The sequence below is a fragment of the Pleurodeles waltl genome, chromosome 11 (genome assembly GCF_031143425.1).
Source record: "Pleurodeles waltl isolate 20211129_DDA chromosome 11, aPleWal1.hap1.20221129, whole genome shotgun sequence".
NCBI lineage: Eukaryota > Metazoa > Chordata > Amphibia > Caudata > Salamandridae > Pleurodeles > Pleurodeles waltl.
Window position 1 is genome coordinate 254327295 of NC_090450.1, and position 72089 is coordinate 254399383.

Here is a 72089-nt window from a genome sequence, read left to right on the forward strand (position 1 = left end):
TTAGTCTGAATAATTAATTTATGAAGGCACTTCCCAAGTTTAATCCACGGAAAGAATAATGTGAGCTTTTATTTCAAATGCGGTAACACATGTGCAATCCTAAAAATAATCACCGCAGTAGAATAATAATGATCACAGAAACAAGGAAAGTGCAATACTTCAACAATGGAAAGGCCGTGCATGGTGAGAGTTGGAACACTGTATAGTAATGAAAATTATTTTTATGTTAAAAAAACACATAACTTCAGTGTAAAAAAATCAAGGGTTACAGAGACATTATAGTTAGTTTCTGAATTTACTAGTTCAAAACCATGGAAATTCAGCAGTTACAGTTAGAGTTCTTTCAAGTAACTATACCTCGTGCCCTAAGGTACTATAACTCGCACCTTCGCCATGCACAGCTAATTACTCCACATATTATGCCATTGATGAGATCTTATATGGCATCTTTGATATCACCTCAACGTTTGCGTTAACATTATTGATTAGAAAACTGTTCATGGCAAGGGTGCAAGTTATAGATACTTTAGGGCGCAAATTCAGAACCCAACAATAATGTCCAGACACCTTTGTTTTTTTCAGTGAATATATGTATATATATATATATATATATATATATACATATATATATATATAGAGAGAGATTTTGAAAATGTGAGCATTACCAAAAACTAACGCCACATAGCAGGAAGAGGAGGAAGGTCGGAGGTCAGCTAGCTGCCAGAGCGCTAACCTTCTAAGATGGTGTCTCTGCAGTGGCCCACACCAATTAATAAAAAATGGCTCCTGCTCCACTAAAACCAAGATAAAAATTGGCCCAAAAAATCCAATTGATTTGAAAAGTTTCCAAAAGATATTAAAAAGTGGAAAAACTGAATTCCCTTAGATATTCACTAAAAAAAACAAAGGACATAAGGTACCAACCCAGAACTAAGCAAATGAAGGCTGAAAACTACATGAAAACTACATGACTGCCTTTTACATTTTGTGAAAGGAGCCACTAGCTTTTCAAATACTGCATTCCTATCTGCCTAGTCCATGGTGTACAGCAAAGTTATCAAGGTATACTGCGGAACAATATATAACTAAGTATTTAAACATATGACTTTATCACTACTTACATTGTTTACACCTACTACGAACAATTAGCAGTTACAACTCATTCTGAGCACAGTACATCTACATACGTAACCCCACCTTCATACTACGTCTCTTTCAAGTAGCACACTTTATTCTATGCCACCCTAAGGTATTACACTCTATGCCACTTTACTGTACGTCACTCCACTATACGACACTTCATTGTATGCTAATCCACTATACGCACTTCACTTTATGATAAGCTACTGCATGTCACTCCTATTCAGCCCATACCACTTTACATCACTCACCTCTTCATCACTCCATTGTACACTATAACACTCTACACTACTCTGTTCTGTGACACTGCAGTCTACGCAACTACACTCTATCCTATTCACCTCTATGTACCTCCACTCTACATTAATATACTAGTGCTATTGCACTCCATGCCTCTATGGTGTACTCTAGTCAAATGCACACTATTCCACTGCATGACACTCCACTCTACACCACTCTTCTGTATGCCACCTCAGTATATGCCACTCCACTCTGACACTCCACTGTACGGTATTGCACTACTCACTACTCTGCTCCATGACACTTGTTTCTATGCCACTTCAATGTATGCCACTTCACTGTATGCTATTAACTCTACACCACTTAACTATAAAACACTCTACTCTACACCTGTCCACTCATAGCTATTTTACTATGTGGCACTCCACTCCACGTCACTCCACTGTTCACCACTACACTCACTGTTATTCTACTCTACACCACTCCACTGTATGCTACTCCACTGTATTCCCACTCAACTCTACAATCTACACTATTCTGCTCTATGCCACCCCACTTTATGCCACTTCATTCTATGCAACTCCACTGTACGCCTCTTCATTGTATGACCTTCTGCCATATGCTACACCTTTCTACGCTATTTCACTGTATGTAATTTCACTCTACAACACTTCACTTTACACTAATCCACTCTGTTCCACTCCACAATATCCAATTCGACTTGTCACCAGCATACTGTACCTCACTCCACTGCAAGCCACTCCACGCTACACCATTCGGTTCTAAGCCTCTCTCTTGTATGCTATTCTACACTCCACTCTACACCAATTCAATCTATCCCACTCCACTATTTGCCCCTCCACTATATACCACTCCACTGCCCGCTATTCCACTCTACACTACTTAATTGACCTCCACTCATGTCTAAGCCACTACAGTCCATGCCACTCTACTCTCCGCTATTCCACTCTATGCAGCTACACTATACGCCTCTCTGCTCTATGCCACTCTACTGTATGCCAGTCCAGTCTATGCCACTCCACTGTACCCCACACTACTTCACTCTATGCCAATCCACTATACGTTATTCTGCTGTATGCATCTACACTCTATGCCACTACACTTTTCACTATTCCACTGTGCACCACTCCACTATACCCAAATCCTCTCTACAACACTCCACTGTATGGCATTCCACTGTATGCTACTCCACTACATTGTACACTAATGCACTCTACACTATTCCATTGTACTACACTCCACTATACATCACTCTACTCTATGTTATTCCATTCTATGCAACTCTGTGCCACTCCGCACTATGCTGTTCCACTGTACACTACTCCACTGTATACCACTCCACTCTATGTCAGTTCACTGTACACTATTTTCACTGTATGGCACTCCACTATAGACTACTAAACTGTACTCCACTTCAGTTTATTTCACTCCAAATACTCTTACACTCTACTACACTCCCCTCTGTGTCACTACACTCTATGCTATTCCACATTATGCCACTCCACTCTATGCTATTCCATTGTATCCCACTCCACTCTACACCAATCCACTGTACCCTATTGAACTCTATGGCACTCCACTGTATGCCACAACACTGTTCTCCACTCCACCCCGACCCACTCTACGCTATTGTATTGTATGTCACTCCATTCCATGCCACTAGACTCTACATTATTCCACTGTATGTTACTACACTTTACACCATTCCATTGTATGCCACTCTACCATACACTATTACAGTGTACCCCACTACACTGCACAGCTCTCCAGTCTATGCCACTCCATTACACACTATTCCACTATAACTCCAGGCTACTACACTCAACTCAGCCTGTTCCACTGTATGCCACTTCAATAAATGCCACTGCCCAGCACACCAACACAGTCAATGCTATCCCAGCCTACACCAGTTCATGCTATGCTATTTCTCTATATGTCACTCCACTCTATGCCACTAAGGTCTATGCTATTTCACTCTACAACACTGCATTGTACACCACTCCACTGTACACTATTACACTGTATGCCACTCCACTCTACCGCACTGCAGTCTACCCCACTCCACTCTATGCTATTCTACTCTCCGCTACTGCACTCTACACCATTCCATTCTTTGTCACTCCAGTGTACATTCCTCCACTCCACACAGTCCGACACTCCACTCTACGCTACTGCACTGTACCCTATTCCACTGTACCCAACACCCCTTCAAGCCCCTCCACTCTACTCAATTCCATTGTGTTAGAAATGTGGTCTCTAGTTAGCAGAAGTTTGCATCCTGTCCAAGTAGGGACCACTTGTCTAGTCAGAGTAAGTCAGATAACCACCCTAAATTAACCTGTGCTCACCCTCTGGTAGCTTAGCACAGAGCAGTCACGATTAGCTTAAGGGGCAATGTGTAAAATATTTGTGCAACACATAAATTACAGTAACACAGTTAAAAAAAAACATTGGCAAAAGACTCCACGGCAGTTTAGAAAAATAAAGTATATTTATGAGAGTAAAACAAGACCAAAACGACACAAATCTAATAAATAGAACTCGAGATAAGAATTTTTAAAGAGTAAACTGTAATGTAGTGCTCAAAAATCAATAGCGCTAAAAGGTTACTTGAGGTTGAGCTAGATCGGGGTAAATACAAAGTTCAGTACTGACCGCGATGGAGGACAGGCTGGCTACAAGACCCATGCAGGGCCTGATGGAAGGTACCTTGGGAGGAGCAAGTGTCTGCATCGATTCACGTAGTCAGGTAGATGCATTGTTGTCGAGCATTGCATTCGGGTCCCACGTCAGTGTCAAACTCCTTTCAATGCAAGTGATCTGTCATCATGTAGTCGGAATGACACTGTGTCATTGTCGAATGCCACTATGGAGGTTCTATATGGTGGAACGGCCTAGATTTGTTGATTATTTAAGAAAAACAGCTGCTGAGTTCTCTCTTAAGAACCAGGACTAGATTGGTGTCTCTTGGCAGCCCAGGACTTAGAGTGACAGAGCCCAGCAGCTTAAGAAGGGTTGATGGAATTCATTGATGGCCCTGAGACTTCCAGAACAAGAGGCAAGCCAGCAAGCCCTTGGAGTCATCGGTTCTGTAGAGGTTGTAGCAAGTTAAGTACAGTCCTTCTCACTCCCATGCAAGAGGCAGCAGACCAACACAGCAATGCAGATGAGCAGAGAGGCAGTCTCTCCTGGCTGTACAGCAGTCCTTCTTCCTGGCAGACTGTCCTCAGATCCAGAAGTGCTCTGATTTGGTGGGGTTTGGGATTCAGTCTTCAGGGGGTTATGCAGCTCTTTGTGTGGGGATAGGCACAGACCTATTCAGGCGTAAGTGTAAGCTCCTCCCCCCATTCTAGCCCAGGAAGGCCCACCAGCCAGGTGATGTACCATCAGGATGCAAATGTCACATCCCAGACCTGTGAGCCTAATTATAACTGAACCTGGGCTGCCATATCTCCATGCTCCCTATTTATAGTCTGAACAACTTAAATTCAGGACACATTTAAGCATATTTTTTCTTCTGCTGGAAGGCTAAACGATCCCCAGGAAAAATCTCTTTTAGTCATGCTATTCCTCTCTCCACCTAGTCATTTGTGCCCCTAAACAGAACTACTACCTTCACCCACCTCATCAAAAAAGCTCTCTAAGCCAAATTGGAAGAAAGGTCCTAATGTACATTAATAATTCAGGGTATTTGAATACAATGTTCACACGTTCACACTCTGTTACTCAGTTCATTTTAAAAATGCTATAACCTCTAAGTTGAACTTTGTGTGATCACTTTTAAAGACTCCTCCTGTTCTACATGACAACAACCTTGTCCATGAAATACCTGCTTCTAACAACATCCTCTGAATCTGATTGTAGTCCTGACTATGGAGCACAAACATATCGACCTACAAAAACATTGAAGTCAAATTTTGACACCTTTTACTTATAATTAAAATAACAAAATGCAATGCAAATGTCTACATTACAATAATGTTGAGATTTAAATCAACATTACATTTGAGAGCAATTAAAAAAACAACTTAGGATCTAATGGGATAATATAATTCAAAATGATTAAATGTATTTTTTCAAAATTAAGTTTACATTTTAAAGGTTGATGGCAAAAGCTTTCTATACATATTTTTTATAAATAACAATAATTTATTTTGTAATTTCTCTTCACAAATATGCATTTTAAAGTATAAATAATCAAAATATATCTTTTTAACATTGAAACAATATTTACTTTGCAAATCAATATTTGGTAAACATCTCTTTACCTGAAAATAAATGTAAAAAATTTTTTTAAATATATTTTATTTAATAAATTAACCTATATAGGGGGTGTGAGTCAAGTGTACTATTCACACCCAACTAAAATTGGAGAAAATGCTTCTATTTAGGAGGGTCAGATTTACTGTTTTAACTCTAGCTGAACTAACTTTGATTGAACAAAAATGCATATAGATATTCTGGGTCACATTTATTATTCAAACTGATTGGGGAAAAATGCAATTCTTTTGAGGGTGTCAATTAAACTACTCCAGCTATGCAACATTGCGGAAAATGTTGGCCTCTGGGTCGAATACATTTCCTATTTCCATTCCAGCTATTCAACATTGGGCAAAGTACTGACCTCTGAGGAGTGATAGATTTACTATCCCCACTCCAATCTATGAAAAATTATTGACGTGTTGAACTCTGCAGGGGTCAGTTTTACTATTAATCTGTCTTGATGATCCACAACTTAGTGTCCTCAAGAAGGGCTTGGGCTTTGTACCAATGTCATTTCCAAATTTTACTTAGATGCACATTGATCTTTTTTAATTTATACGGAAATGTAAACTATTGAAATATTTCGACCATAAACACCTATCTAACGCAAACTATAGAGACGATACAGGTACAGGTGAATTCTCCGTTGGGGATATAAGGGATTTACACACCCTACTCTCATTGGAAGACGATGACAACAGCAGTAATGCATCCACTTGTTTTGACATTTTAGCAGATTTGGGCATCACTAGCGCTGCCACCTGCACCAGTGGTCATAAACCTCGATCCAGATTCACGCCCATCTTTTCATCGAACAACTCAATAGATGTCTTCTACAAATTAGTAACAAAAGATCTCCACAAATTGGAAAATCAATACATACTTAGACGAAAAACCTGGCCACACAATTTAAGCCCTCAGGAACACAAGGCTCTACGTTCCTTTGACAACATCAGGGATGTAGTAATCAAAGAGGCCTACAAGGGAGGAAATATTGTCATATTGAACCGAGAAGACTATGGGGGTTATTCCAACTTTGGAGGAAGTGGTAATCCGTCCCAAAAGTGACGGTAAAGTGACGGATATACCACCAGCCGTATTACGAGTCCATTATATCCTATGGAACTCGTAATACGGCTGGTGGTAAATCCGTCACATTTGGGACGGATTACCACCTCCTCCAAAGTTGGAATAACCCCCTTTATTGGTGAAATAGATAGACAACCCCAAGATCAGAAAGCCTACTGCAAGGTCCAAAGTAACCCCATAGACAGAATCATTAATGACATAGAGACTAAACTGAGTTTTTGGAGAAACAGGGGTCTCCTAACAGATTTAGAATACAAGTATCTCTACAATCCTACGCCCATGTTTCCATGCATCTACATTCTCCCCAAAGTCCACAAGCCAGCACCTTTCCCACCTGGCAGACCCATAATTTCCAGTATTAATTCACCCACGGAAAAACTTTCCGAATTCATTGATCTCTATCTACAACCATTTGTATGCAACCTACCCTCATACATTAAAGACACAATACACCTTCTTAGTCTTATTGCAGACTACGAATGGATGGCAGGCCACACTCTAGCCACTTTAGATGTCTCTTCACTGTACACTTGCATACCCAAGGAAGAGGGCATGGCCGCTATCCAACATTTTTTGGACAAAAGACAGGCAACACTCTACGAACACTCTAACATGTTGATGGATCTGATCAACCTAGTTATGGATAACAATGTCTTTCTGCACAAGGGGGTTTGGTACAGACAGAAACAGGGGGTGGCTATGGGGGCCAAATTTTCACCTTCCTTTGCCAACCTCTATATGGGACACTACGAATACAATCATCTGTGGAACAAAGGCCCGCCAGAACTCACGCAGCACATCCTTTATTGGGGTCGGTACATCAACGACGTCCTCCTCTTCTGGTCAGGTGATCACATTTCTCTAGAGTTGTTCATTAAGTACCTAAACGCTAACCAATACAACATACACTTCACCAGTTGTTTTAGCACAGTGAGCATTGACTTTTTAGACCTGACACTATACATCGAAGGCAATCACATTTCGTCTAAGCTATTCAGAAAGTCTACAGCCTCTAATTCAGTCTTACATGGCAGCAGCGCACATCCACATTCCCAAATCAAAGCTATCCCTTTTGGAGAAGCTGTGAGGATCAGACGCAACTGCCAAGATGACTCAGAATTTTGCAAACAGTTAGATTCACTAGAGCATCGCTTTCTAAACAGAGGCTACTCCAAGAAACTGCTGAGTAACACACGTGACAGAATTCTAAAGACCAACAGAGCATCTCTTTTTCATAAGAAACCGCCCAAACAGGTCGATAAAAATAAAGCCCCTGCTTTCATAACAACATACACCTGTGCCAGTGCAGAAGTATTTAAGATTCTCAAGAACAACTGGCACGTCTTACTATTTGACGAGACCCTCAAGAAAGATCTCAAAGACAGACCGGACATGATCCATCGCAGAGGCCGCACCTTGAGAGACAAATTATGTCACAGCTTTTTACCAAAGGCCATGAATGATAGCTGGTTACCCTCCCCGCCATCGGGGTTTTACAAATGCGGTCACTGCAATGTGTGTGAATACACCCTAGACAAAACGGAAAATTTCTGCTATAATACAAAAATGACACACACCATCAAGCAATTTATGAACTGTAACACCAAGTTCACTGTATACTGTATCATATGCCTATGCAAAAAAGTATATGTCGGCAGCACAATCAGACCATTCAAAGAAAGATTGCAAGAGCATATCCGGGCGATTAAAAACAACAACAGTGATTACCCGTTTGCAGTCCACTACAACTCAAAACACTCATCACAAGAGAGACTAGACATACAAACACATGGTATTGCCACTCTGGGCAAATGCATAAGGGGTGGCAATAAGACTCTCCTTTTGAGACAACTTGAGAGCAGATGGATAATCAGGCTACGTACAGTGGAAGAGGGATTAAACTCTGACAAAGACTTACATGTCTTTCTGTAATCCATCTACCTTGCAAGAGTGCATTGGGCTTCCATATGTTACCACCACATTGAATTCTGTCACATGCACATTCTGTGATTTGTTTTGTTAACAGTGTGCCACGTGCCATACTTGGTGGCTTCACTTTGATGTTATGTATATCGTAGCTCCACTCATCCCCAGGGTTATGACTATGGGGGTCATTCTGACCCCGGCGGTCTCAGACCGCCGGGGCCAGGGTCGGCGGGAGCACCGCCGACAGACCGGCGGTGCCCCGCAGGGCATTCTGACCGCGGCGCTTTGGCCGCGGTCAGTGCAGGAAAACCGGCGGTCTCCCGCCGGTTTTCCGCTGCCCGTCAGAATCCTCCAAGGCGGCGCAGCATGCTGCGCCGCCTTGGGGATTCTGACACCCCCTACCGCCATCCTGTTCCTGGCGGTTCGCCTGCCAGGAACAGGATGGCGGTAGGGGGTGTCGCGGGGCCCCTGGGGGCCCCTGCAGTGCCCATGCCAATGGCATGGGCACTGCAGGGGCCCCCGTAAGAGGGCCCCGCTTGTATTTCACTGTCTGCATAGCAGACAGTGAAATACGCGACGGGTGCAGTAGCACCCGTCGCACCTTCCCACTCCGCCGGCTCGATTACGAGCCGGCTTCATGGTGGGAAGGTCGTTTTCCCCTGGGCTGGCGGGCGGCCTTTTGAAGGCCGCCCGCCAGCCCAGGGGAAAACTCAAAATACCCGCAGCGGTCTTCCGACCGCGGTACGGTATTTTGGCGGCTCCCGCCGGGCGCGCGGTGACCGCGCCCGGCGGGAGTCAGAATGACCCCCTATGTATGTACGCCATCCTATTAATTGTCAAATGTGTTTGTCTATTATGCATTTCCTTGTGAACAACGTCCGAATGTTTGAACGTGTTTTCTTTTGTCCTTCCAAACAATTTTGACAACAAACCTACAATACGTGCATATCCACTTGTACCAGTGCGTGCACTTGTGCACACATAGGGCCTCATTCTGAGGCTGGCGGGCGGCGGTAGCCGCCCGCCTGGCTGGAACCGCCAAATGGCCGCTCCGCGGTCGAAAGACCGCGGAGGCCATTCTGGTTTTCCCGCTGGGCTGGCGGGCGACCGCCCGGAGGCCGCCCGCCAGCCCAGCGGGAAACCCCTTCCCACGAGGAAGCCGGCTCCGAATGGAGCCGGCGGAGTGGGAAGGTGCGACGGGTGCAGTTGCACCCGTCGCTTATTTCAGTGTCTGCAAAGCAGACACTGAAATACAAAGTGGGGCCCTCTTACGGGGGCCCCTGCAGTGCCCATGCTATTGGCATGGGCACTGCAGGGGCCCCCAGGGGCCCCACGACACCCCTCACCGCCATCCTGTTCCTGGTGGTCGGAGCCGCCAGGAACAGGATGGCGGTGAGGGGGTCGGAATCCCCCATGGCGGCGCAGCAAGCTGCGCCGCCATGGGGGATTCCCAGGGCAGCGGAAAACCGGCGGGAGACCGCCGGTTTTCCTCTTCTGACCGCGGCCAAACTGCCGCGGTCAGAATGCCCTGCGGGGCACCGCCAGCCTGTTGGCGGTGCTGGACCGCCGGGGTCGGAATGACCCCCATAGTCTCCCTTCTCTCCACAATTTACTCGAGTACACACTTGCATGATGGGTTTCCCGATTCACCTTTGGTTACAATACACCTCTTTCTTTTCTCTTATACCTTCTACTCGCTCCGTGTGTCTTCGCACCCTTCCAAGATGGCGGACTCCACATTTCTATTTCAAGTCCACTTTCTATTCCCATGCACATTCCATTGCAAATAGCTGCGTGCCGGTATTCCCCTTAGATGCAACGCCGCACCCAGGTGAAATGATCGCTAGTCCTGTTGTAGGTAAGGGGGCCCTTTTCTACATTTCATATTGACACGGCTACGGTGACACGCGCTTGCGTATCTAGCGACCGCCGTACATTTTTGCCGTATGACTCTTCAAACTATGCGGTCGGCCAGGTGGTAGGGCGCTTGTTTCCTCCCCCACGTGGTCCGACCCGTTTTAAACTGTATCGTATCTTAGACCTACATCTATATACAAGATTAACATAGTCTTTAACACACTTTTGTTATAATACAATGTGCTCGTAGTCTTTGGGCACACAGCATTTCGGCTAATGTTCTATGCCTCGCTGAGGCGGCCGATTATCCGGGCTTTTCCCACATTTGCCCCAGCTTACTTCCTAGTTCTCTCACCATTGGGAGAACAGTAATTTCATGCTTTTGGGACAAGGCTTACACTATGTTCTCCCGTCTGTAACACACAGAATAATTATTCTCATTTTATTGCCCTGGACCTCGATACATCGCTTTTAGAGTGATGTTCATTAATCATGATACAACTCTTTCTCACTAGGGCTCTCTCTCCCCTTATCGTTTTCCATGTTTGGCTCATTTTTTCTTCCCTTACATTTCAGACTTACCATGGTCTTTGGACTTTCCTATTATTTATGCCAAAATATCTGCATTTTTTAACATCTTTGAACATCGGAGCCTTCTAATATATCCATTACTTCCATATCTTAGGAGGTATGTCCATTATTTTTTTCTTCAGCTCTGCATGATGCCTGGACACACACAATTATATCTCCACACGAAATGTGGGGGAGAGGCACTATTCTTTGGGCCACTCAACACAACATCCCTCTCATTTGGGATGCATGCATTTTTCACGCTCTCTCTTTTTGGTGACGCCTCTGGTTTTAACTCTGCACTGCAATTCTTTCTTTCTTCTCACACGGAATTGTTTTTCCACTATGGGGATGCTCCACCTGGGACGGGTACCAATATGAGGTACCTGCCTCCTTTTCTTATGTGGGTTACATCTAATCCTATATGCATAACCTGCGACACGGGGTCTCTTTTTCCAACTCACCAATTTTCATGTTTATCCACAGTTCACACTAGAACTCAATCTGCCAACAATTTACCAACAAGTCATGTGATTGATACATTCCATTTGTTCACAGCCTTGAAAAAGTCAATGATGACGAAACACGTGTCAGCTGTTTCCTTACAACCATTAAAACTGTATTGGGTTACAAACAACTTACCTAGTGTGACTTATTGGATCAGGGTATTTGTTTCCTGAGACACCACAATAAATGGATTTCACTACGATCCTGTGATGTGCCGTGGTTTTTCTCTTTTCAAACATTGTAGAACATGTTTGCCTGTTTGTGGGGTTCAAGGTCAAATTTACTATCCACAATCTAAAATAATCAACATTAAATGAAAATAAATAATTGTTTAAAACATTGGGCCTCATTATGAGTTTGGCGGTCGTACCGCCAGACCACCGGTCTTACAGACTGCCGTATTACGAGTTATACAGGCAGGACGGCCGACTAATAAGCAAAAAAGGCAGACCAGAAACAGCGTGGATGGCAGGAAATAGGTGGTCCAACATCCAGCACTGACAGCACAGCGACCAAACACTGACCGAATTGCAAGTCCAAAGTCGCTGTGGCGGACACCCATGGCAGTCAGTCAATGGCAGTCTGAACCACGGGGTTCGCGGTCATCAAAAGTAATACACAATGGCACATTGGATTGATTTGAAAACAGAACAGCTGACAGACATTGCCATACTGGACAGACCTGCAAAGAACACTATAAAACACACCCCTTCACACACCACAATCTTCTGCATCTACAACGCCAAACACTGAAGCGAGAGTGAATTATTTACCATGCAGCACATACATTAGGCACCACTTTTTTCTTGCCATCTCTTTTCACACCCAGCTCACACTTTTGTCCAGTCATACCCTTTTGCACTGCCACCCTTTAGTAAGTCCCTGTTACACATTTTTTTTCCACCATGTCACGTTTAACAAAATCCCCATTTCACAGATGAAGAGTTAAGAGTGGTGGATGAAATCACAAGAGTAGAGCCACAATTGTTCAGAGTACAAGTCCAGCACACTCCTCTCAGTAGGAAAATGGAAATATGGGACAGGATCATCGATAGAGTGAATGCTGTAGGCACCACCCTGCACACAAATGAGGACATCAGGAAGAGGTGGAAAGACCTCATGGACAAGGTCCCTTCCCTGGTCTCTAAGCACCAGCTGCAGGCAAAGAAGACTGGTGGTGGCACTCCCATTCCTCCTTTACGACTCTATCCTTGTGACGAGAAGGTCTTGACCATCCTGCATCCTGAGGGCTTGACAGGAAACCTGGGGAAGGGGAGTCTGGTAAGTCACAACACTAATAATGTTACCAAAATCCCATGTCATGCATGCTCCCCACCTACCACCTTCACTGTCACTCTACTCACCAGCCCAGTGGCCACCTGTCCAAAGACCCCTATCTGGCATCTCACAATTAAAGTAGGCTCACCTGGGGGAAAAACATCTGTGTATAGTGTGTGCATTACAGGGACTGACATGACTACAACTCACAGCAGGCCCTGTTCTACAACTCCAAAGAGCAGACCAGTGTTTCCTTGACCAAATATCCACGTTTGTCAATGCCGAATTGAACTGTACCTACCTGGGAGGACACCATTTGTCAAGTGTGTGTAGTACAGGGACTAAAATGACTACAATTCCCAGCAGACACTGTTATTTTTAACCAAACCACCAGCACAGTTATTCCTTCTCCAACTACCCTTGTATGTTAACTCCAAAGTGTAGTGTATTCACCTGGAAGGATAACATATGAATAGTGTGTGTAGTACAGGGACTGACATGACTGCTAAGGCCAGGAGGCACTGTTACTGTTACTCCACTAAGCCAGCCCATTCTCCTCTTCTCCAAAGACCCTTGTATGTGAACTCCCAATCGAAGTGTACCCACCCGGGAGGATACCATTTTATAAGAGTGTGTAGTACAGGGACTGACATGACTGCTAAGATCAGGATACACTGTTACTCCACTCAGACAGCCCAGTGCCCTCTTCTCCAAAGACCCTTGTATGTGAACTCCCAATTGATGTGTACCCACCTGGGAGGATACCATTTGTATAGTGTGTGTAGTACAGGTTTCTCAATGACTACTAAGGCCAGTAGGTACTGTTACTCTTAATCTAACCACCCACACAGGGCTTCTTTCTCCAAACACCCTTGTTGTTAACTCTCAATTGAAGTGTACTCACCTAGGAGAATGCCATTTGTGTAGTGTGTGTTCACTAGAGTGAGTGACATGACTGCAACTCCGAGCAGGACCTGTTTCGGTTACTCCAAACACCAGACCAGTGTGCACTTGCCCAAATACATCTGTTAGTGAACTCTCAATTGAAGTGTACTCACTAGGGGGAGAAAACTGGTCAATTGTGTGTACTACACTGAGTGACATGACTGCAACTCCCAGCAGGCCCTGTATCTGTAACTCCAAACACCAGACCAGTGTTCCCTTCTCCAAAGACCACTGTTTGTCAATTCCAAAATGAAGTTCAGTCACTTGGGGGATAACATTTGTCAAGTATTGGGGAGTATTTGAGTGACCTGACTGGAACTCCCAGGAGGCACTGTTCCTCTAATTCCAAACACTAGAAAGGTGTTCTCTCCTCAATAGACCTCTATGTCTTAACTATCAATTGAAGTCAACTCACCTGCAGGAATCTAAATGACTGCAACTCCCAGAAGGCTCTCTTACTGTCACTCCAACTACCAGTCCAGTATCATCTTCTCCAAAGACTCATGTTTTTGAATTCACACATGACTTGTACTCACCTGGGGTGGATGACATTTATCAAGTGTATGAAGTAGAGAGAGTGAAATGACTGCTAAGGCCTGGATGCTCCGTCTCTCCAACTCCAAATACAAGCCCAGTGTTCACTTGTCCAAATACCCTTGTTCGTTAACTCACAATGGAAGTGTACTCACCTGGAAGGATAACGTTTGAATACTGTGTGTAGTACAAGGAGTAACATGACTGCCACTCCCAGGAGGGTCTGTCCCTGTTACTCCAATCAATAGCCCAATCTGCACTTGCCCCAGTGCATCTGTTAGTGACTTTCAAATGCAGTTTACTAACCTGGGAGTAAACCATTTGTGAACTGAAGTATAGCAAAGCCTAATGGGCACTGTTTTGCTGACTCTAAACACCAACCCAGTGTCCACTTGTCACAATCCATATGTTAGTGAACTCTCAAAAGACGTTTACTCAACCGGGAGTATACCATTTGTCAATTGTTGAGAAGTAGAGGGAGTGACCTGAATGCAACTTCCAGAAGGCACTGTTCAAGTGGCTCCAAATAGCAGAACAGTGGTCACTTGTCCACAAACCATTGCCTGCTAATTCTCAAATTATGTTCTCTCACCTGGGAGGAACAGAGATACAGATCGTGCTCAACTCTGAGATGTGTCTGGCCACCTAGCTCCATCCTCAACTGCTAAGCCAAGATGAAACTGTTGAGGATGGGAAGGGCAGCTGACCCAGTGCGCCACAAAAATGATCACCAAGGCCTCAAGATGCATCACCAGAATTGTATTGGCAGCAGACACATTCACAATGCACTGACCACATGATGACTCCAATCACATATACAACAAACCTATGGGTCTGCCTGCATAACAATCCACTAGGCCTTACAACGGGCAAATCCACATCTTGCCCACCCACTGTTCTGCCTGCACTGGTGGCAAGATGTAAGTCTCTGCCCATCCTCCCAAGTGCTAATGACCTGCACAATTCAGCAGCCTCTTGACTCAAATTGAATTGGCATGCTTCACAAATGCCAGGTCAATACAACCAATAGCATGGGTACCTGTCACAATAGGACACCCTGCAAATCAACTATGTGCAAGGGCTTTGCAAACTGTCACTGTAAGGGTTTGGAAGTAGATGTCACAATACAACCAGTAACATTGTACCTTTAACATTAACAGGTCAAGCTGCCACTTGCCACACAGAGCCCGCATGAGACTGTCACTACCCTCATGGCTGAAGCCCTCAGTGAAGAAGACACTCCTGGACATCTAGCCATGGAGGTTGGTTCTGGCCCTTCTGGACAACCTGATCAGACCCCAACTGTGAGTCTCACTGTGGCCACATCAACAACTCACAGCCCAGTTGCCTCAACATCACAGGCAGCCATTCACCCCCAACCTGTCCCCCCATGACAGTGGCAACCATCTTGTGCCCCCCCAGTCCAGAATTCTGAGTCACAGGACCACACCTTGGACAATGATGGCCCTGGAACCAGTGGTAGGGGGCACCCTGTGGCAAGGGCCCTGGCCCGTGGGGGTACGTTGTGTGGAAGGGATGTTGTGGGCCAGCAGGGTGAGGACACTGGGGATGCTCCTGGCCAGAGCACCATCAGCCACGTCTTGGGGGTCTATCAAGAGTCTGAAGGCATGATCAGCCTGGTTCTTGCAGAATTCCGGGAGTTTAAGCAGCTGCGGAGGGACCTCCATTGGGATATGTTTCAACAGTGGGAGGCCCACAATACCAACATGGCCTCCCTAACACGGGTGTTCAGGGACATTACCAGTGACCTGATCAGGGATTGTCAACAACAACCCACCCCTTCCTTTGGTGCAGCAACACCTGGCCCTTCATTGGTGCCTGCCATAGGAAGGGAGGCCCTGTCAGGGGAAGAATCTGCCACAGACACCCCTGCCTCTGGAGCAGCAGATCACCCCCCACAGAAGAGGGGACATCCAGCAAAGACTCCAGGGGGTATGGATTGGAAGACACTCACCGGTGCTAGCAGGGGACCTCTTCCTAAAGGAACTCCTTTGTGCGCCATATATGCACTCTGTTGACTGTTCTTCAACCACCTTCCATTTCCTATGGGAGGAGTAAACTGAACTTTGGACTGACAATTGTGTGACATCTGCACCAATTATTTCATCCACCATGACTGAACCCTTCACTATTCTTTTCAACCATGCACCAATTAAATTTGAAAGCTCAATTTTTCAATAAATCCGTCTATCACTAAGTCATTGTCTGCTTGCTTTTGTTCCACATTTTGCTACGTAGAGATGTAAGACTATGTAAAGTAAATGAGGCAGACACAAGATACTAATGCAAGGAGGGATATGTAACAGGTACAGTGTCCTGCTACAGATTACTACCAACACACACAAACACATTCCTACAATGTCTGGTCATACCAATCATTTGATTTCACTGTACAGCACATAGGCTGTCCAGATATCTGGACTGTCTGAGCCAGGAATGACTGACTCATATTGTGACAAGATATAGAAAGGTCCAGCCCCCCAGACCACAGAAGGTAGGGCCTTGTCAAACATTGCTCTGTAGAATAGGCAGTCAGGAAAATTAATGGTGTCACCAGCTTGACCCTTAACACATACCACACAAAATTAATTCAACATCACATACACCAAAGTACAGTACAACAGTCCCTGATCACAGTTCCATCATAATCCAATGACCATGCATCTGGTGGTATGACACAAACATATGTCAGTGTTGTGGCACAGGCACTGTGGCCCGCAATGAGGAAACACATCTACAGCTTCATAGAGGTCCTACAAGAAGAGTGTTTAGCTTATGTAAAGGGGGATTCCTGTCTTGTAATTGATGACAACATAGTTCATGGCCACATGATCACACACATGATACAATCTCCCAGCACAGCACAATAAACAAGTACAATGTGCACATCAGACCTTCCACCCAAACACTTATTAAGCACAGGTCTTAATCACCTCAAGTCTGTGACCTACATTAACTGGAACAATCCATGTCCACTTCCTATGTCAGAACAGAATCAGATACCTGCCAATGTTGCAACTCTGAAATACCCACATGAGGATGCCATGGTGAAGGTACCTGGACAAAGACAAAACAAGGAGTATAGACTGGAAAAAAATCCTATTACGCGATTCATATGGTGAGCATCTTGAAAGGAAATTACATTGCTATGAGACTGACACAAATGATGTAGCTACATTAAGGTGGGGATATGTCAAAGGCCAATCCTTCAAGTGCCCTTTGGCTAGAAATTGCAGCGCATTAGCTCCCCTGTTTTTGCCATAGCGGGAGTCCTTGTTATCAGAATTGTGGCACCAGAGATTGCACACACAAACAGGACAGATGTGACTCGCCAACTAGCCAGGCTCTCTCTGAGTAGTCGTGACATTATGAAGGAATCATGCACTGAACCCAGATAATAGACAGACCTGTGGAATTTATCGATCTGCCAAACATACAACTTGAACGTTGATAGATGGAAAATTCTTCCTGCTGCATTATAAGTGTTTATTAACATGCAGTGGGACCAAACCAACATGTGTGCCACCAAAAGCCCCCACCACGTGTGTGAGGTGTGCAAAACCATAAAAGTCAGCATTCACATGGGCTGAATCCTCATGTCAGGAAAACTGGATGTAGCTGTTAACGTGTTTCATAAACATAATATAATTTGAGCAGCAGGACCTACATGACAAGACAGGAGAAGCATGTTTGTGAGGTCAAAACAACATTTTCAGAGGTGTGACTCAGTTTGTGAAGCCCAATACCATATTTCAGGCCTCTAAAATGGCAGCTGACTTAGACACTCCACTGGACATTAGGAACCACCGGCAGAAGTTGTCATGGTGGTTGCACCCGCGGCCGACACAGCCATAGGCTAACGTTGTTACCAGTGGCGGTCACAAGCCAATGGCTGTGTCCACCGCCAGTAACTACCGCATACATGGCGGATGTGACAGCCATGTTCTGCTGATTCCCCCACTTGACTCCTGACACTGCTGCCCCCACTACCGAGCTGTTGTGTACCGCCTCTGGGAGCAATAATGCCACGTCCAGCAGGTGATATGGCCCCAGCCTTCTCTCCAGAGGAGTTTGAGAAGCTAGTTAATGAGGTCCTACCCATGTATGAACAGATCTATGGTGGACCAGAGGATCAGGTAAGTGCCTCATGTGCACATTTTTCTTTGTACTTCACCATCATTTCCCTCCTCAAAGGCTAGATTATGCCCATGTGTGTCATACTGAATACTCCTGTGCCTGTAGGTGCAGTCTGTGTGGCATCAATGGGAGGGTCAATGTACAGGTATTGTTGGCCAGTGCCAAATGTTGAGTTCATTCACATTGTGGTGTGTGTGTGTGTTTTGTGCTCCTAAATTCACCTTGTGTTGGATGCACAAAACTAGGTGAGGTAACATTACAGCCATCCACTGACATCTCTTTCCTCATGATTGTTCTATATTGAGGCAACATGTATGTTCATGACAGCATGTGCTATTTATGCATGTTGTATGTGTCAGTTGTGAGTAATATGAGCTATGTGTACATTACCACAGCTATTTCTTCATATGTCTGACCTTGCTAGACTGCTATGTGGAAGGCATGTCATCCCTCTCTCTGCCTTTCAGGTTGCCACACACACCATATGCCAATTTGCTGTTGGCTACATGATGTACCGTTATGCATGGAAGTGATGGGAATGTAGGGACATGTAGGTTCTGCCTGCTCAGCCTGCAAAGACAGGACCTGCCATATGTATATCCCAGTATGGGTCCAAGTCTAGGCTGTGGTGGAATCACAGTGACTAGTGGCTATGCAGCTGTGGCACTGTGCTCACTCCCTGCACCCCAGGAGATCCTATCATGAGGCCAATATAAGGCTCTGGTGTAATATGCTGCCCAGAATGTCTCATTTCTTTGATCAGATTATGAATGTATACAGAGGTGATCTGGGACATATGTGCACTTAACATCATTGTTGATGTGTGTTTCTGAATCATAACAGGGCCCTTGCTCCCACAGCCTTGTTGTCACCTTCACACAGGTCAAATTTGTCCAGTGCAGGTTTATTGCATAACTGACATTTCCACAGTGCAGACCATGGGGGTCATTCTGGCCGGGGCCAGGGTTGGCGGGAGCACCGCCAACAGGCTGGCGGTGCCCCGCAGGGCATTCTGACCGCGGTGGTTTTGCCGCGGTCAGATGCAGAAAACCGGCGGTCTCCCGCTGGTTTTCCGCTGCCCTTTAGAATCCTCCATGGCGGCGCAGCTCGCTGCGCCGCCATGGGGATTCTGACAGCCCATACCGCCATCCTGTTCCTGGCGGTTCTCCCGCCAGGAACAGGATGGCGGTATGGGTTGTCGTGGGGCCCCTGGGGGCCCCTGCAGTGCCCATGCCAATGGCATGGGCACTGCAGGGGCCCCCGTAAGAGGGCCCCACTTTGTATTTCAGTGTCTGCTTTGCAGACACTGAAATACGCGACGGGTGCCACTGCACCCGTCGCACCTTCCCACTCCGCCGGCTCAATTCTGAGCCGGCGTCCTCGTGGGAAGGCTCTTTTGCACTGGGCTGGCGGGCGGCCTTTTGGCGGCCGCCCGCCAGCCCAGTGCAAAAGCCAGAATACCCTCCGCGGTCTCACGACCGCGGAGCGGTATTTTGGAGGGGGGAACTCTGGCGGGCGGCCTCCGCGGGGAGAATCACCCCCATGTGTTGAATCCACGGGGAGAATCACCCCCCATGTGTTGAATCCTCGGAGACAATGATATGTGAGTCAGTAGCTGGGTCACATAGCAGAACCTGAACAGTGCATGACACTGCTTGTTGGATGCCATCTCTGTAGGATGGACACATGTGTCCGAAAGCATGTTCTGTGGTACAGATACAAAACACAGAACCACACGCACATGTCCACACATGGACAGGCTAGACACTTTCTGTACCCACCATGCCATTCCCTCCATTGTTACCTATGTGTGATGTTTGAGTTTTTACTCTGGCAGTAGCCTGTAGGGACTGTATGCAGAGAGTTGTTCATACAGAGTGTGAATGTGTAGGTCCATTCATGCCTAAGGAGTTAACCCTTCAGAAGCCAGAGGTGTGATGTGTCTCATAGTGGCTCTCATCTCAGACAGGTTGTTAGACCATGTCCTACATGATGTCAGTAAGCCTGCTTAGTCATTGTAGGACCTGAGCAGGTAGCTGGGTTGGCCGTTAGATTGAGAAATGCATGTCTGTAGTCAAGACCCTGTACTTATTGGCTTGTATGTGTCACACTTAGGGAGTATTGACAAATAGGAAAGTTCTAGCTTAATGTTACTGACATGCATGTGACTCAACCATTTGTGATGAAACTTGTGATCATAATCTCTTGATTTGTCTTTGCATCCATGTGGGTCAGAGCCCATCAAAAGAAGAGGATATGGAGAGCCATTGCCAAGATAGTGCGGACTCTGGGGATCCACAGCCAACGTAGCACCCACTGCAGAAAAAGGTGGGAGGACCTGAGGCGCTGGGCCCAGATGATCACGGAGGCCCAGCTGGGGCTGTCTCCTCCCAACGTGGGTGGGGTGTGCATCGGACCATGCCCCCCCCTAGTGGCCTGCATCCTGGCGGTAGCCTATCCGGAGTTTGATGGGAATTTGAAGGCAGCACAGCAGCTGCAAGGGGGTGAGTACACAGCATATTCCTTGCTGTCCCATTGCCAAGTGATAGAGTGAGGTTCTGACAGCTACCCCGGACAATTAGGGTTGAGCCATGTGTCACACAATAGATGAGAGATTGTTTATGTTGACATGCGTTGTGTACTGCTGTGCCTTGCCTATTGGTCCAGGGACCTAGGACACAACTGGGTAGAATCCACAAACGACTTGCCCTGCAGGGACCACATTTGGCTGTGTACATTGATCAGTTGTGTACTGTTTGTTGTTATACTAGGTGTAATTTTTATGCAACAGACCACTACTCCTCACTGCTACAGGCCAAAGGTAAGTAGGTGATGAATCACTGTCCTCTGCCATGTGTCTGGGTAAATGTGTATATTGGCATCTGCCACCCAGAAGCTAGTTTTCTTCAGCGAGTGATGACTACTGATGCCTCAGTGCAGTCTGCAATGTGAAAGTGTCCAACATACATGTGCAATGGCTTACATTGTTCTTTGGATGCAGCTATGGATCACTATTTTCCCTTGGTAAGTGGGGAATGTCCATTGAGGTGATTTAGGTGCCATCACTGTTCCCAACATTCCTTGTGCCTACATATCAGCATGTGCTCCTTTCTCTTTAAAAAACATCTGTAAGCTGCACTTGTATTCATGATCTACCTATGTTGATGGGAGAAAGTCTGTATTCCCTCGCAGATAAGTGCATGGCAAACTGTGGAATAGCACATTTAAAATGAGGATGCATTTCATGTAGTGTCACAGACAGTAGTGTGTCACCATTGTTTATTGGCTACGTACTCCCTCATGCGTCATAGCATGTCATTTGGCGTATACAACTGCAATAGCAATGAGGGACATGACAGGAACGCCTAGAGTTTAGAGCCACTATGTGAATATCTATGCCCTTGATGTGGCTTCAGGTGGAAAAGTGTACTGCACATATGTAATGGTTAAGGTTTGTGCCCTGACTGTTGGCATGCATGAAGGAGTGATTTGCAGTTATGTTAAACACACATGTGTTTGGGTACAGGCATTCATCAACTGACGGATATGTTAGCTTGGATGACAAAAATGGGGACAGTGATGTAGCTTCCCATTGGGTGACACATTGAGGGCCTTCTACAAGTCCTTGCAAATTTCTGTGTCTCTCCAACATGCAAATGACTAATGGCTTCTACTGAAGCACTTAGAGTATGTCATTGTAAGGGGTGCCAGACATTAGTGGTGATTAGACTGGAGCTTGCTGATTCATTGTGTTGTGTATTTTGGGGACATCTCTCCCTGCCATCTTGCACATGTTCTCTACAGTTTTCACTTCCACACTACATGTGTGGCCTATTTGAGCAACATTAATACTACCCTGTTGGAAAGTGGATTATTGGTAGGGGCAGGTAAGGCCACTAACCCCCACTTAGGTCCAGTTAGGGCTCAACAAATTAAACCCACCTCAACCCTTGGTAGCTTGGCAACGAGCAACAAGGCTTACCTTAGGAGACAAGTGTGTAAAACATTTAAACATCACAAAAAGTAAATAAGTAAAACACAGTACACAATACACAATAAAAATCAAACACCAATTTATACAAATAGATTATATTTTTAGGGGGGGCGTGGCTAACCGGGCCAACATGGCGGACGCTTAGTTAGAGAGCTCCGTCGAGGCCTAAATTAATCCTGCTATAATCGGCTACCTCCCGGGGTCCAGGACCGAGATTTAGGGGCGGAAGATCGGGGCTTCCCGGCGGGGATCGCCCGTCCGAGTCCGAAAAGAGGCGAGGAGGTGACCAGGTGCCCGAGATCCGGCGCGGGCTGGGACCTGTACTGGGCCGGAACTGAGTTGCGGTACGCAAGTAGCGTCATGCCGAGGTGAGGAGTGCCTGGCAGCGGGGTGTGATTCGAGCCTCAGGCGCTGCCGGGGCTGTGGACTACCGGAGAGGTGAGGGGCCCCCGGCTTATCCCCAGAGACGGCGGCCTGACTACGAGTGCCTCAGTGAATGGAAACCTGATGTGGAGGGCTCTGTGGACCGATCGGAGGAGGCTGCCTGATTGAAGGGGCTTGCCCCGCTGAATTTGGGACCGCCCGCCCGTGGCTGCGCTCGGGGCCTGGGTGAGGGCTCAGGGCCGCGGGGCCAGGCTCAGCGGTCGCCCGTCTGCCGGGAGAGCGCGGAACGAGCCAGGGCCTGGCCAGGGCCTGGCGGAGGAAGGCAGCAGCGGCCTGGAGGAGGGTCCCTCGACGACCGACGCGTGAACCTGAGATGTCTGGACGGATACGCCCTGATACACATGTGACCGCAGCCGACGAGATCCTGCTGAGAGCTGCGGCCCGTTACTCCGCAGTGGTCGCTAGGAGCTTCTAAACCGGCGTGGGAGCATAGTTACTCTCGGTGGTGCCGGCAATCAGGACTGAAGCGATGGCTGCTCGCCCCCAGCGCTGGACCCAGAAACAGTGCCCGGGAAGGACACAGCGCTAGTGAGGGCATCCTTGAGGGAATTAAACACTGCGGACCTACGGGCACTGGGAGAAGTCCAAGCCGGAAAGACACAGTGGTGAGATCTATGACCGGCGCTTAACGCAGAGTCTACTGGTAATCCAAAACCCTGCATGGGTTCTACTGACTGAGTGCTGTAACTGAAATCTAATCTTGTACAATCTCAAGCAGTGCAGTCTCTCCCTCGACTCCATGTGACCTCCTGGATCCTTCCCCCTGTTAAATATCTCACCCGGCTCCGACTGAAAGCGGACCAGTGGTTGCGGTATAGACAATCTGTGCTTGAGGGGAAAACGAGTACACCTGTGCCCCTTCATTGACTCGCCCACCACTTTGTTCGACACCTAGCTCATAGTGATACGGGTCCCGAATGTCGTCCAAGGGTAAGACCAGAAGCAAAGCATTGCATCGTAACCCTATTAGAGCACACCAAAAAGAGACAATGGAAGATCTTATGCAACCAACAGTACAGGCAACCCTCGAGAGGATCCGAGTGGCCATCGAAGACACAAAAACTACTTTAACCAAGTGGCAGTAGAGCTGGGGTTACTGAGGGCAGACCACCATAACTTGGCGGACAGAGTGAAAGAAACATAAACAACGATATCAGAATTCACTCCAAAGCACGAACATCTTGCAGCATCAGTCCTACATCTGACAGACCGTGTACACCACCTAGAATGCCGTGTCGAAGATGCAGAAGGTAGGAACCGCAGGAACAATATTTGGGTGGTGGGCCTCCCGGAGGGCGCGGAGGGGGTCCGATATGGTGGAGTTCCTTGAGGGATGGCTGCGCACGGTCGTGGCACCAGATCACCTTACGCGCCGGGGAGGCCACCGCGAGTGGTAGAAGTGAAGTTAATGCACTACAGGGACAGAGACTACCTGCTCCAGAGAGCCAGAGAAGCTGGGCCCTTCGAGGTGGAAAATGGAGCGGTGACGCTGTTCCCTGACTTCACTTTGGAGGTCCAGCTGAAACGTGCCTCATTCTTGACTGTGAAGAAGACCCTCTGCGAGGTGGGAATCCAGTACTCACTCCACTTCCTGGCTAAATTAAGAGTGAATCTGGAGGGCAAAACTACAATCCTACAATCCCCGGAGGAGGCATGGGAATGGTTGGAGTCGAGGGGCCTGGCGGAGGGCCACTGCAGCTGGGGAGGACGTACCGCTAGCACGGTCCACAGAGTAAGGAAAAGACAGTGTAACGGAAACCGGCCACCTACGGGATCAACCACGGCCCAAAAAGAGTTAGCAAAAAAGGAGGCTCTGGTCGCAGCGGCCTCCGTGTGTGGGAGCGCGCCCTCGCCGAATAATAGTGCAAAAGACTTGGATAGAGCATCTGTGTCATTGGAGGAGGGCTCCAGCTACACCGGTGATGCTCCTAGGGTGACTCCCCAAAGGGCTGATGACCTGGCCTAAACATATCCCCAACCGACCCCGGGGGAGTTAGGAACTTTGCTGTAGATGCCTCGACGATCTCGCAGCCACCTCCCCTTACTGGTTTCTCGACCACTCAAATCAGAATGGCGAGAACTCTAATAGACTTGTTGTTATTACTGCACTGTTGCAACGTTTGCTGGGCAACCTACAGTTTGAGAGGGGCCCTGGGGTTTGGGCGTTGGGGTTTACAATTAAGTCTTTTGATGGTGATATTGGGGTCACGATTTGTCCACATTAAGCTCAACGATAGGGGAGAGGAGCCCTGGCTCTGGAGGAAAGGGGGGAATCGGTCTGTCTACCACACCCCAAAATGGCTAGCTATTCCTTCCTGACTTGGAACATTAGAGGGTTGGGTTCGCCCTCTAAGAGGCATCGGGTGCTCTCGTACTTGAAACGGAGAGGGGTACATGTCGCCCTATTACAAGAAACCCATCTTACTGCTACTGAAATAGACAAACTGAGGCGCAGATGGAGGGGTCAGATCTTCGCTACTAAATATTCAGCCTATGCCAGGGGAGCGCTAATTTGGGTAAGGGCGGGGGTTCCTTTTGAAGTAAAATCCACCAATATTGACCAAGAGGGCAGATGCGCGATAGTGAGGGGCCGCCTTCATGGAGTCCCATTTACCTTATGCAGTATTTAAACCCCTAACCAAGACCAGATCCCCTTCTTGCAGCGAATGTCTGGGCATCTTGCGCGTCAGTGCGGGGAGGAGCTGTTCATCGGAGGAGACTTTAATAGTGTAGTGGACGTAGACATGGATCGCTCCACCCCACCACTTAAGGAGGCAATAACACATAAAATAGCCAACCACTCTCAGGAGTGGATGCTGGGTTGGGGACTGACTGATGCCTGGCGCGCGCAACACCCAACAGACAGGGACTATTCATATTACTCTAGCCTGCACTGATTACACACTAGGATAGACAGGATTCTATGGTCTGCAAAGGTTGCACAGACCGTAACGCATACTGAATACTTAGGGCGCACCCTGTCCGACCATAACCCCTTATTACTCATATGGAAGACGACTGAGAACAAACCCCCCATCCTGTTATGGAGACTACGACTAGCTGCCTTAGAGGATCAAGCATACCGAGAGACACTCCGTTCCTATCTCACAGACCATATCACTATTAATACTGGATCTGCATCATCCAGGGGCATAGAGTGGGAAACCCTTAAATTGGCAATGAGAGGCCACTGTTTGAGCCAAACGGTTGGAATCCAACGCACACTTGAAAGGGAACTGGTTGAGTTAGAAAAGATCATTCACGAAGAACAAAAGAACGGTAATGGTACAGGAACAAGGGGAGAAAGATTAAAGGAGGCAAGGTCTTCGTATTCCCGAATCGAAGAGCAGTTGAGGTTCCATAGCGCGCAGAGATACTGGGCCTCAGTGCATGCAGAAGAGGGTAGACCTGGGAAAATGCTGGCGTGGTTGGTGAGCCCTGGAGGCGAAGGGACACCCACAGTGAATGTGCGAGATATGAAGGGGAAGCTTAAACATACACCTAAAGAAGTTAATAGGGCCTTCCTAGAGTACTATACCTATCTCTACAGGCAACCGAACATGATTGGGGTAGAGCAGGCCCAGGCATATTTACACGCACTGCCACCATCCACAATGACGGATAGCGATAGGGACAGTCTGGGGGGGCCAGTAACCCTAGAAGAAGTGCAGGAAGCCATATCGCAGCTGGCGGCTGGGAAAACACCAGGTACCGACGGTCTACCGATGGACTTCTATAAAAAGTATGCAACACTACTAGCTCCCAGATTAGTAGAGATATTCACAGAGGCGTTTCAACAGGGCCTGCTTCCCAACTCAATGAGAGAGGCCCTAGTGGTTCCCCTGCCCAAACAGAGCACAGGTGAGCTCTCAGTGACCGACTTTCGCCCATTGTCAATGCTAAACTGTGACTTTAAAATACTCAGCAAACTCATGGCCAATCGGATCCTTCACCATGTCCCCAACTTAATACACCAAGACCAAAATGCTTTTATACCGGTGCGGAACACCTCCTTGAATTTGAGACGCCTATTTTCCATCTTACACATGCCACACACTGAGAAACCTCTCGGGGGAACCCTCCTGGCAATAGACTTCGAGAAGGCGTTCGACTCGCTGAGATGGGACTTTTTGAGGACTGTAATGCTCCGAATGGGACTGGGAACTAACTGGGTACGTTGGGTAGATCTGTTATATGCATCCCCTTTGGCAAGAGTGAAGACCGGTAGGTCGGTCTTGGAAGCATACCTAGTATATAGGGGCACTAGACAGGGATGTCCTCTGTCCCCACTATTATTTGCCTTAGCTATCGAGCCCCTGGCCGCTCGGCTCCGATCAACTGGGACGGGCAGAGGGGTAGAGTGGGGACAGGCTGAAAACATCATCTCACTCTACGCAGACGATGTCCTAATATATTTGAGGCATGGCGAGACGGGACTACCCTGGGCATTTGAGGAATTGGACAACTTTGGAACCCTCTCGGGGTTCCGATTGAACAGAGGTAAGACATTTGTCTTCCCACTGAGAGCGGGCAGAACGTGCCCATCAACATGTCCTGAGGATGTTGTGTGGGCCCTGCATACCGTTAAATATCTGGGAATCCAGGTGTTCCACGACCTGAGAGACCTACGCGAGGGTAACATAGGAAGGGCACTCCGCGCACTCCGATCCTCATTGGGATTTTGGAGATCCATAAGATTGACCATTTCAGCTAGGATTTCCCTGTCAAAGATGCTAATGCTCCCACGCCTCCTTTACTTTTTCGCCAACTTACCGGTAGCAGTGCCCTCGTCATGGTTCCATGAGTTAAACACGCTACTCAGAGATCTTGTGTGGGATGGAGGCCGCAGGCGTGTCTCGCTTCCTGTCCTCTGTATACCAGCACGCTCGGGAGGCCTCAATGATCCGGATTTCAAATCTTATTACTTAGCCTGTCAATTACAGTGGATTGCTAGATGGTTTGCAGAGGGAGGCCGTATGGATAGATACACAATTAGTGGAGTGAGGGAGGGAAACTGGATGCTCACACATATGATTACCCTAGTAGGAGCGCGCAAGGAAGAAAGCAACCAACTGAAAATTGCAATAGATTGCTGGAAGCGATGTTCACGCCAATTGGGAATGGGTGCAGCGTACTCCCCGGCACTTCCTTTGTGGTGGTTGGTACTCCACCCGTTGGAGGGGTCCACGACTTGCAGTGGCCTGGGGACCTGAGCGAGTAAAGGGGTGAAGACTCTAGGTGATTTTTTTCAGAATGGAGTATTACGATCATTCGCAGATTTAGTCGAAAGGAATAATGTACCGATTGGGCAGTTCTTATTTTATCAGCACCTCACTCACCGCATTAAGACACACTGGGGTACGATTAATGCAGAACCAGAGACACATAACATCTTACATCTCCTCCTGACCATGGGCGAGGAAACCCATCTGCTCACTAAGTTGTACAGATCCCAGAATGAGTGCACACTGACCACTCTCCAGTCACTCCGAGAGAGGTGGGAAAGGACACTAGAAAGTACCCTGACAGAAGCGGAGTGGAGGAGAGCCCTTGCAAAACCCTAGGACAATATCAAGGAACACACCATTGAGGTACAAACAATTTAACTACTTGCATAGGACGTATCTCACACCACATGGGCTAAACATTATCTACGGGGGCAACTCCAGAACATGTTCTAGATGCAGTGAACCGGATGCAGACATGGACCATATGTTGTGGCTCTGCCTGGGAATCCGACGGGCCTGGGGGGAGGTCTTGCAAGAACTGGAAAGACCGTTGGGTGTTAGATTGGCGCAGACCCCCTCGCTGTGCCTGTTGGGTCTTCGTTCAGGACTAGCGGTGGGTACTGTAGCCACCCGATTCCTGGATTTGGCATTGGCATTTTACAGGAGACAACTTGCGCTGGGATGGAAATCTCCCGGTTGCCCCCCATTAGAGGTGTGGCGTAGTGAAGTCACGAGGTGGGCTAGAGTTGAGCTGCAGGTCCTGGGACGTGAAGATATGAGGGGACTGCGCCAGAAACCCATAGCTCCCCTATGGGAGGAAATCTTAGAAAGGTGGGAACACCGAGATATCGGAGATTAAATGCACCAGGATTAGCCGGAATGCCCACTAGCTAGGAATGGTAGAACCGGCACATGCACTGAAACACAACACGACCAGCGGACAGATAGTATGAGGATCCCACACGCCAGGTAAAAAGTAGTAGATGGGGATGGTACCCGCCGGAGTATAGCCAACCACATCTCATATTGTTCAAGACGTCACTTTAGAGCACCCACCCGCAAGACAAGCGTAACTTCCCAACGAGTACGAATTAGAGAGAATTCGACGCGAGAGGCCTGTCCTCACATGTCTACCCTACATTTGATGTTTCACCCCATGTTCAATCACCATCGTGTGAATAGTTCCACAGGAAACCGGTTAAGAAGTTATATAAACTGGAAGCAAGTATGAATAAACATTATTTAATCATTTTGCAGATGTGCATAACAATTCGGAACAGTATTACATCTAAGGGAAATGTCTGATGCTTTCTACCTCATACGATATAAATGTATTATCAATGTACCGGAATAAAATGTTAATAAAATATCTTTAAAAAAATAAAAAGATTATATTTTATCTTTAAAAGGGCACCAACATGATTAAAATCGGATAAGGGGAACCAGAGATTTGAATGTTTAAAGAAGTAATGTTTTCTAGCGCATAGAAGCGTCCAGCACTCAAAGGGTTAAAAAAAGTCACACTGAAAAGGGACAAATTCCAGAGTTCAGGCCACTCACGAGGTAACACTGTCACAATTATGTTCAGAAATGTTTTTTGATTCAGGAAAGTGGTCCACAGCACTAGCCAAGGGTTCTGAGGCTCTGGTTTCCCTCTTGGAGTCTGGGACTACAACTCCCACAATGCACCTCTTCAACTTATGGAGTTGCTCCAAACGTCTCCAAACTACTAGATCTTCTTCCAGAGGTCCTTTTATGGTCCTTGAAGTGTCCACTATTTGATCCAAGGTTCCAGAAGCTCTGACTTGCTCCTTGGGTGTTAGGACTACAATTCCCAGAATGCACCTGGTCAGAATCCTCAAATGGCAACTGGATGCTGGTCAGCTGGGCTCTGCTTGCAGGACCTGATTCAGGGGAATATGGGCAGCTCCTTTGTACCTGTAGCAAACAGAGAGTCCCTTCTTGAAGCAGTAGAAGACAGGCAAAGTCATTTTAGTGGTGAAGCCCAAGTGTGCAGCTTGTGCAGTCCATCAGAGTGCAGCGTCCAGTTGCAGGTAAGGGGTTCAGCAGGCCAGCTCTTCTTCTTTGTCTTGTTCCTTGTAGGGATCTGAGGTGTGGGTTCAGCTCTGTCGTGTTTATCCTTGCTCCTGGGGTGGAAAGCAGGGGGTCCCGGTTGTCCAATCACAGGCAGGCTCCTTCCTCCTTTGATGACCACTTCCCGGGATGTGTGGCAAAAATCAATCCCAGGGAGCAACAGTCTTCAAAAACCCATCATGGCTGAAAGTGATTTTTGGAGGTTAGATCTGGCTGAGCCCAGCCACTGGTGTGGCTAAAAATCCTAAACACCCCCCCTCTCCTGCCCTCTCCTAATCTAATCAACAGGGCACCTAATTGTCTGGGGTTGCAGGAAGTGAGGGAGGTCCTGAGCTGATCCAAATGTGTGTCCCTGCCTTTCAAGACCAGTTTGGCTGCTCTCCCCCCATCCTGTTTCACCACCTTCTGAGGCAGATCTCCTCCCCAAGGCACATCCTTTGTGTTCAGCCCAGCTCACTTCACACCTCATCAAGGCAACCAGGCCAGGCTGCCAGAGGCTGGCCAACCAGTGAAGGGCACTACAGAGCTGAAGTTGGCAACTTTCAGGTAAAGTTTTGAAATTCTTTACCTGAACTAGTTATATAAACCCAACAATGGCAAGTTGTGGGATTTATTAAAACAATAAATTTCATACCAAACTCAAGGTATCTGTCACTTATTGGGACTTGGTAATTAAAATAAAGTCTCCCCATTTTAGCCTATGGAGGCCATTCACTACAGTGAGGGAAACCCAATTGTGGCTATTTTACCTCACCAGGGCATATCAAACATTTTTTATAAGGTCCCTGCTTATAGTTACATGGCCCCCAACCCTAGGGGCCGATAGGGCATACCTGAGGGGTGACGTATATGTAAAACTAAGGAAGTTTAAGGCTTTGGAAGTACTTTTAATCCCAAAGTCCAATTTGAAATAACTTTAGTTTAAAAGCAGCCAGCAAGGCAGGCCTGCCCTTAAAGTGACACTGGGAACCACAGCAGTCCACCGATGGGTACACTACCTGTGCTGGGGTCCCTAAACCTACATGCCCTACCATATACTAGGGATTTATAGATAAGTTGACATAGCCAATTATGATTTGCCTAATTTACACATTCATGTTATACAGAACGAAGGACCTGAGACTGGCAGTACCCAGGGTTCAATCGGAGTCAGGAAAACACCAGCAAAAAGTGCAAAATGGGGCAAAAAGTTTGGGGGCCTCTGCAATCAGCCCTGTTTTCTCACATGCCTCCTTGACTGGACTGAGATAAATATCACTTGGTGAAGTGTACATTGTTGATCTGTTTCCAGTGTGACATGGGTATTTTCATGTCACCTTCTCCGGGATATTGTACTGCTGTCATCCACATGGCATGATTTTGTGTCATCAGTCCTCATTATTGGGTAATCATGTATGTGACAATTAGATGTGTGCCTGACCTTGTGTGGGATATGTGGAAATGCATTTTGTATTGGCCTACTATTGTACGCCAACAGGTGACTGTGGTCTGCTCCATGGGCCAATGCTTTGAAGGTGATGGTGCCTCCTGATGGTAGAATGGTCATTGTGATTGCACACCTTCAGCCATGCAATTGCAGTTGTGTGAGATCCTGATTTTCCTGTGGGCAACTGTTGACAGTTCAAATGGCATGCATGCATATGGTAGGGCACATGTGTAGGTAATTTAGGTGGCGTTTGTTACCGGGACCTACTTTACATCATGGTAATGTTTGCCAATCAGAGCTGTTGTTCAAGTGTGATCATTGACATGTGATGACCCTATTACTTTATGTGTTTGCAGCATCAGCACGAGCAAGCAAAGGAGATGGGGGAGAATAAAGTGGGGAAGCGTCTAGCCACGGGACCTTGGGTCAAGACACCACTAACACAGAGGGACTCAGTGGTGTGGAGGGCGAGGGGAGTTTCACCAGGGAGACCACAACATCATGCTCATCATCATTGGAGTCCTTCTCCAGTGGACACTCCTTAGTGGTGGCAGACCCATTAGGGCATCCCCCAGTACCATCCTTGTCCGCCCATCCCCGTTCTATCACCGCCCTCCTTGCTGCTGCCCACCAAGTTGGCCGTGCCTGCTCACCCAAAAGGGTGGGTGTCTTCTTCGCTGTAGGCACCTCTGCCCCAGCCCCTGTTACCCCTGCTGCCCTCAGTGAGGAGGCTATTGACCTCTTGAGTTTCATCTGTGTGGGACAGTCCACCATTGAGAATGCCATCCAGGGACTGGCAACCCAAATCCAACAGAGCAATGCGTTCCTGGAGGGCATTCATTGTGCAATGGTTGGCCTACAGAGATCTTTTCAGGCTCTGGCCTCCATACTGATGGCAGCCAGTCACCCCTTGTCTTCCATCGCCCCTCCAACTTCCTCTTCCCAGTCCAAATCCCCCCTTCCCACCCAAAGCACACAGACAGACTCACATGCATCCACCTCAACAGACAAGGGTAGCGCACACAAGCACAGGCACACAGACAGGCCTGTACATGGGTTTCCTACAGAAAATAACAGGTGAAATAAAAAATATTAAAATTGAGGTGAAAAAAACTGACATTTTTCTCCACGTTTTACTCTGTAACTTTTTCCTGCGATGCCTTATTTTTGAAAGCAATGTACTGTTACGTCTGCTGGACTCTTCTGGTTGTGGGGATATATAGGGCTTATAGGTTCATCAAGAACCCTAGGTACCCAGAGTCAATAAATGAGCTGCACCTTGCAATGAGTTTTCATTCTATACCGGATATACAGCAATTCATTTGCTGAAATATAAAGAGTGAAAAATAGGTATCAAGAAAAACTTTGTATTTCCAAAATGGGCACAAGATAAGGTATTGAGAAGCAGTGGTTATTTGCACATCTCTGAATTCCGGGGTGCCCATACTAGCATGTGAATTACAGGGCATTTCTCAAATAGACGTCATTTTTACACACTGTCTTACATTTGGAAGGAACAAATGTAGAGAAAGACAAGGGGCAATAAAACTTGTTTTGCTATTCTGTGTTCCCCCAAGTCTCCCGATAAAAATGGTACCTCACTTGCGTGGGTAGGACTAATGCTCGCAACAGGATACGCAACATGCACACATCATATTTTTACATTGAAATCTGACGTGTTTTTTGTAAAGTGCCTAGCTGTAGATTTTGGTCTCTAGCTCAGCCGGCACCTAGGGAAACCTACCAAACCTGTGCATTTTTTAAATCTAGACACCTAGGGGAATCCAAGATGGGGTGACCTGTGGGGCTCTTACCGGGTTCTGTTACCCAACCTCCTTTGCAAACCTCAAAATCTGGCCCAAAAAACACTTTTTCCTCACATTTCGGTGACAGAAAGTTCTGGAATCTGGGAGTAGTCAGAATTTGTGGGTTCCCCTGAAGGAGACCAAGAAATTAGCCAAAATACAGCAAACATTTCGTTTGAAAAAAAAAATAAAGGGAAAAAAGGGCTGCAGAAGAAGGCTTGTGTTTTTCCCAGAAAATTGAATCAACAAAGGGTTTGCAGTGCGAAAATCATCATCTTCCCAGCTTTCAGGAAGAGGCAGACTTGAATCAGAAAACCCAATTTTTCAACACAATTTTGTCATTTTACTGAGACATACCCCATTTTTACTACTTTTTCTGCTTTGAGCCTCCTTCCAGTTAGTGACAGAGCTGGTGTGAACCCAATGCTAGGGGAATCCTAGACACCTAGGGGAATCCAAGATGGGGTGACCTGTGGGGCTCTTACCAGGTTCTGTTACCCAAACTCCTTTGCAAACCTCAAAATCTGGCCCAAAAAACACTTTTTCCTCACATTTCGGTGACAGAAAGTTCTGGAATCTGGGAGTAGCCACATATTTCCTTCCACCCAGCGTTTTCCCAAGTCTCCCGATAAAAATGGTACCTCACTTGTGTGGGTAGGCCTAGCACACGCGACAGGACATGCCCCAAAACACAACATGGACACATCACATTTTTCCAAAGAAAACAGAGCTGTTTTTTTCAAAGTACCTAGGTGTGGATTTTGTCCTCTAGCTCAGCTGGCACCTACAGAAACCTACCAAACCTGCACATTTTTGAAAACTAGACACCTAGGGGAATTTAAGATGGGGTAACTTGTGGGGCTCTCACCAGATTTTGTTACCCAGAATCCTTTGCAAACCTCAAAATTTGGCCCAAAAAACATTTTTGCCTCTCATTTCGGTGACAGAAAGTTCTGAAATCTGAGAGGAGCCGCAAATTTCCTTCCCCCCAGCGTTCCCCCAAGTCTCCGGATAAAAATGGCACTTCACCTGTGTGGGTAGGCCTAGCGCCCGTGACAGGAAACGCCCCAAAACACAACCTGGACACATTACATTTTTCCAAAGAAAACAGCTTTGTTTGCAAAGTGCCTAGCTGTGGATTTTGGCCTCTAGCTCAGCCGGCACCTAGGGAAACCTACCAAACCTGCGCATTTTTGAGAACTAGACACACAGGGGAATTCAAGATGGGGAGACTTGTGTGGCCCTCACGAGGTTCTGTTACCCATTGCAAACCTCAAAATTTGACCCAAAAAACACTTTCTCCTCACATTTCAGCGACAGAAAGTTCTGAAATCTGAGAGGAGCCACGAATTTCCTTCCCCCCAGCATGCCCCCAAGTCTCCCGATAAAAATGGTACCTCACTTGTCTGGGTAGGCCTAGTGCCCATGATAGGAAATGCCCCAAAATACAACTTGGACACATCACATTTTCCCAAAGGAAACAGAGCAGTTTTTTGCAAAATGCCTAGTTGTGGATTTTGGCCTCTAGCTCAGCCGGCACTTAGGGAAATCTACCAAACCTGTGCATTTTTTAAAACTAGACACCTAGGGAAATCCAAGATTGGATGACTTGTCTTGTGTGGCTCTCATCAGGTTCTGTTACCCAGAATCCTTTGCAAACCTCAAAATTTGGCCAAAAAAACACTTTTTCCTCACATTTAGGTGAAAGAAAGTTCTGGAATCTGAGAGGAGGCACAATTTTCCTTCCACCCAGCATTCCCTCAAGTCTCCCAATAAAAATGATATCTCACTTGTGTGTGTAGGCCTAGTGCCCATGACAGGAAATGCCCCAAAACACAACCTGGACACATCACATTTTCCCAAAGAAAACAGAAACGTTTTTTGCTAAGTGCCTAGCTGTGGATTTTGGCCTCTAGCTCAGCTGACACCTAGGAAATCCTACCAAACCTGCCCATTTCTGAAAACTAGACACCTAGGGGAATCCAAGACGGGGTGACTTGTGGGGCTCTCACCAGGTTCTGTTACCCAGAATCCTTTGCAAACCTCAAAATCTGGCTAAAAACACTTTTTCCTCATATTTCGGTGACAGAAAGTTCTGGAATCTAAGAGGAGCCACAAATTTCCTTCCACCCAGTGTTCCCCCAAGTCTCCCAATAAAAATGGTACCTCACTCCTGTGGGTAGGCCTAGTGCCTGCGAAAGGAAATGCCCCAAAACCCTATGTGGACACATCAAAATGATCAAATACAAAACTAACTTTTTTTGGGGGGTGGGCACCTGCGTTTTTGGTCCTGGGCTCAGCAGCCATATAGGGAAACCTACCAAACCCAAACATTTCTGAAAACTAGACACCTGAAGGAGTCCAGGGAGGTGTGACTTGCGTTGATCCCCCAGTGTTTTCTTACCCAGAATCCATTGCAAACCTCAAAATGTGGCTAAAAAAACACTTTTTCCTCACATTTCCGTGACAGAAAGTTCTGGAACCTGAGAGGAACCACAAAATTCCTTCCATCTAGCATTCCCCCAAGTTTCCAGATAAAAATGATACCTCACTTGTGTGGGGTCCCAGGTGCCTGCAACAGAAAAAGGCCAAAAACCTGTAGAGATTGAGGGGATAGCACAGCGAGTTGATAAGCACATATTTTTCTTTTATACCTCTTTAGGCTGACTCTGCTTTGTGGACCCTCACAAGTGAGGTATCATTTTACTTGGGAGACTGAGAGAAACACTGGGGAGTAGGAAAGTTGTGCCGGAGCGGTGATCCTACAAAGAAAAGTGAGGAAAATATGTTTTTTTAGGCAAATTGTGAGGTTTGCAGAGGAGTCTGGGTGAGAAAATGTTGGGGGATCCACGCAAGCCACACCTCCCTGGACTCCTTGGGGTGTCTAGTTTAAAAACATATCTGGGTTTGGTAGGATTCCCTAGATGAAGGCCGCACCGGGACCAAAAACATAGGTCTCCTCCCCCCAAACACAGGTAGTTTTGTAATATATCATTTTGATGTGTCCACGTACTTCTGTGATGTTCCAAACACTAAACTTGTGAAAAGAAACACACTTAGGTTATGTTAAAAAGAACCCTCACCTACCAACCAAGTTGGTGGTATGCTTCATCATCGGGGTCCCACCTGAGACACCTAGCGTGTCATGGGTGTGCTGCGACTACTGATTACAGCGGAGCAGGTTTTGTCATTTTTACCACACATTGGCCCTAATCGCAACATTGGCGGTATTAACCGCCTACCGCCACGACGACGGCTGCCAACACACCGCCGCCGAGGCTACCAGCCGGCAATGCGTATTATGACCACTGACGGTATTCCGCCAGAAATCTGGCAGAACACCACCGAAGGTCATGGCGCCGGACGGCGGTGAGGCGCTGCTGCTGACGGGGGTGTTGTTTGTATGTGGGTGTGTGTGAGTGTATGTTTTGGGATGCGTGCATGTGGGTGTGAGTCGTGTTGGATGCATGCGTGAATGAGTGATTGTGAGTGTTGTGGATGCATGTGTGTGACAAGGTATGTTGGTGTGTGTTGTGGTGTGTGGGTATGTATGTGTGCATGTGTGAGTGGAGGTGGGTATGCGTGTGTGCATGTGTGCATATGGGTGCGCGTGGGGGGGTGTATATGTGCGGGGGGCAGGAGCAGGTGGGGGAGGGTTGGGGAGGACTCTGGGGAGGGGGTGGGGGAGGATTCCCTGGCAATGATAGTGCCTACCGCCATGGTTTTCGTGGCGGTACAAAAACCACAGAAACCATGGCGGTAGGCCGGGTCATAATCACGAGTGTGGGAATGTGACAGCTGCCGGGCTGGAGACCGAAGTCTCTAGCCCGGCGGCCGTTACCACCCTGGCGGTCGGTGTGTTAAAGTGGTGGTGTTGGATGGCGGTAACCGCCAGGGTCCAAATCCCATTTGTTTTACCGCCGGCCTGTATTACCGCTGCTTTAATACCGACCGCTTGGGTTGTAATGAGGGCCATAATGTTTGGATTTGGCACGAGGATGAGTGATGGTTCAGTAGGTCAAATTTTATTAACAAGAGATTTCACAAAAATGAAATGCACTGTTAATAACTGAAAGGCCCAAAAACTGAAGCAATGACTCATAGCTTGTGAGCTGTGAAGCCGTGTCAAGGCACCAACCGCTTTACAGTCCATTCACACACCTTTCATACATGACATGAACCTGACCATTCATGCCGCCAGCCACGGGCCAAGCACATTACAACACTTGCATCGACAGACAGCACCACGCAAGTGCCCATCACTTACATACGCCCACATGCCTGATACAGCAATCGCACTTGCTGATGGGAGTGTGTCGAATGATGTTTGGCTGGCACTGCCAGCCAAGCACCACTCAACACACACCGCCAGCCAAGCGCCACCCCACGCACACTGCCAGCTAAGCGCCACCCCTACACTCTGCCAGCCAAGCACCACCCCACGCACACCGACAGCCAAGTGCCATCCCACACACACTGTCAGCCAAACGCCACCCCACGAACACTGCCAGCCAAGCGCCACCCCACACACACCGCCAGCCAAGCACCACTCCACACACACCGCCATCACTTTTTTTGTGTTTATAAACAACAAAGAAACCACTAACTAATTATAAAATAAGTACAAAACTACAAATACAAAAGCTCTAACTGAAAACATGACAGAAATGTGAAACTGAACATCTGAAAATATAAAACAGGCAGTTTACGCTCACGGTATTTCCCCAAAAATGTTTTGGGTGTGGTAACTCCTGAAAGAGCCGGCTACACACAGTCCAGGCTTTGAAGGGCAATCGGGGCAGTACATCCGGCTCTTCCTCCAGATACCTCTTCGGGCACATACTCTACATTTCTTAGTGGGCAAGTATTTTTTGGGAATGGGAGGAATGTGATCTGGAAAGTGGCAATCTTTCAATCTAGCCACATCTTCCACCACTGCTACTCTAAGAACTCTTTCCTGTTCCACCACAATAAGGCTCTCTATCACTGACCCCTGAAATTTCACAAATTTCATCCTTGACTCAGGTGAACAATCCTTGAACACAATAAAAGCATTAAAAGTTGCCAAATGAAATAAATGTATGGCCAATCTTTTATACCACACGTAAGACTTACGAAGAGCAGTGTAAGGTTCCAACCTCTGATCTACTCTATCAACACCACCCATGTGCATATGGTAATCCAAAATGCACGCAGGTTTGCCCACTTCGGCAACCTGACCCCAAACAGTCACAGGGGAAGTACTTGCATCAGGGATGATAGTTAGCATGTACACATCCCTCCTGTCTGAAAATTTCAGAGTTAGCAGCTCATTATTCCGCAAGACACTTCACTCACTGTCCTCTCTCAAGCTTTTTACAGACAAGCTCCCTTGGATAGCCTTTCTGGTTAGAGCGGATTGTGCCACAAGCCACAGTGTCAGCTCTAAACAACTCCTTGAACAACTGCACTCCTGTGTAGAAATTATCTACGTACAAATGGTGACCTTTGTTAAACAAGTTCCCACACAATTTTCTCAGTAACTCCAAAAGTGGTCGGACAACCAGGGGTGTCAATACTGGAATCCCTACCAGTGTAGACCCGGAAATTATACACGTATCCTGTACTACTTTCTGACAGCATATACAATTTAATTCCATACCGTGCCTGCTTGCTAGGAATGTACTGCTTAAAAACCAAACGCCCCTTGAACAGGACCAAAGACTCGTCCACACTTATCTCTTTGCCTGGAACATACACCTCTGAAAACTGAACTACAAAATGATCAAGGACAGGCCTAATCTTAAAAAGACGGTCACAATCAGGATGATCTTGTGTAAAGGCTAAAGCATTGTCAACAAAATGCAGCACCCAAAGAAGAAGCAAATAGCGATCATGAGTCGTGGTTGTAGGAAATATAGCTGTTGACATCAAGGGACTAGTAGACAAATAAGAAGCCAGTGATGGCTTCCTTATCAACTCCATCAAAAAAGTCAAACCTAAAAACTTTTTCATCTCTTCCAGATTTGTGGGAACCCACTGGGTAGCTCTAGACTGAGGCCTAAGTCTGGCAGCGTTGGCCCTCAAATATTGCTCTGCATACAAATTAGTCTGCTCAAATATTTCTTCCCAAAATACTTTGTCTATAAACAAGTGAAAGAAATTGACAAGCAAAAAGTTTTCCGAATTGACACTACACCCTGGGAGACCAGTAAATGCAGGTAACTGCGGCTGCTCCATGTTTGGGGCAATACAGGTGTCAGGTCTTCCAATGGGAAACCCTTCAGCCCTAGGCTGCTGCACTCTTGGCACATCACTGTCATCTTCTAAAACAGGCCCTTCATCTGCACTGAGAGTGGCTTCCTCATGAGAAGAATCCTATCGGACAGAAAACTCACTGCCAGAATCTCTCTCACTTCCTCCTCTGCCTCAGATGCAGAGTCAGTCTCATAATCATGGTCAGAAGACGCCTCAAAAAGCATGCCAACAACCTGCTGAGCGGTCACTCTGCAGGATCCTTTCTAACAACAAATGGATTGCCAACAACAACCAGCACTGTCTAAAATAAGTAATAAACAAAGTGTAGCTTTATCATAAAGAGTTATGTACTAAAAACTATACCACTCACTTACCTGAAAAAACTAGACTCACCAGCAACTACTCTGCACAGACACAGCAATAACCAATGATATCCCACTAAAAAGAAAAAAGCAAATTAGACATAAGACAACACAAATTTCATTGTGCCCAAATCTAAGGACAATTTCACACACAACCCTGCATTTAGTACTCCACTTACAAACATGTCATTCATGCATGTCAACAATACTCCTTTGGAGTAAATTGCTTTTACTTACCTAAAATATGCAACTGTGCAAAAGGCAGGACAACTACTGCCAAAACCACAAGGATCCACAGCAAAGGAAGCAAAAGCTTTGAACTAGAACAAAAATAAGAAATAAACTGTTATAATCACAAATACAAATACTTCGCCAGTTGACAAACACCCCGCCACCAAGAACTTACAAATTTTCCTGGTGCCTAAGTGGCTTCTGCCCCCCTTGGGGGCAGATGGGCCTAAAAAAAATAGGCTGATCTGCACCTAAGGGGGCAGAAATGGCCATCAGTAATGTGCCCCCTTTGGGGGGTGAACCTTGCCAAAGAGGCTGCCCCCCATACAAAACACACACACACACACACAAGATCCCTGGTCCCTAAGTGGATTAATTAAAAAAAATAGGCTGATCTGCCCCCAACGGGGGCAGAAATGGCCATCAGTAATGTGCCCCCTTTGGGGGGTGACCCTTGCCAAAACAACAAAGGGAAACAGAAAAAAAAAAAACTCCCTGGTGTATTGGTGGCTTCTGCCCTCCGTGTGGGGGGTGACCCTTGCCCAAGGGGTGCCCCAAGACACAAAACGCACACACCACACAATCCCAGGGGCCTAGTGGGTTTCGACCCCCCGGGGGCAAGATCGGACAAAAACATGGCCGATATAGCCCATGGGGGCCGAAACATATAAAAAAATATTGCCCCCAGGGCAGCGACCCTTGCCTAAGGGGTCGCTGCCCGAAAACTTCATAAAAAACATAATCCCTGGTTCCAAATGGGTTTCGACCCCCCCCCCCCCCGGGAGTAGATCGGCTGAAAAAACGGCTGATTTGCCCCCATGGGGGGTCAAAACACGGATTTGATATTGCCCCCAGTGGAGCGACCCTTGCCCAAGAGGTCGCTCCCCAAAATAAACAAACATAAGATCCCTGGTGCCTAGTGCTAGATTCCTGCTCCACGATCGCGGGCCCTGCCCGCGATCATGGAGCAGGAATCCATTGAAAACAGGCACAAGGGGAAAGGAAAAACTCTTTCCTTTCCCCCTGTCTCTGTTTTCCCCCCACAAAACAAGAATCCATTGAAAACAGGCACACGGGGAAAGGAAAAACTCTTTAGTGTCCCTCTGTGTCTGTTTCCCCCCCAAAAAACCCCAAAAGAGAAGGACTCACCTCTTGAACGTCCTCTCTGTCGAGCAGCATGGGATGATGTCAGTGCACTGTGAGCGCGCTGATGTCATCAGATTGTCGAGGTGGGGTCAAGGGTGGAAGGGGAAGCAATTCCCATTCCATCCCCTATTGGGGTGTGTGGGAGGGAGGCCCACGGGGAGCGCTAGCGTTCCCCCTGTGGGCCTGGTGCAGGACAAGCTGATTTTGTCCTGGGCACACAGTCACCCTGGGGGTTAAGAAACAACTGATTAATGGAAAGCAGTTAAAAATGAAAGAGCATTTAAAAAACTACAATAATAAAATGTACTGAACATTACTAACATGAAAATACTGAAAAACTATGATAGTAAAGTAATCGACATCAAAAAGATCAATATTATTGCTAAAAAGGAAAAATAGAAAGTTTTCCATCAAAATGTAAAACTTCAATACAATAGTACCCACAATATTATGACTTTGATGTTAGCTACGACCAATATTCTTCCATCAGCATTAACAATCCAAACCACTGACAAATCCAACATAAACTGTTTCATTGGTTCTAGCCCTGGTAGATGTACTCAGCCACTCTATTGCAAAAGTATCAATATTACCCATGGCGTTTGTGGGTTCCAAGCAGGTAGCAATTGTATCTGCATAATAACATGAACCGTGACCACTGTTCCAATAACTAATTAAAATGAACACCTTATGGTCTCTGATAGTACTTTTCTGCATGCTCTCTAAACTATTTTACAATCCAATGGCCACAACCTATGCCTCCAGATTTTTCCTAAAGCTTCATGATCTCCAAATGCTGCCATAAAATTCTGTGTCACTTCTTCCCCAAACATGCTTAGACCACCCAATCATGGCTATACATAACTCTTGAATCTGTCTAAGGAGACAGTGGGCCTGATTCCGACCCCGGCGGCCGGGGTCGGCGGGAGCACCGCCAACAGGCTGGCGGTGCTCCCCAGGGTATTCTGACCGCGGCGGTTCAGCCGCAGCTAGAAAGTGAAAACCGGCGGTCTCCCGCCGGTTTTCCGCTGCCCTGTAGAATCCTCCATGGCGGCGCAGCTTGCTGCGCCGCCATGGGGATTCTGACCCCCATACCGCCATCCTGTTCAGATGGCGGTATGGGGTGTCTTAGCAGACACTGAAATTGCGACGGGTGCTACTGCACCCGTCGCACATCCTCCACTCCGCCGGCTCCATTCGGAGCCGGCATCCGCATGGAGGGGTGTTTCCCACTGGGCTGGCGGGCGGCCTTTTGGCAGTCGCCCGCCAGCCCAGTGGGAAACCCAGAATACCCACGGTGGTCTTTTGACCGCGCAGCGGTATTCTGGCGGTTCCCTCCAGCCGCCGCCGGGGTCAGAATGACCCCCAGTGTGTGTAGGAGGCTGGACTGGCTTGTAGTGAGTACCAAGGGGTACTTACACCTTGCACCAGGCCCAGGTACCCCTTATTAGTGTAGAGGGGTGTCTAGCAGCTTAGGCTGATAGAAAAGGTAGCTTAGCAGAGCAGCTTAGGCTGAACTAGGAGACGAGTGAAGCTCCTACAGTACCACTAGTGTCATATGCACAATATCATAAGAAAACACAATACACAGATATACTAAAAATAAAGGTACTTTATTTTTATGATAATATGCCAAAAGTATCTCAGTGAGTACCCTCAGTATGAGGATAGCAAATATACACAAGATATATGTACACAATACCAAAATATGCAGTAATAGCAATAGAAAACAGTGCAAACAATGTATAGTCACAACAGAATGCAATGGGGGCACATAGGGATAGGGGCAACACAAACCATATACTCTAGAAGTGGAATGCGAACCACAAATGGACCCCAAACCTATGTGACCTTGTAGAGGGTCGCTGGGACTGTAAGAAAACAGTGAGGGTTAGAAAAATATCCCACACCAAGACCCTGAAAAGTGGGTGCAAAGTGCACCTAAGTTCCCCAAAGAGCACAGAAGTCGTGATAGGGGAATTCTGCAGGAAAGACCAACACCAGCAATGCGACAACGATGGATTTCCAGACGAGGGTACCTGTGGAACAAGGGGACCAATTCCAAAAGTCACGATCAAGTCGGGAGTGGGCAGATGCCCAGGAAATGCCAGCTGTGGATGCAAAGAAGCTGCCACTGGATGATAGAAGCTCAGGATTCTGCATGAATGACAAGGGCTAGAAACTTTCCCTTTGGAGGATGGACGTCCCACGTCATGAAGAGTCATGCAGAAGTGTTTTCTCGCAGAAAGACCGCAAACAAGCCTTGCTAGCTGCAAGGGTCACGGTTAGGGTTTTTGGATGCTGCTGTAGCCCAGGATGGACCAGGATGTCGCCAATTGCGTGAGGGGACAGAGGAGGCGTCCAGCCAGACAAGGAGCCCTCTCAGAAGCAGGCAGCACCCGCAGAAGTGCCAGAACAGGCACTACAAAGTGGAGTGAAACAGTGCTCACCCGAAGTTGCACAAGAGAGTCCCACGCCGCCGGAGGACAACTCAGGAGGTCGTGCAATGCAGGTTAGAGTGCTGTGGACCCAGACTTGGCTGTGCACAAAGGAAATCTTCGTGGAGTGCACAGGAGCGGGAGTAGCTGCAAAACACGCAGTTCCCAGCAATGCAGTCTGGCGTGGGGAGGCAAGGACTTACCTCCACCAAACTTGGACTGAAGAGTCACTGGACTGTGGGAGTCACTTGGACAGAGTTGCTGAGTTCAAGGGTCCTCGCTCGTTGTGCTGAGAGGAGACCCAGAGGACCAGTGATGCAGTTCTTTGGTGCCTGCGGTTGTAAGGGGGAAGATTCCGTCGACCCACGTGAGATTTCTTCGGAGCTTCTAGTGCAGAGAGGAGGCAGACTACCCCCACAGCATGCACCACCAGGAAAACAGTTGAGAAGGCGGCTGGATCAGCGTTACAGTGTCGCAGTAGTCGTTGTTGCTACTTTGTTGCAGTTTTGCAGGCTTCCAGCGCGGTCAGCAGTCGATTCCTTGTCAGAAGGTGAAGAGAGAGATGCAGAGGAACTCTGATGAGCTCTTGCATTCGTTATCTAAAGAATTCCCCAAAGCAGAGACCCTAAATAGCCAGAAAAGAGGGTTTGGCAACTTAGGAGACAGGATAGGCTAGCAACACCTGAAGGAGCCTATCAGAAGGAGTCTCTGACGTCATCTGCTGGCCCTGGCCACTCAGAGCAGTCCAGTGTGCCAGCAGCACCTCTGTTTCCAAGATGGCAGTGGTCTGGAGCATACTGGAGGAGCTCTGGGCACCTCCCAGGGGAGGTGCAGGTCAGGGGAGTGGTCACTCCCCTTTCCTTTGTCCAGTTTCGTGCCAGAGCAGGGCTGAGGGCTCCCTGAACCGGTGTAGACTGGCTTATGCAGAAATGGGCACCATCTGTGCCCATGAAAGCATTTCCAGAGGCTGGGGGAGGCTATTCCTCCCCAGCCCTGACACCTTTTTCCAAAGGGAGAGGGTGTAACACCCTCTCTCTGAGGAAGTCCTTTGTTCTGCCTTCCTGGGCCAAGCCTGGCTGGACCCCAGGAGGGCAGAAACCTGTCTGAGGGGTTGGCAGCAGCAGCAGCTGCAGTGAAACCCCTGAAAAGGCAGTTTGGCAGTACCTGGGTCTGTGCTAGAGACCCGTGGGATCATGGGATTGTGCCAACAATGCCAGGATGGCATTGAGGGGGCAATTCCATGATCATAGACATGTTACATGGCCATATTCGGAGTTACCATTGTGAAGCTACACATAGGTAGTGACCTATGTGTAGTGCAGGCATGTAATGGTGTCCCCACACTCACAAAGTCCGGGGAATTGGCCCTGAACAATGTGGGGGCACCTTGGCTAGTGCCAGGGTGCCCACACACTAAGTAACTTAGCACCCAACCTTTACCAGGTAAAGGTTAGACATATAGGTGACTTATAAGTTACTTAAGTGCAGTGTAAAATGGCTGTGAAATAACGTGGACGTTATTTCACTCAGGCTGCAGTGGCAGGCCTGTGTAAGAATTGTCAGAGCTCCCTATGGGTGGCAAAAGAAATGCTGCAGCCCATAGGGATCTCCTGGAACCCCAATACCCTGGGTACCTTAGTACCATGTACTAGGGAATTATAAGGGTGTTCCAGTGTGCCAATGTGAATTGGTAAAATTGGTCACTAGCCTGTTAGTGACAATTTGTACAGAGAGAGCATAACCACTGAGGTTCTGATTAGCAGAGCCTTAGTGAGACAGTTAGGCACCACACAGGGAACACATACATATAGGTCACAAACTTATGAGCACTGGGGTCCTGGCTAGCAGGGTCCCAGTGACACATAACAAACATACTGAAAACATAGGGTTTTCACTATGAGCACTAGGCCCTGGTTAGCAGGATCCCAGTGAGACTGTGAAAACACCCTGACATACACTCACAAACAGGCCAAAAGTGGGGGTAACAAGGCTAGAAAGAGGCTACTTTCTCACACAACCCCCCCCCCAAACGAAGGACAATGAGGCTAACCTTGGCCAGTTGAGACTTTATTGTCTAAGTGGTGATAAGTAGAGAGTAGCTCTGCAATAGACTGGTTACTCCCTTTATCATCCACTATATGGTTACTTCCCTGTGGGGATGTAAACCACCCTGTTTGAAGTTTATATAGCTAAGCAACAATGTGAAGATGTATTTTCAGAGTTTCTATCAGTAAGTTTTAGTTTAGAGCAGTGGGAATTGTCCACTGAACCTATTTGTAGTGATGAAAATGCCAGACAGGGATGCTGTCTCAGTAAAGCCATAGCTGGGCAAAAACTTTATCCATATGGCTGGAAGAGAGAACAGGGATGCTGCTTCTCTTGAGTTGGAGCAGGGCAGGGATGCTGTCCTATGAGCTCCACACTAGGGCAGGGATGCTGTCCTAAGTGTTGTGAGGCAGTGCAGAGTTTCTGCACTAAAGTTTCTCTGGGAGGGTTGGAGGGATGCTCCATGTTAACTAAAATGGTGCTGTTTTTTCTCACCAATGTTAGTTATCCCACAGAGAGGTACTTCTACCTCAGGGAGTACAGCTTTGCCAACTGATGATTCCCTTGGGACAGGTGCCACCCCAGGAGAGGCTTCTCTCACCACAGGAATGATATCCTGATTGGCAGGGTGGTTAGGGGATACTGTGATACCCTTTTTACCTGTTGTTGGAGAGGGATCCTGAGTTTTCAGGCCTTCTCTCCTTTGCTGTTTCATTTCAGTAGAAATGAGAGGGAACAATTCCTCTGGGATGCCCAGCATGGCTGCATCAGCATAAAACTCTACATCAGCCCAACCTAAGGCCTCTAGGTCATTACCTAAGAGACAATCTACAGGTAAGCTAGGTGATACCACCACCTACTTAGGGCCAGTAACTTCACCCCAACTAAACTGAATTATAGCTAAGGGAAGAAACTTAGTGGAGTTATGGACATCAATAATCTTATACTGTTGTCCAATGATGTGTTGTTCAGGATGCACTAGGTTTTCAGTCACCAAAGTGATACTGGCACCTGTGTCCCTGTAGGCCAAGGCCTTAACACCATTTATTGAAACTGTCTGCCTGTACTTATCCATTGTAAGGGGACAAACAGCCAGTGTGGCATGGCCAATGCCACTAGGTGTGACAGAAACTGTCTTGGGACTAACTGCCCCAGTTTCTATTATGGACCCATAAGTGAACCCAACTACACCCTTAACTTGACTGTTGCCAGCAGTCCCACCACTAGTACCACTACTGCTAGGGGCACTAGAGCTTGATGTATTAGTGGTGGTAGGCTCAGGGGGTTTACCTGGACAGGACTTATCCCCTGGCCTATGGCCTCTGTTTTTACACACAAAGCACCAAGGCTTTTTAATGTGTGTGGGTTGAGAAGAAGAGGAAGAATTTGTTTTATCCCCACTCCCTGAAGAGTGTTTAAGATTTGAAGTGGGATCTTTGGTTTTAACCTTATCCCCATGCTTATCTTGAGATTTCTCACCATCTTTCTTCTTGCCATCTTTGTCACCACCTGTATGAACTTTTCTGTTCACTCTTGTTCTGACCCATTTGTCTGCCTTCTTTCCCAATTCTTGGGGGGAGGTCAGATCTGAGTCCACTAGATACTGGTGCAACAAATCAGACACACAATTATTAAGAATATGCTCTCTCAGGATTAAGTTATACAGGCTTTCATAATCAGTAACTTTACTGCCATGTAACCACCCCTCCAAGGCCTTCACTGAATGGTCAACAAAGTCTACCCAGTCTTGTGAAGACTCCTTTTTGGTGTCTCTGAACTTCATCCTGTACTGTTCAGTGGTTAAGCCATAACCATCTAGGAGTGCATTCTTAAGAACTTTGAAATCATTGGCTTCACTTTCTTTTACAGTAAGGAGCCTATCCCTACCCTTTCCACTGAAAGATAGCCATAGGATAGCAGCCCACTGCCTTTGAGGGACATCCTGTACAACACAGGCCCTCTCAAGTGCAGCAAACTACTTGTTAATGTCATCTCCCTCCTTGTAAGGGGAAACTATCTTGTGCAGATTCCTAGAATCATGCTCTTTTGCAGGATGACTATTTGGAATACTGCTGCTGCCACCATGGGATTCAAATCCCAATTTCTGTCTTTCTCTTTCTATCTCCAATGACTGCCTATCTAAATCCAGCTGTTGCTTCTTGAGCTTCAGTCTGGATTGTTCCACTCTCAATCTATTGAGCTCCCTTTCTAACATTCTGTCATCAGGGTGGGTGGGTGAGGCATGTCTATATACAGAAGTATGCTGAGAATGAACAGAAGGAGACCTGGCCCTAACAGATGGCACTCTAACAACCTGGCTAACAGAATGAATACTCCTACTATGATGAGAAGGAACACCCTTACTGTGATGTGATACAACACTATTACTGTGATGTGAGGACACATCAGTGCCAGCTATGCTAGGTGGCTTGTAGGGGGCAGGTTGGAAAGATTCCCTCCCAAATCTTTTGCTAGGGGTGCCCCAGAATCAGAGTGGGAACCATCAGCTAATTTCTCAACAGAAGTGCCAACTAAGGTCTTATCTTGTTCAATGAGCATATTAACCAACAGTTGTCTTGAGGGATTTTTCTCTACCCCTAAACCTCTATCTATGCAGAGACTCCTTGCTTCCTTCCAGCTAAGGTTATCATAAGCTATGTTGGACAGATCAAGAGTTTGGCCTGTACCAGACATGATAGAAAAGGTTTAAGGGACAGAAAAAGAAGGAAACAGTTTTTTAGAACTTTTTGAAAGACAGAAAAAAACTTTTAAAACTTTTTAAGAACTTTTTAGAAAGTTTAGAGGTACTTTTCAGCACTTAGAAAAGAAGTGAGAGAAGAAAAGCAAAACTTTTTGGTTAGGTGTACATACACTGAACTTGTTTTGTATATTTTTCTCTTCTGAAAAGTACAATGACAAAAGTGGTAAGTAGTTGCAAAGTACATATCCCACCGCTGCACAACCAATGTAGGAGGCTGGACTGGCTTGTAGTGAGTACCAAGGGGTACTTACACCTTGCACCAGGCCCAGGTATCCCTTATTAGTGTAGAGGGGTGTCTAGCAGCTTAGGCTGATAGAAAAGGTAGCTTAGTAGAGCAGCTTAGGCTGAACTGGGAGACGAGTGAAGCTCCTACAGTACCACTAGTGTCATATGCACAATATCATAAGAAAACACAATACACAGATATACTAAAAATAAAGGTTCTTTATTTTTATGACAATATGCCAAAAGTATCTCAGTGAGTACCCTCAGTATGAGGATAGCAAATATACACAAGATATATGTACACAATACCAAAATATGCAGTAATAGCAATAGAAAACAGTGCAAACAATGTATAGTCACAACAGAATGCAATGGGGGCACATAGGGATAGGGGCAACACAAACCATATACTCTAGAAGTGGAATGCGAACCACGAATGGACCTCAAACCTATGTGACCTTGTAGAGGGTCGCTGGGACTGTAAGAAAACAGTGATGGTTAGAAAAATAGCCCACCCAAAGACCCTGAAAAGTGGGTGCAATGTGCACCTAAGTTCCCCAAAGAGCACAGAAGTCGTGATAGGGGAATTCTGCAGGAAAGACCAACACCAGCAATGCAACAATGATGGATTTCCAGACGAGGGTACGTGTGGAACAAGAGGACCAAGTCCAAAAGTCACGATCAAGTCGGGAGTGGGCAGATGCCCAGGAAATGCCAGCTGTGGATGCAAAGAAGCTGCCACCGGATGGTAGAAGCTCAGGATTCTGCAAGAACGACAAGGGCTAGAAACTTCCCCTTTGGAGGATGTATGTCCCACGTCGTGAAGAGTCGTGCAGAAGTGTTTTCCTGCAGAAAGACCGCAAACAAGCCTCGCTAGCTGCAAGGGTCACGGTTAGGGTTTTTGGATGCTGCTGTGGCCCAGGATGGACCAGGATGTTGCCAATTGCGTGAGTGGACAGAGGAGGCGTCCAGCAAGACAAGGAGCCCTCTCAGAAGCAGGCAGCACCCGCAGAAGTGCCAGAACAGACACTACAAAGTGGAGTGAAACTGTGCTCACCCGAAGTTGCACAAGAGAGTCCCACGCCGCCGGAGGACAACTCAGGAGGTCGTGCAATGCAGGTTAGAGTGCCGTGGACCCAGACTTGGCTGTGCACAAAGGAAATCTTCGTGGAGTTTAGGAGCCGGAGTAGCTGTAATACACGTGGTTCCCAGCAATGCAGTCTGGCGTGGGGAGGCAAGGACTTACCTCCATCAAACTTGGACTGAAGAGTCACTGGACTGTGGGAGTCACTTGGACAGAGTTGCTGAGTTCAAGGGTCCTCGCTCGTCGTGCTGAGAGGAGACCCAGAGGACCAGTGATGCAGTTCTTTGGTGCCTGCGGTTGCAGGGGGAAGATTCCGTCGACCCATGGAGATTTCTTCGGAGCTTCTAGTGCAGAGAGGAGGCAGACTACCCCCACAGCATGCACCACCAGGAAAACAGTTGAGAAGGCGGCTGGATCAGCGTTACAGTGTCGCAGTAGTCGTCGTTGCTACTTTGTTGCAGGCTTCCAGTGCGGTCAGCAGTCAATTCCTTGTCAGAAGGTGAAGAGACAGATGCAGAGGAATTCTGATGAGCTCTTGCATTCGTTATCTAAAGAATTCCCCAAAGCAGAGACCCTAAATAGCCAGAAAAGAGGGTTTGGCTACTTAGGAGAGAGGATAGGCTAGCAACACCTGAAGGAGCCTATCAGAAGGAGTCTTTGACGTCACCTGCTGGCCCTGGCCACTCAGAGCAGTCCAGTGTGCCAGCAGCACCTCTGTTTCCAAGATGGCAGATGTCTGGAGCATACTGGAGGAGCTCTGGGCACCTCCCAGGGGAGGTGCAGGTCAGGGGAGTGGTCACTCCCCTTTTCTTTGTCCAGTTTCGCGCCAGAGCAGGGCTGAGGGGTCCCTGAACCGGTGTAGACTGGCTTATGCAGAAATGGGCACCATCTGTGCCCATGAAAGCATTTCCAGAGGCTGGGGGAGGCTATTCCTCCCCAGCCCTGACACATTTTTCCAAAGGGAGAGGGTGTAACACCCTCTCTCTGAGGAAGTCCTTTGTTCTGCCTTCCTGGGCCAAGCCTGGCTGGACCCCAGGAGGGCAGAAACCTGTCTGAGGGGTTGGCAGCAGCAGCAGCTGCAGTGAAACCGCTGTAAAGGCAGTTTGGCAGTTCCCGGGTCTGTGCTAGAGACCCGTGGGATCATGGGATTGTGCCAACAATGCCAGGATGGCATTGAGGGGGCAATTCCATGATCATAGACATGTTACATGGCCATATTCGGAGTTACCATTGTGAAGCTACACGTAGTGACCTATGTGTAGTGCACGCGTGTGCACTCACAAAGTCTGGGGAATTGGCCCTGAACAATGTGGGGGCACCTTGGCTAGTGCCAGGGTGCCCACACACTAAGTAACTTAGCACCCAACCTTTACCAGGTAAAGGTTAGACATATAGGTGACTTATAAGTTACTTAAGTGCAGTGTAAAATGGCTGTGAAATAACGTGGACGTTATTTCACTCAGGCTGCAGTGGCAGGCCTGTGTAAGAATTGTCAGAGCTCCCTATGGGTGGCAAAAGAAATGCTGCAGCCCATAGGGATCTCCTGGAACCCCAATACCCTGGGTACCTTAGTACCATGTACTAGGGAATTATAAGGGTGTTCCAGTATGCCAATATGAATTGGTAAAATTGGTCACTAGCCTGTTAGTGACTATTTGTACAGAGAGAGCATAACCACTGAGGTTCTGATTAGCAGAGCCTCAGTGAGACAGTTAGGCACCACACAGGGAACACATACATATAGGTCACAAACTTATGAGCACTGGGGTCCTGGCTAGCAGGGTCCCAGTGACACATAACAAACATACTGAAAACATGGGGTTTTCACTATGAGCACTGGGCCCTGGTTAGCAGGATCCCAGTGAGACAGTGAAAACACCCTGACATACACTCACAAACAGGCCAAAAGTGGGGGTAGCAAGGCTAGAAAGAGGCTACTTTCTCACAGTGTGCATTCCAAAGGTGCTGAGAAAGGGGGCCCCTGCACTGCCCTTGAAAATGTGTTGGGCAGTGCAGGGAAGGGCAGTGAAAATGTGTTGGGCAGTGCTGGGGTCCCTCTGTGGCCACCAGCACGTGTTCTCCGCCAGCCTTTTCATGGCGGTTGAACCGAAAGTGTTTATGCAGCAAAAAAATTACTAAAGTGAAAACACAACACAAGAAAAATCCCAAGCCAATTTGGAAAAAAACAGTACATTTAAATAAATAATTTGACACCAAAATAAAAAAATCCAATCAGAAGAACCAGAGTTGTGAATTTTCATCATCATCATCTGTTTATTTTGGATACAAAAATCTGTAAAACCAAAATAAAAGTGGTCAGTACATTTCCAGCATTTGCTGGGACAAAAAAAGAAAAAATAAATTAAAATACAGTAGATAAAATGTACACACTATAAAAGAAAATGAGAATGCAATCATCACAGCGCATGTGCCAAACTACAAATATATATAATTCCATATCAATAAGTATTACAGTGCTGCAGATAACAATCGCAGTGTGAGTGCTCAGCTACATGTCATGAGGGCAATTATACACAAACACATCCAAAATTATATAGTTATGCAGAGGGTCACTAACCCTCACTATATACCTAACTCCTGCCCCCCTTGTTACAGATCATAAGACAATAAACTTCCATGCTCTAGTATGAGAGGAAATATTAGAAATGATATCAAGGAGGATTGTCGGCGGTCCAAAGTTCACTTCTATCACATTCGCTATGTTTCTGTATGAGCCACGCTGCATGTATATATTTGGGGACCACAATAGACACTGCTTCTCTCGTATCTGAGAGTCAAAGTGCATTAGCATATTATATGAATCCCAGAAGCTTGCATACTGACTAGAGCCATTTCCCATGAGGGCCTGCATACACAGTGCAAAAGAAGGCAAAGTAATGGCCAGTTTCATTTTCCTGCCTACATTGGGGGCACTTGCTAGAGCTAGGGGTATTTACACCCCATTTTGAGCAGAATCTTTTGACAAATAACATACCATATCTCCACTTTAAAAAGAGTTGCTTTGCAAGGCACCCAGGGATGACATTGAGAAATAGTTCAAAAGCAGGAATACATTTGTAATCTAAAAATGGCTACCAGGCTTAAATCTCTTCATTTCCTGGACCCATAGGTATTCTTTGCAGCGCTCTTTAATCAATTCACATGGGACTGATTTAATTTCATTGGGGATTTTGCCACAGAACTGGTAACCGAATCTCATAGAACATTGACTTAACAAAAACAAGCCAGGATATCTTCTTCCAAACAATGGAACTAAGGAGTAATTTGAGAGAAAGTCTATACGATTTTACCTCTTCTTTGGACCAAAGCCTATGCCAAAAAAACAAGGGCCTAATCCTCAAGCTGAAAGAGAGAGATGCCCACATCTAAAAAAGGTACAGGGAGAACTCTGCAGCACATTTAATACATTCCTGATAAACTTATGAATTTTAAATTGTAGTAAAAACTAGTGCAGAGGAGAGAAAAGCACCAACTATGGACCTCTAGTCACGTGAGACTAGGTCAAAGTCGAAAAATATGGCCGACCACAATGGAACGCGGTTCGGATACAAGAACTAGATTAGGCCCAATCAGTGCTTTTCTTCGGACTTAGAAAAATTCTTTTAAAAAATGTGGGAAGATCAAATTCAGCGGTATAAGGATGCAGGAGGTGTCCAATAAGGGAGCATGATTGCCGCATAGCTTTGGGTCAAAGCTTTAGGTCAAAGCTCTGGTAAAGCGTTTTATATTCAGACTTAGGGCCCTATTATGAGCTTGGTGGTCCGAGGACCACCAAACCTGTGGTGGAGTTCAGACCACCGCACTCCTGGTGGTCCGACCACCATATCACAACCCTTGCAGTCAGACTGCCACCACTTCCAGGATCATAGAGCCTGGTGGGGTGATGGTGGTCAGGGCTGTTGTCAGCCACGGTGGCGCTGAGTTCAGCATCGCCGTGCTGATCACGAATCCACTTTCTGCCAGGCTTTCCATGGTGGGGTCGACACCATGAAAATGCTGTCAGAAACCCAGAGCTGGGGATCACAGGGGGGCCCCTGCACTGCCCATGCCAAATGCATGGGCAGTGTAGGGGCCACAGTGTCAGCACCCTCGGAATGCAGACAGTGTGTATTCCGATGGTGCTGTTGTGCCACGGCAATGCCGTGGCACTCTTTCTGCTGGTCTGACCGCCGGAATCATCGTAATACAATGTTTCCACCATTCAGCCCAGTAGAAACATTGTAGTATGACTGGAGAGGCGGCTGCCAGTATGACAGCAGCCTCCTTCCTGTGGCTTTGGCGGTCGGATGATTCTGACCGTCAAAGTCGTAATAAGGCCCTTAGTCTCTGAAATGGACTCAAAAATGTCTAGAGAGCTATAGCCGAAGACAAATCCACAAGGCCAAATACCTCTTTAATGAAGGACCGCTGAAATAGATTTGCTGCTGTGGAGAAGAACTTAGTTGGAGAAGCTGCAAAGTCAGTTGGAACGATGATGCACCTTGGGTGAATAGGCAAGCATGTTGGTCCCGTTGCCCTCTTGGTTCTCAGAGCAGTTTTAGCCAAAAACTCCCCAATTTTGGATTTTGGCTATCTGGGCACATTAGCACCACCTCCTAATGATTCAGGAGGGTCAGGACTCACTCAGACTGGGTCCCGGTGCGGGTTCAAGATGGAGGAAGCCTTTGGTGTGCCTGTGGCCCTGAACAGGAGGCCAGCAAACTGGCCCTTGTGAGTCACTCTGGAGGACAGTTGAAGTTCCAATCCTCATCCCCAGGCAGAAGGTAGCAGAGCAGCAGGCAAACAGGACAACAATCTAGGAGGTCAGCAGTCTTGAAGAGCAGCAGTCTAGGGAAGTGGCAGTCCTTTCAGTAGCACAACAGTCCTTCTTTCCGGCATAATATCCATAGGTCCAGAAGTGTAATGAAGAGTTGGTGTCAGAGGTCCAACATTTATACCCTGGTGCCCTGGTTCCCAAAGGTGACAGAAGCTTCTAGACAGTGGCTTTGAAGTCCAAAGAATTTCCTGCCTCCCCTGCAGAGTTAGCCCTTTTGTGTGAGGGCAGAGCGTAGGCTACTCAATTGTAAGTGGGGCTGTGCCCAGCTGTGCACCCCATAATGTAAACAGATCTCTCATTCAGGAACACCTAATCCCTCTAATGTGTGACTGTCTGGGAGTAATTTACAAAGTCTATCAGTTACCTCCAGTGATGTGACCTAGACCAGGCTATGGACAGAAAAGGGCTAAGGACAGAAAAATGACAACTTTCCAAAAGTAACATTTTTATAAGTGTGATCAAAACCCAGACTTTCTCATTAAATAGGGCTCTTCATCACAATTCCAAAGACACCAATCATGAGAAAACTATCAGCTCCCAATTGAAAGTTACAGCTTATTAAACGTAACAAGGAATCCTTAGTGTTATCCTATTAGAGGGGTTGACCTCACAGTAGTGAAAAATGCATTTAGGACTTTTTCACTACCAGGACATGTAAAACTTACAAATAGTTTTTGAACCTTTTGATTATACACTAACTTTCCCTGTGAGCGCCATAGGACCTACCATACGGGTGCCATATGCAATACAAGGGGATTTTAAGGTGTGGCAAGGTGGGTGATAGTGCCAAGTTGACATTGCAGTTTAAAACTGCATACAAGTTGCAATGGCCGGCCTCGGGCGTGTTTTAAGGTACTCTGTAATTAGGTGACACAATAAGTGCTTAGGCCCACTAGCAGCATGTAATTTACAGGCCCTATGTGTATGATATACCACTCTACAAGGGACTTGCTGAAGGGGTTCAAACCAGTTCAACCATGTTTAAAGGATAGATAAACAAGCACGTTAGCACTGGTTAGCAGTGGAAGATTGAACAGAGTCCTAAGGCCAACAAAAACAAATTCAGCAAAAGGTGGAAGGTAGAAAGGAAATGTTTGGGTGTTGCCCTGCAGAGAGGACAGGTCCAAGGATCTGGTATTATGATATAGGTGTAACAGATAAAGCATATAATAGGCAGGATAATTGCCTGTGATTCGCTCAACTAAATAATCTAGTTTAATGAAAAATTACCATTGTGGATTGAAATTATGCAAGGGCCTAATACAGAGCAGCATGCTGCTTTGCATCACTGCAAACATCACCTCTTTAGTTGAACATAAAGAAAGAGTGGATTCTGTGCCACAAAATGGAAACTTGCCATGGTCTTTTTTGTCCATGCCTTAAAAGTTACTAGGAAGGTGGAGAGTCCTGTAGCAAAATTAAATGGCTATCCTGCAATCAATAACAATAAACTTAACACAGAAACCAGTGATGATTGACTACTTTTCAGCCAATTAGAACTATTGCCTTTTTTTAGATCATCGAATGGTGTGGTGAGCAACCAGCGAAGAAAGCTGAGACAACCAAGACCTGTTTAAATGCAGGAAACTCCTTGGCCAGTTGTGGGAATCAACCCACCATTTCCTTATCCAAAGAAGTTGGAGAGTATCACAAAAAAGGCAGATTCATGTGTTGAGCCATGGCTGCCAAAATATTTGTTACAAATTGTATTGTTTATTTAACTTGATTGTTCCTAATGGAAGCATTGCTCTCATCTTGATATGGAAAATAGCCCATGGGTGCTAATTCTGCTCACATTACTCCAATATATCTGCAATTTATATATTCACAGAAAAAACAAATGTTAAACAAGCGTTATAGTTAACTGTCAATGTCAGTAATATCTTGACTTTTTAAACTAAATAAAATCCCTGAAATTTGCCACTTATATTTCAGCTCGCTAAATATAACTTGCACCCGAACATGTACTGCTTAGAACCTCACATTTTACACCACTTGTAACATCTCAGATGACAAACTGATGACATTACTGATGACTTTATCCAATGAGTGTGGGAGTTTCCTATATAATTATCACACTGAAAAGTATTTAGTAAACAACATATTCAGCACATTTTCTATACCATTTATATACGTATATAAGTATATGCATTTTTACAATGGGCATTGCCTCTTTAAGATACCTGAGTGTCTAGAGAGAGTGGACTCTCCATGAAGTTCTGTGCATAGAGTGAATGTTGTGCATAGTAGTGGTTTGGCCACCTAATGGTACTTGGATGTGTTGATGGTCCCGCCTCTGTGAGAGGAGTTGTGCATAGGGTGGAGGTTGTGAGTAGTTGTTGCTTGGCTACCTAGTGGGGCTTGAATGACTGGAAGGAGTAGCATTTCCTTGAAGGGCTGTGCACAGGCAGGCCAAAGGCTCTACGTAGCAGAGGCTAACGGACTGATTTAGAGTTTGGCAGAGGGGTTACTCGAAATATATATCCATAGGCTATATCCATAGCATGTAATGTGATTGAAGTATGGAGGACGTGATATGAGTCACATTTTCAATGGAGTAACCCCATCCACTAAACTCTAAATTAGGCCCTTAGACACTTAGGCCCTCATTATGACACTGGCGGTAAATGTTGCTTACCGCCACGCTGACGGCTGCCATCTCACTGCGGCGGATATACGTTCACCATATTTTGACACACACACACCAATCCGACAGAATTCAGCCACAGACACAAATCCGCCAGACCAAAGGTCAGTGATAAACTGGGGGTATCAAAACCCACACAACAGAACAACGTCCACCACATTATGACCCATGAATCACCACGGCGGACATTCAACGGCGGTAAACCATTGGCGGTACATACCGCCGTGCTCACAATGGACACCCACATACAAAACAACACCACATTGGACAATTCAAACAACACACTCCTGACATACATACACCCACATACCCACCCACCCACACCACTATAAAACACACACCCACATTACCCACAGCCCTTTACGATTACAATTGATTGGCACAAGACTGACACCAAGACAACCTAGCCAACAACAGCCACACACCACTCACACCCATACACCCCTCGCGCACTCCAAATCGCACACCCCAACACATTACCAAACGTACCCTCACCAACACAGCTCACATAACACCCATAGCACCACAAAAGCACCACTATTTCACTGAGGAGGAGTTAAGGGTCATGGTGGAGGAAATTGTCAGGGTAGAGCCACAGCTGTTTGGAGCACAAGTACAGCAAATATCCATAGTTATGAAGATGGAGCTATGGTGGAGAATCATGGACAGGGTCAACCCCGTGGGACAGCACCCCAGAACAAGGGACAACATAAGGAAGAGGTGGAATGACCTACAGGGGAAGGTACGTTCCACATCAGCAAGACACCAGCTCGCTATACAGAGGACTGGCGGTGGACCCCCACCTCCTCCCCCACAACTCACAGCATGGGAGGAGCAAGTCTTGGCAATACTGCATCCTGAGGGCCTGGCCGAGTCGGAGGGGGACTGGACTCTGGTAAGTCAACTCTCTTCTATTATCACCCCCCTACCTGCATGCCATCACATACCCTCACCCTCACTCCACTACATCCCACACACTCCTCCATCACATCTCACTAATCCCAGAGCCAAGTCCTGCATGCTGTACCAATGCATGGACACTCCTAACAACCCTGCATGGACACTCTTCACTAATGCATGCACAGCATAGAGAATTAACAATCCCACAATACACCACCAAACACAAGTAAAAGCTGGCAGGGCAACACTAACTATGGAGGGGAAGCCAGGGATGTACAATATGTCATACACATTAACCATAATACATCATTTACATCTCCACAGGTACCCCAGCCAATGTAACCGGAGAGGAGGTGCCAGCACTATCCAGTCCTCCAACTGAAGAGGCCCACAGTGATAACAGTAACTCTGGACTTCAGGATCTGGATGATCTACCTCGCCCATCAGGGACCACTGGACAGCCGGTTACCCAAACTCAGTCACAGACTACCACAGAGCCTCCCCCATCAGGAAACACCACCATAGCACCCAGCCAGTGTACCCACACCTCTGTCCCCAGGACACGTCAATCAGCAGTGTGTCCACCTGTACAGAGACCCCAGGCCACACCTCGTATACAAGACAATCATGGGTGTGGGCACATTGTTCAGGGGACAGAGGCACAGGCCACCAGGGACAGTGGGAGGACTGCTGTGCACCAGGGGGAGGACAGGCCCAGGGAACCGACTCTCCAGGAGGCACTCTCCGAGATCCTGGGAGCCTACCAACATTCCCAGGACACGATGGGCTAGATCCTGGACAACATGCAGGAGAACAGGGGGCTGCAGGAGGGACAGTACCAGGGGATCAGGGAGGACATGCAGGCCATCAACAACACCCTGATCTCCATAGCAGGGGTGCTGGCAGACATGGCCAACATTATGAGGGAGGCAGTCTGACACCAGCGGGCTCCTGCCACAAGCCAGTCATCTGAACAGCCTTCCATTTCTGCTGCCGCTAGTGGCCAGGAGGCCCCACCCCAGGACTCAGAGGCCACCAGCACCCCTCCCCTTGCAGAAGGTGAACCACTCTGCAAACGTTCCCTGCGATCCAGACAGAAGCCAGAGACACTTGCCAAGACCCCTGCCAGGAAATGAGACCCTCCTGATTGTCCCCTTTGTGTCCCACTCAGTCACCCTGTCCACCTTGAGCTGCCATTGCTCCCCTTTCTATGTCCCCTTGGACAATGCACCTGTGCTTCAAACAGACTGGAACAATACCCTGGACTTTCCTCCATCATCACCCCATTCCATTGCACTTTCCCCTTATATGTTAGCACTTCAATAAACACCCTTTGATAAAAATTGATTTTGAGTGTGTCATGTATATCAAATATGTATTGTTTGAAACAGGTACAACCATTGCAATTGAACTGTACATAGAATGAGCATATTATTTATCATATCACCAACATCTGCAAAATGAATAGCCAGAGGGAACAGTAAGTGGGCGTTGAATTGGGAATTACCAGCATGCCAATGCCACACAGAATACAACCAAAGTCATTAAAATGTAAAGTTACACTGTCTTACCTGTGTGTCATTGGAAGTACTGACAGATCACTAATGTTCTGTTGTCCACATCCTCATCCTCTGCCTCCTCATCCTCACTGTCCACAGGGTCAACTACTGCCACAGGGGCATCTCCAGTCTCCTTATCCTGCAGAAAAGGGACATGGCGTTTAAGGGCCAGGTTGTGCAACATGCAGCATGCCACTACTATCTGGCAGACCTTCTTGGGTGAGTAGCACAGAAATCCACCTGTTAGATGGAGGCACCAAAACCTGGCCTTCAGGAGGCCAAAGGTTCTCTCAATTATCCTTCTGGTTCGCCCATGTGCCTCATTATAATGTTGTCCTGGCATTCCTCACAGGGGTCAACAGCCATGATAGGTTTGGGTAACCAGGGTCACCTGCAATTATTGAGGGACAACATTTAGCCACACACTATCGGATATGGCCCAAACCATACCCATACACCAACATATACTGGGTGGGAACCAGGGGTCACCTATTAGCCACACCCTGTGCCTCTGTAGTTGGGCCATCACATTTGGGGTGCTGCTATTCCTCAGGACAAAGGCATCATGCACCGACCCAGGATACTTAGCATTGACGTGGGAGATGTACTGCTCTGCCAAGCACACCGTCTGCACATTATTGGAGTGGAAACTCTTACGATTCCTGAACACCTGTTCATTCTGGCCGGGGGACAAATGCAATATGTGTTCCATCAGTTGCCCCAATTATATTGGGGATATGTCCCATTGCATAAAACTCGGCCTTCACAGTGGCCAAATCCTCAACCTGGGGGAAAGCAATGTAGCTACACATGTGTTTTATCAGGGCAGAAAACACACCTGTCAGCACTATTGAGAACATTGGCTGTGACATTCCTGCTGCCAAGCCCACAGTCACTTTGAAAGAACCAGTTGCTAGGAAATGGAGCACTGATAGCACTTGCACATATGGGGTGATCCCAGTGGGGTGACAGAAAACAGAAATCTGGTCAGGTTCCAATTGGGCCCACAGCTCTGTGATTGTGGCCCTGTCATGTCTAAAGTTGAGCATTATGTGCCTGTCCTCCAATGTAGCCAAGTCCACCAGGGGTCTGTACACGGGGGTATGTCTCCATCTCCTATTCATCTGCAGTGATAGGAATCTATGGGACAAAAGAGTGAGGAGCCTGTCAAAAACTGAACAATGGAGCCACAATAGTAGTTTGCATTCTGTAAACATGTAATGGGTCAGTGTGATTTGTCCAGTATGTGCCTATTTCTCCTGTGACGCAGCATTAGTCCATAGGGCTGCCCCTGCCTGAAATGGCATCCGCTTGTCCTGTGTGGAGGTACAGGTGGAAGTGAGGTAATTCCACTGATGTTGTGCGTCGTGGCGGGAGGCGGTCGGGAACTGCCGTGCAATTCCTCATTGGTTAATATTGGGCCCTATGGGGTACAGTGGCTCTAGGGATCTACGCCGGCAGTGACAATATACACTGCCGCAGACATGACCGCCATTTTATAATGGATTCCTCACTTGTTACCTGACCTTCCATAGGAGAGGACCTACACTGCATGTGCTGCTGTGACCTGTGCCTGGAACCTACCATGGACAGTGTGACCGGATAAAGGGCCCCAGCCTTCACTTCGAAAGAGTTGGAGAGCCTGGTGGATGGGGTTCTACCCCAGTATGGACTGCTGTATAGTCCCCCAGACCAACAGGTGAGTACACTGTGGGCACAATGCATGTGGTATGCATGTATGGAGGTGTGTGTGACGGCTCCGTGTGAGAGGTGAGGGATGTCCTCCTGGCTAGGTACACACTGAGTGCTGGGCTATGTGTGTCCCTATACTGCTGTAAACGGGTATGGTGGGCCATATGTTTGACTGACTGGACTGTTTGTTTAATGGTGTTTTCCTGTGTGTATTGCCACTGCAGGTCAGCGTCCATCAAAAGAAGGGTATATGGCGTGCCATAACCAAGGAGGTGCAGACCGTGAGGGTCTATGGCAGGCGGAGCACCCACTGTCGCAAACAGTGGGAGGACCTGAAATGCTGGGCACAGAAGATGACAGAGGCCCAGCTGGGGATGGCCTCCCAATGAGGAAGGGGTGCCTGTCTAACCCTGATCCCCCTGATGTCCCGCATACTGGCGGTGGCCTATCCAGAGCTGGATGGGCGCTTGAGGGCAACACAGCAGCCACAAGGGGGTGAGTACAGTGGCTATGATTACCAATTACGTCTGGTGGGGTGGTATCCGGGTGGTGGTTGTGTGTCCTTGGGTGCCCCTAGGCCAGGCCAGGCACTGCAGCGTAGGTTCTTTGATGGCTAGGGGTCTGAAGGGAAAATACTGCCTACCTAGCTTGTTCGCATCCACAAGTGGCCAGGGCTGCGTGGGTCCCAGCTGTGCTGCAGTCGGCGGTGTGTGCCCCTCCTCATGCCTTGGTGGCTAGCGATATCAATGGTAGGGCAATGCATAGTCCGTAGGCCTGTTCCCTGTATGTGAGGGTGCTGTATACACCTACGGTGGTGTTGGTGCAGTCACTGACCCAGTGTATCCTTTGTCTCTCTCCCCCCTTTCCTATTTTGTCATCCTGTCCTTATGGGCATTAGCATCATCTGGCGGATGAGCAAAGGCACCGGGGACAGAGGGAGCTGCATCCCACAGGACCCTGGAGGCAGAGTCCACCGACGCTGAGTGCACCAGTGGGACGGAGGGTGAGGGGGGCACCATGGCAGAGACTGAAGGGGACAATACAGACTATGATACGTCCTCTGAATGGAGCTCCCTGGTGGTGGCGGACACTTCTGTGACTACCCCAGCTACAGGTACAGGTGCCACCCCGTACCAGCATCGCACTCCCAGCAGCCCCTCAACAAGTTTCCTGTGCCCGCTCACCCAGGAGAGTGGGCATCTCCTTCACCCCACGCACCTCAGGCCCTGCTCCAGTGAGTCCTGCTGCCCTGAGTGAGGAAGCTACTGACCTCCTGAGATCCATCTCTGTAGGGCAGTCAACCATTGTGAATGCCATCCAGGGGCAGGCAGCCTAGATGCAACAATCTAATGCATTCCTGGAGGGCATTCACACTGGATTGGCGGCCCAACAGAGATTGATCCAGGCTCTGGCCTCCTCTCTGATGGCAGCCATTGTACCTGTTTCTATCGTCCCCCCTCCAACTTCCACTTCCCAGTCGCAATCTCCTTAACCCCAACCCATCCCAAGCACACAGTCAGACAGGCATGCACACAGGACAACACCCAAGCGTGTCACAGGCAAACTCAAGCACCACACCTCATCCCACAGGCACTCACACAAACACGATCCAGTTGCAAACACAACAACATCCACTCTTTCCACTGTCTCTCCCTCTTCCTCCTCCTCCACATCCCACCCAGTTACATTCACACTCATACCTGCATGCACTACATCATCATACACTACCTGCATCATCACTACACCAAGCAGAACACACAGCTCACTGGCAGACACCTCCACAACGTCCATGCACACGTCCCCTGTGTCCTCTGCCACCGTGTCTGTCCCCCCTCCTAAGCTACACAAACGCAAACACTCAGACACCCAACAGCCATCCACCTCACTACAGCAAACAGCCCATGCACCTGCACCCAAATCCAGGAGACAAACACCTTCAACAACCACTCCCTCATCCTCCACTCCCATTACTTCTCCCTCTTCCCACCCCAATGTCCCTAAAAGCTTTTCCTTTCCACCATAGACCTCTTCTCTACCCCTCCCCCTTTGCCGTCCTGCACTTATGGCCAGGGTATCAAGAACTCAGCCAAGCACCTCAGCCACACAGTCCACGGACCCAGTTCCATCCGCACCTACTCGTGGTGAAAAGGATTCCAGGCCACAAATACTGAAGGGGAAGGAGCCTGCACCAGCCAGCAGAAAGGGGAAGGAGCCTGCACCAGCCAGCAGAAAGGGGAAAGAGCCTGCACCAGCAAGCATAAAGGGGAAGGAGCCTGCACCAGCAAGCAAGAAGGGGAAGGGGCCTGCACCAGCAGCTGTCACAGAGCCCCCACTACCAACCGTGGTTGTGCAGCTATCAGTGAGTGCAGGAGCTGAGCAGGAGCCTCCCACTACCACCACCTCTACCACAGTGCAGCAATGGCAGGGTGCAGGGGCTGAGCAGGAGCCCCCAGTACCACCACCACAGTGCAGCCACCGCAGGGTGCAGGGGCTGAGCAGGAGCGTCCAACTACCACCACCACCACCACAGTGCAGCCGGAATCGCCGGCGGACGCAATGTGATCCTGCCTCCATGGGCTGCTGTGTGGCCTGTCCACTCTAGAACCAGTGGGGTAGTCACCTACCTGAGAGACTGTGGCCTTGTACTCCCTAGGACCAAGCACAGGGCATCTTGCCCCCTCCAGAACCAGTGGGGTATTCACCCACTCCAGAGACTGGGGCCTATCACTCCCCAGGACCAAGCACAGGGCATGTTACCCCCTCCGAAACCAGTGGGGTATTCACCCACTCCAGAGACTGTGGCCTATCACTCCCCAAGACCAAGCACAGGGCATGTTACCCCCTCCAGAACTAGTGGGGTATTCACCAACTCGAGAGACTGTGGCCTGTCACTCCCCAGGAGCAAGCACAGGTCATGTTGCCCACTCCAGAACCAGTGGGAAAGACACCCACTTCAGAGACTGTAGCTTATCACTCCCCAGGACCAAGCACAGGGCATGTTGCCCCCTCCAGAACCAGTGGTCTTGTTTCCACCGCCGGCTGAGGTGCCCCCCCCTCCACCTGTGGTGCCAGCCTATTTGCCAACTGATGCCCCTGCAGTGCTCTCCGTATTGATGCAGGTAACAAGTGGGGCCTTGGACTTTGCCCTGTGGCCATGTGGCCCCAGTGAACTGAGGACTGGGCAGTGTCCCTTTTTTGTACATTTGTACATATCTGTTGCATTGGCAACATTATTATTAGTATTGTGTTGATCTTATTACAATCACTTTAGTCTATTCCTGTTGTCCTTGCATTATTCAGCCGAGTTACAGGGATAAATTGTTTTTTTGTGCAGCTGGTTGTGTGTATGGTGTGTATGAATGGTATGTGTGGGTCGTGTGAGTGTCATTGTTGTTTTCCTCCCACCCTCCCTTGAGTGCTAGGTGGCTGTACTCACTGTCGTTGTCTTCGCCGGCATTGGTGTTCGTGGTGGAGCATAACATAGAATATCATCAGAAAAACTTGCAGTTCTGGTTCCGTGGCGGCGTGGTTCTTCACTGTGTCGCCAATGGTGAGTCCTTTCACTTCTGTGCAGTGTTCCCGCCAGGCTTTTGATGGCTTTGGTACCGCCCCGGAAAAGGTGGCGGATTGAAGGGTCAAAATATGGTGGGCGGAACTTTGTCTTCCTCCTGGCTGTAGACGGCTACTGCTATGGTGCCTGTTGTTTCCGCCCTGGCGGTCGGTGAGGTACATTGGCTGTCTTTCGGAGATCTTTTCGCCATGGTCATAATTTGGCGGTAGTTACCGCCAGACTGTTGGCGGTATTACCACTACTTTATCACCGACTGCCAGGGTCGTAATGAGGACCTTAATAGGGTTTGTGTGTGTAGAATATGTGGGCTCTTTATAAAAAATTGTGCACAGGGAGAAGACTGGCCTCTCAATGAAGAGTTGTGCATAAGGCAAAGGTTGTGCAAAGTAGGAGCTTAGCCACCAAGTGGGGTCTTGTGTGTCTGGAGAGAGTGGATTCCCCAGAAAGGACAAAGGATGTGTGTAGTACAGGCTTGCCCATGTAATGGGGATTGGGTGGCTGGAGAGAGTGGCCTCACCATGAAGAACAGTGTGCAGGACAAAGGTGGTGCATAGTAAGGACTTTGCCACCAAATCAGGCTTGGGTGTGTGTATAGTGAGTGGGCTCTCTGTGAAGAGTTTTGCACAGGATGAAGATAGTGTGTAGTTGTTCTTGGACATGTAATGCAGCCTGTATGTCTGGAGGGAGTGACGTCTCTGTGAAGAGTTTTGGACAGGATGAAAGCTGTGTGGAGTTGGGGCTTGGTCACCTAATGGGGCCTGTGTGTAGAAGGAGTGGGCTACAGTACAATTATTTTAAATAAGCACATATGTTAATGTAGGATCACGGACACAATATTGAGGTAAACAATATAATTTGACACAAATACTGTGCCAAAAATATCATTTACCAAAATATTGTGTTCCTATACATATAATGGTAAGTACAAAAATACTGGAAATAAAGTATCGATTCACCCTAATATCGGCCAAAAACATACACAAATATAGTTTTTTAATGCATAGATAGTTTAAAGTAATAAATCTTAAATATTTTAATGTAACACTTCAATGTAAAAGAGTAAGGGGCATATTTATACTTTGTTTGCGCCGGAATTGCGTATTTTTTTTTGAAGCAATTCCGACGCAAAACTAACTCCATATTTATACTTTGACGTTAGACGCGTCTAGCGCCAAAGTCCATGGAGTTTGCGTCATTTTTTAGCGTGGACACCTACTTTGCGTTAATGAGATGCAAGGTAGGTGTTCCCGTCTAAAAAATTGACTCCGAGGCATGTGCGCCGTATTTACACTCCCGGGCAAAATTCACGCCCTGGAGTGGGCGGGTCAAAAAAAATGACGTACGGCCGCTTTTGCGCCGTTTTTTAGCGCCTGGACAAGGCAGGCGTTAAGGGACCTGTGGGCTCGGAAGGAGCCCAGAGGTGCCCTCCCATGCCCCCAGGGACACCCCCTGTCACCCTTGCCCACCCCAGGAGGACACCCAAGGCTGGAGGGACCCATCCCAGGGACATTAAGGTAAGTTCCGGTAAGTATTTTTTTAAAAAAAAATTGTGGCATAGGGGGGCCTGATTTGTGCCCCCCTACATGCCACTATGCCCAATGACCATGCCCAGGGGACAGAAGTCCCCTGGGCATGGCCATTGGGCAAGGGGGCATGACTCCTGTCTTTGCTAAGACAGGAGTCATTTCTATGGGGGTTGGGAGTCGAAAAAAATGGCGCAAATCGGGTTGAGGTGAAAAATTTGCCTCAGCCTGACTTGCCCCATTTTTTGACGCCCAAGCTCCATATCCCCCTACGCCGGCGCTGCCTGGTGTACGTCGTTTTTTTCCACGCACACCAGGCTGCGCCGGCGGCTCACGCCGGCTAACGTCATTGATTAAATTCGGCGCCCGCATGGCGCTTCAGAATGGCGTTAGCCGGCGCTAATTTTTTTGACGCAAAACTGCGTTAGCGCAGTTTTGCGTCTAAATTTCACTAGTAGTTAAAACTATACATTACAATATACATATGTTAACACACACATATATATGTATTTTTATATGTAAATATATATATACATATAGCGTGACACAATTATTCAAAATATATATTCTGAATTATATTATATTTTTTTGTTTCTTTTTTAAAATGTACTACTGTAAAAGCATATATATATTTATAGAGCAAAACTCTAAAATGATATAATACGCAGGACTACCGGAACCAGCGTACGTTGTAACTCACTTGAGGCCCACTGGAGCAAGGCTGGTATTTAAACAAACTAATCAGGTGCCTGTAATTAGACAAGCTGAAGAGCCACGCACTCGGTCTCTCAACATTGGAACATTTCCAGCAATGACTGCACCTACGAGGGTGAAATGTTTGTATCTTTTTCTCTGCTGATGAAGGGACTTAACCCAGAAACACATGTCCAGAGGTGATTTTACAACATAAGGCCTGGAATAATGAAAATGCTTTAAGAATTCACTGTGAGTTGCTGGCTTTGCTTTTCTTCCCGTTTATATAACCTGTTGGGAGTGTGCTTTTATAGAGGACAACCTTGCATTGGTATATATATATATATATATATATATATATATATATATATATATATATATATATATATATATATATGTGTATATATATATATATATGTATATATATATATATATATATATATATATATATATATATATATATTAAAAATTCAATTACAAAACATTAAATAATCACATAAATGACATATAAAACAAATTACAAAAGATGTTTGCAAAATTATCATAAAAATGTAAAAAATAAAAGAATAAACAAATAATAAATTAAATTACAAAATAAACAAATAACAATATATTAAACCAATATTAGGAACATTATTGGAGTCTCACCATATTCGCTATGGTATTTCTACTCTAGTTTATGCAACATTAGTGAAAGTGTAGGACTGTTTGTGTAACATTTATTATTCCGGCTCCATATAGCACAACAGTAGGGAAAGTGTTGGACTTCGGAGGGGTTAAATTTACTATTCCCACTCCAAAACACCACAATAGTAGGGGAAGTCTGGGCTTCAGAGGGGTAAGATTTACTAGACCCACTCCAGTCTTAGCAACAGTAGGGAAAGTATTGGACTTCATCGGAATAAGATCCACTATTCCCACTCCAGTCTATGCAACAACAGGGAAATAATTGTTCTTCAGAGGGGTTACATTTACTATTTCCACTTCAGTCTGAACAACAGCAAAGAAAGCATTAGATTCTGTTGGGGTTAGCTTTACTATTTCCAGTCCGTGCAACAGCACTCTTTCCTCTTCAAACAGCAAAATTTCAAAGAAGTTAAATTAATTATTCCCACTCCAGTCTAAGCAACAGTAGAGAAAGTATTTCACTTCAAATACATTACGTATTTGAATAATGTTAATAATTTCTAAAAAATATTAAACACTTTTAAAGTGTATTTATTTAATTTCCGGTTAATAAACAAACAATGCTGCATCAATCATATGAATACAACCTTACTTACATTACATCTAGTGGATATACAGAGATAATATGTGGGTGCATGTAAAATACATATTCAACACGGGGTTAAGTATTGGGGAATCAGGGTACAGACCTGAGGACTGTGGTGGCAACAGAGGGGCAAGACCTGAATAAATAGTCCATCGGATGATCGGACATGAGGCTGACATAATGACAATTAACAGTTGCATCAGCCAAAAGTGCTGTCAGATACATCAGAGTCCAAACCTCAGAGGTAGGCATGAAGGGGTGCACAAATGTTGTTAGGCCTTGAGGTTGGTGGCTGGAATGAGGCCTACAGTTCACTAGTAGTATCACACTATGTCATGTCCTTCAGCCAGTCATCTGTGGTGGGTACCCTGCTGCTGCCCCACAAGAGTGCTATGCACCGCTTAGCTAACAACAGTATCAACAGTATGTTCTATCATAGTAGAAATCATGACAAATACAGCCCCACAATATTCATGGATAACAGTACAGTTAAAAACACAAAGTCTGCATTACCAGCCACACATTTTGGACAGCGGTGTGAGTGTGAGGGATCAAAGTGTGCTAAAGCCTTGGGAGTGGTGTATGCCTGATGTAAATATTTATAGTGAAGAAGTTTGTGTCTACTGTCAGTGGATACTAGTTTTGTTTGTGTGCTGCAGCAATGCCAGGGTTTGTCTGGTATGCAGTACCCCCAATCATGTTCCCAAGCCATTTGGGTTTTGAGTGCATGTGTTGGCTTTAGTGTTAAGCAAGATTAGTAAAGTTGGGAAACTAATTTGGTACTCTCAGTGGTCGATATCACTAAAGTTAAGGGAGGAAACTCAGTTGGTTCCTTTGGGTATGCGGGCAGTTTTTCACATAGAGTACTGTGGAAGTAGAGGCAGGCAAACGTGTCCTTGTAGAAAGCGGTGTTTGTATCCACCTTGCCGTTTGGGAAGTGGTCTCCTATGGTGTGCAGCTGGTGAGCCAATAGACTAAAGCTACCATGAACTCCATCCACTCCGGTGCCCCCTCGGACCCCTGCCCACACTTCATCTTCAACAAAGCCGACGACATCATCGCCCCGCATCTCCAGACCATCATCAACAGCGCGTTTGCTTCTGCCACCTTCCCCGAGAGCTGGAAACACGCGGAAGTCAACGCCCTGCTGAAGAAACCTACGGCGGACCCCAGCGACCTGAAGAATTTCCGCCCCATCTCGCTCCTCCCCTTCCCTGCCAAAGTCATTGAGAAGACCGTCAACAAGCAACTGACCAACTTCCTTGACGACAACAACTTCCTCGACCCCGCTCAGTCCAGATTCCGAGCCAATCACAGCACAGAAACAGCCCTCATCTCAGTCACGGACGACATCAGAACTCTGATGGACAACAGAGAAACAATCGCCCTCATCCTCCTCGACCTCTCGGCTGCCTTCGACACGTCTGCCACCGAACCCTAACATCCCGCCTGCGCTCCACCGGTATCCAAGGACTGGCCCTGGACTGGATCACCTCTTTTCTCTCCAACCGCTCCCAAAGAGTCTACCTCCCTCCATTCCGCTCAGACCCAACCGAGATCATCTGCGGCGCCCCACAAGGCTCCTCGCTCAGCCCGACTCTCTTCAATGTCTACATGAGCCCACTCGCCGACATCGTACGCAAACACAACATCATCATCACCTCCTACGCCGACGACACTCAGCTGATACTTTCCCTCACCAAGGACCCCACTGGCGCCAAGACCAACCTGCAAGATGGAATGAAAGACGTCGCAGAATGGATGAAACTCAGCCGTCTGAAACTGAACTCAGAAAAAACGGAAGTCCTCATCCTCGGAAACACCCCGTCCGCCTGGGACGACTCTTGGTGGCCCACGGCCCTAGGCACCGCACCAACCCCCTCCGACTACGCACGCAACCTCGGATTCATCCTGGACCCGCTTCTCACCATGACCAAACAAGTCAACGCCGTATCATCTTCCTGCTTCCTCACTCTCCGCATGCTCCGTAAGATCTTCCGCTGGATACCCGCCGACACCAGAAAAACTGTGACCCACGCCCTCGTCACTAGCCGCCTGGACTACGGAAACACCCTATACGCAGGAACCACCGCCAAACTCCAGAAACGTCTGCAGTGAATACAAAACGCCTCCGCCCGCCTCGTCCTCGACATACCCCGCAACAGCCACATCTCCGCCCACCTGAGACACCTGCACTGGCTTCCCGTCAACAAAAGGATCACCTTCCGGCTCCTCACCCACGCACACAAAGCCCTCCACAACAAGGGACCCGAATACCTCAACCGTCGCCTCAGTTTCTACACGCCCACCCGTCAACTTTGCTCCGCCAACCTCGCACTCGCCGCCGTCCCTTGCATCCGCCGCACCACAGCAGGTGGGAAATCCTTCTCCTACCTGGCTGCCAAGACATGGAACTCCCTCCCCGCCAACCTCAGGACCACCCAGGACCACCCTGCATTCCGGAGGCAGCTCAAAACCTGGCTCTTCGAGCAGCAGTAACCCCCCCCCAGCGCCTTGAGACCCTCACGGGTGAGTAGCGCGCTTTATAAATGTATTTGATTTGATCTGATTTGATAGACTGCACTGTCCTACTACCTCATGGGTCAGTGGAAGCCTTGGTCTACTTTAGAGGGGGATGCCTGAAAGTGTAGAAGATCAGTACCCAGGTATCTCCATTGTTTGGACCATGCCCAGCAGGACGTAGAGATTGTGTGTATATCTGTGGGTTTGCGCTGTAGTCCCTGAGGTAGAATCAAAGACAGTGGGAGCTATTCCGCCTGATCTTGCTCTGGTTTTTAGATAGGGGAGTCTAGCATTCTGGTGGTACCAGTAGTAGGAAAAGTGGCATTGCGCACCAAGTAATACAGTTGATGCTCTGGCACACTGAAACCACCTCTGTCATACGGGAGGTTCAGTGTCTCCCATTTAATTCTGGAATGTCTGCCTCATGAAATAAGCTGAGTCAGAAGGCTGCGCAGGGTAGCAAAGAAGGACTTGGTTAATGCAACCGGGATGTTTAAGAACATATATAGGAAGTGGGGAAGCACTATCATTTTAATGATAGCAACACACCCTGCAATGGATAGTGGCAATTTGACTGATCTGTCTATCTGTGTAGTGAGTTTATCGATTGCAGCGCCATAATTTTGGCATATCACCTCCTCTTTCTGTCTATGTAGGATGATACAGAGAGATTCAGGGAACTCCACACACCAGCAAAGAGGGCATTCTAGTCACATTAGACATTGGCATCTGTGAGTTGGATTTACTCAAATGTATTGAGAGACCGGAGATATGCTCGTATTGCATTATTTCTCAGATGGTAGGGTGGAGGTGTGTGTGAGG